At 39.9% G+C, this 51,990-nt stretch overlaps 6 protein-coding genes and 1 long non-coding RNA gene across 8 annotated transcripts; 2 read left to right on the top strand and 5 right to left on the bottom strand.

Moving 5' to 3' along the window:
• Positions 1 to 4,144: 4,144 nt before the first annotated feature.
• Positions 4,145 to 14,485, bottom strand: gtf2e1 (general transcription factor IIE, polypeptide 1, alpha). The gene is made up of 6 exons (XM_079563454.1): positions 14,291 to 14,485; positions 13,158 to 13,450; positions 12,780 to 12,937; positions 7,311 to 7,506; positions 6,886 to 7,112; positions 4,145 to 4,628 (listed from the first exon to the last, which is right to left on the bottom strand). The coding sequence occupies exons 2-6, from the start codon at positions 13,445 to 13,447 to the stop codon at positions 4,189 to 4,191; spliced, it is 1,311 nt and encodes a 436-aa protein (XP_079419580.1). The 5' UTR covers positions 13,448 to 13,450; positions 14,291 to 14,485; the 3' UTR covers positions 4,145 to 4,188.
• A 235-nt stretch (positions 14,486 to 14,720) lies between these two features.
• On the top strand, positions 14,721 to 18,723 carry rabl3 (RAB, member of RAS oncogene family-like 3). The gene is made up of 8 exons (XM_079563505.1): positions 14,721 to 14,805; positions 15,015 to 15,106; positions 17,179 to 17,308; positions 17,384 to 17,498; positions 17,618 to 17,768; positions 18,084 to 18,155; positions 18,355 to 18,393; positions 18,513 to 18,723. Exons 1-8 carry the CDS (start codon positions 14,760 to 14,762, stop codon positions 18,567 to 18,569), a joined length of 702 nt encoding a protein of 233 aa, XP_079419631.1. The 5' UTR covers positions 14,721 to 14,759; the 3' UTR covers positions 18,570 to 18,723.
• Positions 18,724 to 18,758: 35 nt separating this feature from the next.
• On the bottom strand, positions 18,759 to 23,633 carry LOC306968170 (granzyme-like protein 1). Of its 2 annotated transcripts, none has more exons than XM_079563487.1 (5): positions 23,440 to 23,564; positions 23,196 to 23,364; positions 22,921 to 23,059; positions 22,539 to 22,805; positions 18,759 to 19,009 (listed from the first exon to the last, which is right to left on the bottom strand). In XM_079563487.1, the coding sequence occupies exons 1-5, from the start codon at positions 23,489 to 23,491 to the stop codon at positions 18,797 to 18,799; spliced, it is 840 nt and encodes a 279-aa protein (XP_079419613.1). In that variant the 5' UTR covers positions 23,492 to 23,564; the 3' UTR covers positions 18,759 to 18,796. The 2 variants fall into 2 exon arrangements, with proteins under 2 accessions (XP_079419613.1, XP_079419612.1); XM_079563486.1 differs by lacking the exon at positions 18,759 to 19,009 and adding an exon at positions 22,166 to 22,458 and having other exon boundaries at positions 23,440 to 23,633.
• Positions 19,003 to 20,096, bottom strand: LOC306968197 (granzyme B(G,H)-like). The gene is made up of 4 exons (XM_079563520.1): positions 19,962 to 20,096; positions 19,736 to 19,883; positions 19,473 to 19,611; positions 19,003 to 19,359 (listed from the first exon to the last, which is right to left on the bottom strand). Exons 1-4 carry the CDS (start codon positions 20,011 to 20,013, stop codon positions 19,027 to 19,029), a joined length of 672 nt encoding a protein of 223 aa, XP_079419646.1. The 5' UTR covers positions 20,014 to 20,096; the 3' UTR covers positions 19,003 to 19,026.
• Positions 23,634 to 25,090: 1,457 nt separating the features above from the next.
• LOC306968199 lies at positions 25,091 to 25,839 on the top strand. The gene is made up of 3 exons (XR_013793239.1): positions 25,091 to 25,225; positions 25,535 to 25,618; positions 25,813 to 25,839. It is a non-coding gene; the product is annotated as an uncharacterized lncRNA (long non-coding RNA).
• A 133-nt stretch (positions 25,840 to 25,972) lies between these two features.
• On the bottom strand, positions 25,973 to 27,515 carry LOC306968171 (granzyme-like protein 1). The gene is made up of 5 exons (XM_079563488.1): positions 27,297 to 27,515; positions 27,050 to 27,218; positions 26,778 to 26,913; positions 26,395 to 26,661; positions 25,973 to 26,314 (listed from the first exon to the last, which is right to left on the bottom strand). The coding sequence occupies exons 1-5, from the start codon at positions 27,346 to 27,348 to the stop codon at positions 26,102 to 26,104; spliced, it is 837 nt and encodes a 278-aa protein (XP_079419614.1). The 5' UTR covers positions 27,349 to 27,515; the 3' UTR covers positions 25,973 to 26,101.
• A 2,465-nt stretch (positions 27,516 to 29,980) lies between these two features.
• On the bottom strand, positions 29,981 to 36,314 carry LOC306967500 (UDP-glucuronosyltransferase-like). Its single transcript, XM_079562576.1, has 5 exons — positions 35,417 to 36,314; positions 32,828 to 32,959; positions 32,019 to 32,106; positions 31,550 to 31,769; positions 29,981 to 30,289 (listed from the first exon to the last, which is right to left on the bottom strand). Exons 1-5 carry the CDS (start codon positions 36,254 to 36,256, stop codon positions 30,004 to 30,006), a joined length of 1,566 nt encoding a protein of 521 aa, XP_079418702.1. The 5' UTR covers positions 36,257 to 36,314; the 3' UTR covers positions 29,981 to 30,003.
• Between the last annotated feature and the right edge of the window lie 15,676 nt (positions 36,315 to 51,990).

Genomic DNA, 51,990 nt, shown 5'->3' with positions numbered 1-51,990 from the left:
CAGACAATTCGCAGGCCGTACACACAGTCTTGTGATGGGCCACTGTCCTTGTCTGCAGGAGGAGTGTGCGACTCATGAATAAATAAGTTGAATAATAGCTCAGCTGGTCAAAGTGGACGTGGAGCCTCTCAGAAAAGGTTAACAGCATCTAAAAGCTGGGCAAACACAGAAACAAATGCACCCGGCTGGAGTGAGTTACTATTTTTATTGCACTAAAATAACAATTAAAAACACTTCTTTATTGTTTCTGGCAACGAACTGCAGTGCTATTCTCAGACAAACTATATTAATCCACAAGGAAAATGACTTGGTCACAGAAGCTCAATAACGCAATGAAAATATCGGTAAATTCATTATTTCCTTTAAAGCCATTTATTCATTAATCATTCATTATTAGTAGATAGTCGGTTGAATGGAATTGAAAAACCAAAGTGAAAGTTGAAAGTACAATACATGCAGCAAAACATACCAAATAAATTGCAAACACGAAATAAAAATCTCAAATTGTTTATCTACAATTTAACAAATGTAAAAAAATAAGTTACACTTTCAAAAATTGGGCCTCCAAGTTCACGCTGCAACCGAAGCAGCCACAATCTTTTCGCTTGTACAGCACTTTTACAGACCTAATAAAGCAGAATTGACAAATTGGCTCTTGTCCTAAAACATTATTAGATTTTGCTTCCCTAAAGCCTCTTCTTGGACAAACTGGATGTGCGAGTGCTGTGATTTGCTGTGTACAGTGCTGGGTAAGATGTGAGTGGCAGGCAGACAGAGGTCGATGATTAAGTCGTTAATCTCCTTCTTTATTGGATGCAGAGTGACAAAGACACCTCGGATCAATCAGTGCTCGTGTAATCTTCACACACAAACCTCACACAGTCTTTACGGGGGCTTCCCATGACCCTCTCATGTGCATATGTGACCTTTTTTTAAAAGCGATACAATACCAATATTTTTGGTGTCATTTTATCGATACTGCTTATTTATGTGAATGCATTTCGATCAATATGCACTTCTAAATCCCAGCTCTTGTAGGTGCACATTGTCGTTGTATCCTTGGGCAAGACACCTAATCCACCTTGCCTCCAGTGTCTGCATAAATGGTGGATGAATGAGAATGTGAAATGATGTGTGGTTTCTTGCTGTAAAGCCCTTTGTATAAAAGTGCTATATAAATTGAGACCATTTACCATTAAATATTATATTTCTATTTAACCATGTCAATGTAAAACAAAATACATAAAGTTTAAATGTATACTTAAACAACAGAACAAAAAATACCATTTCCTTTCACCTGATGTGGATGGCTCAGTTCTATAGGCTTCTGTTGTTTGTGGTTTGGCTCAGAACAATGAAGTAAATCGACCTTTGTGTCTATAATTGCGGCCGCACCTTATATTTATTATGCTGAATAGCATTATTATGTTTGTTGTGTTTGTTTATGTTTGTTTAATGTACTGTATAAGTTGACATTGACATATTGATAGATACTGTTTATATATGGTATACTATTTATATCTCTATCTCTCTATCTCTCTATCTATATCTATCTATATTTATCTCTATCCATCTATCTCTATCTATCTATATCTATATCTATATATCTATCTATATATATACTGCATTTAGTATAGATCGATACTCAAAAAGTTGCCATTCCCTAAAGGCCATTTAAAACAAGTCAGTCTCACCAAAAATCCTACCAGATGGAAGACATCATACAGTGTCCTCTTCCTTCACATTAACCACTTCCACCACCAAAATATTAGGGCAAAGTTGGGGCAACCCAGCGTGCTTTTGGGGCACCATTTTCAACATTAAGTGAGCATGCTACATACCCAACTAATAGTGATATCATTTTAACACAAACAGAACAAGCTCGTTCTTCAAAGCCCCATAATTTTTAACTGCTTTCGAGAGCCCCGCCGAGCGCTGTTCACTCCGCCCCTGGCCCTCTCTCCCCTCAGCCGGGCTTGCCATGGCAGATCAATGGCACAGTGTGAATCTGGCTAGTTAATTGAGTCGCCCCGAGTCTGGTGGAGGTAGTTTTAATGAGGCTTGGTCGTGCCTCCCACCTGACCTTTGAACGCGCCTCTCAACAGGTGTCCATCCTCTCACTTAAAAGGGGACGCATGGGTCTGTAGGGTCTACCCCAGAGCCGTCCCGCCGCTCATGACCCCCCACGAGGAGTCTGACATTTTCACCTTGCAGCTGTAATACACACAGATTCTTGATTATTATTATTATTATTATGGAGGCAAATATAAGGTTTACTGTATGTAAAATGTTCATCCTGATTTGATGAGAAACATTATACTTTGGGTCACTCGTGAGTCGTCCCCCAGTCCCCACAGCATTATCATAGGTTAAAGCATTCCTGTAATCATAGTCAAGATTTGAATAATAATGTGATGAGTGTTCATGCCACCAAGTACTGTATGGAAAACGAAGATCAGATTGTCTACTTAATTCATTGACATCACAATCTTAAGTTAATGAAATTTATCTTTGCCACAATTTCTATGTGTGGTATTGGCCTGCTATTTCCTTTCCTTCAGAATGGAAATAGCAGGCAATCCTTCAGCTCCACAATAGAAACCGACCCTATTAAATGACAATGGTCAAGGTCGGAGTGTTGCCTGTAACCATAGCAATGCCTAAAAAAAAAACCTTTTACAATATGTGTATATTCATCTTTACAGACACTAAAATCAATGATGCAGATACTTTACAGTTGCTTTGTTACTAACGGAGGTAAAATTAAGATGAAAAAAGTGGTTTTGGTGACAGAACATTAGCTCCTATGGTGTGGCCCTCATGCGCTTAAAGCAGTACTAAGTAACTTGTTTACCTTAATAAATCCTTTCCGTAGTCCCTGTGGGGGTAATACAAGTGTTTATGGGATGATTGGAGGGTCTTTCATCTCCCCCTGGTGTCTCTGGCCAGAAAACCATGTTTGCAACTTGACTGCCACCGGTCCGGAGAAAGCAATACACACTAATGGAATCACGAAGAAGGAGCTAACATGCTAACGGGCAAAGCTAACTACGGGCTAACGTCACTTTAAACAGTATTTACAGCCAAGTTTGAGTGAAAAAAAATATTTTCATTGTATAATTGGATGCACAGTAACCCTCTCTCCCTTCGCTTTTCCTGTCAGCCTCGTATTTACTCTCCAAGACAATTAATAAGTTAAAAAATCGTAACTTGCTACTACACCTGCAGTTGCGCCCATGGCCTCTAGGGGGAAGAGTTACTTAGTACTGCTTTAAAAGGGACGAGATGCAAGTTGGTAATTTTATACTCACTGCTGCCACCTCAGGTCTTATGCATAACTGCAGCTTCTATATTAAAGTGACTGTACAGAGATTAAAAAAATGTAAATGTTGTATTTTCCTCCCGGTACATGTTCCAGCAATGCCCTAATCTGTAGAATGAGCCCAGTCTGTTCACCACAACTGCCTCTAAAATACTGCAGTCACTCAAAATGTTGTTACTTTGGGTCCGAAGTGTCGAAGATGATGGACAGGACAGTACTGAAAAAGAGAGTGGATTTATAACCTGAAGAACTAATTGGTGATGCTCGCTAGCTTCTCTGTTTTGTCAGCCTTATATTTTGGATACAAGAGTGAGAAGAAGCTTCTGAAGATGGAATGGAAACACTCTCAATTTCACCAACTCAGTCCAGTCAACAATATTTGAACATTTCAATAATAAAATATATACTTAAGTGTTTACCATATTTCGTATGTGACGCTGTATGTGTTCTGCATTTCTGCATCTACATATGATTAAAGACTCAGTGGCTTTGGCTAAACAAAAACACATTTCCTCCTTTGTATTTTCATTACAATAACCGCTTTATTTATTGCAATGCATTTTTATTTGTCTAGAAAGTATAGTGTAGTAATGTAAATATCATGACAACAAACATTCTTCTGAATTGTACAATATTAAGCTGTGCACAATGAGCAGCTTCCTTTGGTCAGTCCTTTAAAAAAAATACTTGGGCCAGATCATAAAACAGGCACTGCGTTTGTAAAACACTGTCAGAGCTTGGTCCATAGAAGAATAAAGAATACTTACAATACAAAAAGATTTACCGGCTTTACCAGGCTTATTTACCTTCTTATACTGCTTTCACCAGCATAATACAATATTTCCTTGGCACAACTGCACATGGACTCAGTAATACATGTCCTGGAATAGGTTTTGTCCCATTTCGATGTAGGCCTCCTTCTCTTGTGCCGACATCTTCTCCACCAGCTCAGGCCTCTCGCTGACCTCGCTGTACTTATACGGCCGCCCCCCCACCATCACCGTGTGCTGCGCCCCGACCTCCTCAAAATCATCATCCTCATCGTCCTCTTCCTCCACGCGGCGCTGAGGAGCAGCGGGCGGGACGGCGGGCATTTCGTCGTCCGATTCGCTCGTGTCGCTCTCAGAGTCGCTGGCGTTGGCCCCGCTCAGCCCCTTGGTTGCGGCAGTGGTGGCGGCGGATCCTCCCGTCGCGGCCCCGCTCCTCTTTTCGTGGATGAGCAGGGCGCGCATCACCTCCTCGTTCTCATCGGCCTGTGCTCCTCCACCAGCCGTGCCGTCCTGAGACCCGGGAATGGCCTCTCCACCTGTGGCAAACAAGACAGAAAAGATAATCAATCAGTGAGTAGGTCAGTTCAGGTAGTATGGATGACACATGCGATACAGGATTATAAAGTTTGAACACAGTTGAGAGATATGACGAATTTCTAAAACAATTGACCAACACACTCCTTCTTCATCATGAATTTTCTTTTCAAAACAGACATGATTAAAGCTAGAAAACATAAAATACCAATGTTGAGGTGCCCAAAACTGTTTATGAGCAGTTATTATGCATGATCTGTCACACTTTGAGTGCACTTTCTCCAGTTCAACTTTACCCAAATCTAAAAGTTTCTCAATTGGAGCGCAACGGTATAATAATAATAATAATAATAATGCATTGGTTTTATATAGCGCTTTTCTGGACACTCAAAGACGCTTTACATTGCACTATTCGTTCACTCCATACTCGGTGGTGGTAAGCTACTATTGTAGCCACAGCTGCCCTGGTAGACTGACGGAAGCGAGGCAACCAGTCTGCGCCATCGGCCCCTCCGACCACCACCAACCACTCACTCACTCACTACATTCGCCAGGCTTCCTGGTGTTACTAAACAGTCTCCCATCCAAGTACCGACCAGGCCCTTCCCTGCTTAGCTTCCAAGGTCTGACGGGATTGGGCATAGCAAAGGCGGTATGGCCATGCTTCATTACACCGTTTAATTCTATAAAAATTTTACTGAAGTAAAAGTATACAAGTATGCATTGTAAAATGTACTTTATAAGTAAAAGTAAAAGAGTTTAAGAGGTAAAGGTGCAGGATTTTAAATCATTCAAAACAAACTAGGTCTAAAGGAGTAAACCACTAAACCAAGTCTAAACTGGGACATAACCAGTTCATTGTAGAGAGGTCACTTTGAAAATAAAATACTTTTACTTTTAACCCAATTTAAAAATGTAGAGGAGTAGAAAGTACAGATATAGGCTCTAAAATGTAGTGAAGTAAAAGTAAAAAGTATTCATCATAAAATGTACTTAAGTTAAGTAAAAGTACCTTTAAAAGTAGCTTTAATGTGCTCAGTTCAGGTGGGGGTTAAGAGGTTAAATAGCACTCACAACAAATTCCATAACAAAAGGTAGCAATAACATGATATATTTTGACTGTGACTATTACTTTTCATTTTTAAGTTAAATAGCAAAAATGCTTTCTTTGTTCAACATTTAAACATTTAAAACAAGTTTCCGGATGGTTTAGAAGGAAACTTTCCAGTTCATTAAAATAAAAGAAGGACATACAATAACACTCAAGCCGTCAAGTGCTGAACATCGCCGACGAGTAATCTGCACATGAAAGATTACTGTATATGCGCGATCCTCGCTCAGCCACTAATCAACCACTGATTGTTCCAAATTATGGCTCAGAGAAAGTTCAGGCTGATTGCTGATGTCCTTTGGTGAAGAAATGACACCCTCAGACACCATTCGGTCACTTTTGTGACCCGAGTGGCCACATTGATGAGCAAAACTTTTCGAGTTTGTGGAAAAATTCAAGAAAAGTCAACAAAAGGTAATGGGAAAAGGAGTATTGGAGTTGATGTCACTGGTTAGGAGTTTTCACACAAACCAAAGACACAATTTAAATATAAGCTCAATAGAAAGAGCTTTTGACCACTACCACTACTACTACAATAATGATAAACTGGCAATGTATTGTGGTGCCATCAATTTTAAAAAGTTTTAGCATCATCTCGGTAAAATGGTGTAAGAAATCTCACATTACAAGTAAATGGCACGGGCGGCACGGTAGCGCAGCGGTTAGTGCTCTCGCTTCACAGCTAGAAGGTCCGGGTTCGATTCCCACCAGGGACGGGGCCTTTCTGTGTGGAGTTTGCATGTTCTCCCCGTGTCTGCGTAGGTTTCCTCCGGGTACTCCGGTTTCCCCTACCACTAAAAACATGCACAATAGGTCAGGATGAATGATGTGTGTGAGTGAATGCATGGTGGTGGTCAGAGGGTCCGTTGGCGCAGACGTGTGTAGTCGCGAAAGCGCTTCTGACAGTCTCCCCCAGGGGAAACTGAAGCTACAAACGTAGCTTTCCACCACTGAGTATGTATGGAGTGAATGTCTCATGTCTCATGTAAAGCGCTTTGTGACTATATGTCTGTGAAAGGCGCTATATAAATAAAGATCTTCTTCTTCTTCTTCTTCTAAATAAAATAAATGATTTCCTCACAATCTGGTTAAATAGTGCGGTGTTCAGTCATTACTAAAAGCTACAACAAAATCCTGCATTTACTCACGGTTCTTGATGATGTCCGGCTCGGTGTCCGCCCCCTGCACTGTGCTCTCGGCGAGCCACACGATCCTCTCTTTGGGAGCCTTGGCCTCGTTAGCCTGCCGCTGCAGCTCGTCCTGTTCGTTGCTGATGACCACGTTCTGAGTGTACATGTCTGCGTAGGATGAGTCTTTGTTTGCCCAGGCCTCGCGGTGTGGGCCTGCGTTTCCTCCTGCAGCCGCCCTTTCCCGGCTAAGAAACACAAAAAAATATTAATGATATCCTTTGAAACCAATCCTAGTCATAAAAAATAATGCCTTGCTGATGAAGTTCATGCATATATCGCACAATGTGTCACCTTTTACATGAAATTGTGAGGTCCTTAATGATCATTTTTCAAAGATGAATTAATAAAGGCCACGCCACTGTAAGATTTGCATACAAAATTACCTCTGTTTAAGCATTGGTATCTCCATTGGCGTGGGATTCAGCAGCTCGGGAGCTAACTTGACGTCCTCTGTTTCCCGCAGCAGAGCATAGATGGGCTCGATCTGCTCATTGAAGCGGGCCACAAGTGTCCTGGCGTCGGGACAGACCGCATTATCCTCCTCCACCTCCGTTTGGCAGAAGGTGCAGCGAAATGTACCTGTAAGTAAGGGACATTCAGATTCTTAAAGGCTTAGGTTTCTTAGTTGCAAATCGTCAGTGCCATTGCTTTTGTGATGTAGGAAAAAAAACTGTTGCATTCCAAACTATTACATTTTTCGAGGAGAACGCAAAGACTGCATTATTTATGCAGGAATAGAGTCTGATACACATGGAGTTGTTTTGTGTTCAATACAAAGACCAAAAAACCTTTATAGACATGAAATGTGATTCTTGTATTAAAGGTAGGGTATGTTTTTTTAATGTTTTTTTCAACAAGGCCTATAAATGTCCCAAGATCTGAGGTCCATCCATCTATCCATCCATCCATCCATCCATCCATCCATCCATCCATCCATCCATCCATCCATGCATCCATTTTCTTCCGCTTTATCCGGGGCCGGTTCACGGAGGCACCAGAGATCTCAGCAGAGATCCACGCACACCAGGCAAGCTCAGAGACATAGTCCCTCCAGCGTGTCCTGGGTCTTCCACGAGGCTTCTTCCCAATAGGACATGCCTGGAACACCTCCTGAGGGAAGCGACCAGGAAGCATCCGAAACAGGTGCCTGAGCCACCTCAGCTGGCTACTTTCGACGTGAAGGAGCAGTGACTCTACTCCGAGCACACAGCAACCCTGTGAAGGAAACTTCAAGAAAACTACAGGAAACGCATGTATCCGCAGTCTTGTCATTTCAGTCATTACCCAGATCTCATGACCATAGGTGAGGGTAGCAACGTAGATCGACCGGTAAATCAAGAGCTTTGCCCCTGTCTCAGCTCCCTTTTCACCACAACAGCGACCGCATCACTGCCGACACCGCACCGATCCGTCTATCGATCTCACACTCCATCCGTCAAGGTTCAAATCCAATATTTGTAACACTGAGACAAAACTATATATTGATTTATTCTCAATAACAAAATCATTTTAGATGTATGTAAGAGTTACTTAAGATCCAACCAATCAGAAAGCAGAATGAACCTCAAACTGAAGGTTGCCAAGTCCTATTCCTCGAACCCTCCCACTGGCAGGCTGGTTCACACAAAAGTTTCTGAATTCTGCAAAGGGAGCCTAGTGACTTTCAAATGAGGAATTACATGTTCACATTTAAGTGATACGCAGCTTCAGGATTTCATATTTTTCTTTCAAATGTTAATGCTCTTTCTTTGGCTTTTTAAAATGCTTGAACTGCATCTTTATTTGAAAAAACAAAACAGAAAACATAATATCTGTGCAATCACAACAAAATAACTTGAAGCTCTCCCTTCAGTCTCGTTCTGACATTATGACCTTTTGTATGGCTTATTAAACATTCACCTCAAGACTTCACATTTTTCATACAACACATGTTTCATATGCATTAATTGAGTTTTGAGCAGCAACTCAGGAAAGAGCAATGCAGCCCCCGAGGAACAGAACAAGCTGTAAAACACCGCTTAAGGATCTCTGCCTCTTAATTATCTTAAAGAAAACGACTCAGCAAGCTTTTTTGGCCGAGGGTAACAAGAAATTATAGTTTGCTTCAACGCTGATGACTTTTCACTATGGATATTTTTTTTTATAAATATCATTACATTTTCCACAGAGTCCAGCTACTGACTGCATAACAAATTGCACACCCTTCGCGTTAATACATAGAGGGCATTTGAGGACAGCTGCTTCTGCTGATTTTAGCTAAATAATGGGAACTGGTCCAGTATTAGCACAGAACCAAGGGAAGGAAGGTGCTGTATGAGTAAATGGTTAGGTTGAGAGAATAAAAGAAATTATGGAAAAAGTTTGTTAATAGCATGAGATGTTATTATCTATTTATTTTAGGCAATATAACCACAAATATCATTTTCCCACAGTGGTGGCAACTGAGCGTGCCACCACTGTGAAGCCTCCACTGTAGGTGTGGGGGGCTCTTGGTGCCTCTTCAGTGCCTCAGTAAGTTTGTAGGTCTCAAACGGGTCTAGTTGATAAGCTAATTGTTTACTTTTAAAAATCTGCTTTCTTCAGGATCATTATGGACTCTTTGCAGTAAAAAAAATCCACCTATCCCTACAAAAACACAGCAAAGACGTACAAAAGTATCCAGTAAAACAATGTGGAGCACAGAAACCACAAATGCAGCTGTACTGAGAGAGAGGGAGGTTGCTGCATGTAATATTGATCTACTGAAAAAGAATAAAAATTGAGTAGGGATGGAACGATAATGAAATTTAGAGTCACGATTATCTTCGCAAAAATAAATGCGATTACCGACATTATCACGATATTCGCCTATGAAATCGCAACTGATTTTATGGGAATTGAGTAACAAAATATTCGTCTTCATTGTCTCCTATACATGTCATACTGACTGAGACCTAATGAAGTATATTTAAACAAATTCAACTCAAAACTCATCAAAAGAAAACAAAATTGCTGTAAAATATAAACATAGAACGAAAACCAGCTAATCTTTAGCCATAATCGAGAGAAAGTCATTGTTGCTGGTTTTATAACTTGGCACTACATGGTGAATTTAGCAATTATCTTGTAGTAATTTGTGGGAAAATACAATATTTTGTTTTCATAGGCTAGTGTTCACGCTACAACAGTTGAGAACCACTGGTCTAGACCTCTACAAACATGTTCTGAAAAGCATGTGATTCTTCGCCATTCATATTTTGGTCTTCAATGCTCCTGGGAATGTTTAAAATAAGCACACTGAACTGTAAAAACTGTAAAGACATGTCGAGAAATCGCAGTTAGATATTTTTCCAAATTTTACAGCCCAATGGGAGAATGTAATAAAACAATGACAAATTCACCCAAATTGTGATTAGCAATAACGTGCACTGAGCAGCCCTATAGCACAACTACTCTAGCAATGAAGTGGTTTGCAAAGCTGACAACACATTACTCACAACAAACCCAGGCATAATTTTTTGTACGCTGCCATCTAGTGTTTACAGAAAGAACAAACACAGACATGGAATATTAACTGCATGCAGCGCTGAACAATGTATGGCGCCACTAACGACTTGACAATAATAAAATATGCATAGTTTTTATTGATTGTCAACTTGTGCATCAAAATTTCCAGGACATATTTCCGGTAGCGTTGTGACAATGAGCTCACTATAGTGCTCAATTACTGCGGTTCAAGCAGGATTTGATATGAGCTGAGATACGTGGAAACTGGAGAGGAGTGTGGAGGATTTGGCATTGGAGTTGGATGGTAAATGCCAGGAAGATGCTGACTTCTCCAAAACTGTGCCAGGAAGGTGGATATACACTGTGTCTGTACCTCGCATTAACTTTACTGCATCCGTCTACAGTGTGATGTTTCCACTAATGGAGGAGGCTACGGTCGCCCCTCAGAGTCATTTCCTCATCCATAATCAAACAACGAGCTATTTGTTCTTACATATTATCAAGATGCAGATGATGTCATAACGTTCCAAAACGTGGCACTGACTTATGAAATGTATTATTTGATTTTATTACTCAGACCTGAAATAATGAAGGTTTTGTTTAGAGTGAAATGATTTAAGCGCATAAGACCTACAAACTTTGATTCAACAATTATCGCAAACATTTAAAGCCACACTCACAAACATTACCGGTCATACATTGTGTGTCACAAGAATAACCAAACTCTCAGAAAACCTCAAAAAAGAAACAATAGCAAATGTCCTTCTATTCTGACAATGCATATCTGCATTAGATTATCTAAATACATTTGGAAAGGACGTAATGCATTTAAACTTTATGTTTGCTACCTGTAAAGCAGGCATGTCCAAAGGCCCAGGGGCCAAATGTGGCCCTTAGAGCAATTTTTGATGGCCCTCAGGCTCCTTGATTTATTGGCACAAATCACCAGATATGGTACACACAATTAAAGCCTCAAAAAGTAACTTTTATTGTGAGACAGAGCTACTCCAAGCCTAAACAAAGGTGTGGGGAACAGTTTAAACCTCTCTTTGACACACCCAGCTGAATGTTTGAACTGCACTGATCATGGATCTATGGCCCTCCATGCTGTATACATGTCAATATGCGGCCCTCAGTGAAAAAGGTTTGGACTACCCTGCTGTAACGCAAAGCAGCAACATCTCCATGGAGATGTGCTTGTGATCTCCAACTTACAGACACATGATTTAAGAGGTATACAAAATACCCATAATGAATGGAATGCTTGTATAATTTAATTCTATTCTTCATGCTACTAACGTCACAGAAGAAATCTGCGGGAAATGCTGCAGTGAGTGGTCAACAGCCAAGGCAGGCCTTCGCCAGCTAGTTATTACTTCTCTTCAATCAACTGTGCAGTACTGCTTATGATTAGCAGGAGCAAAAGTTATTATGAGTCAGATGGATTATTTGGCAAAAGGTTAGTGTCATCAAATGTGGACAAAAGTCTTTCTGGCAAGAGACCCGTACTGTATCCTAGCAACAGAGCTACTTCAAATGGGCAGACATTAGCGAGTCTGGCTTTGTACACTGACAGATGAAAAAGGTGTTATTTTAAGTTGTCAGAAGGGACAAGGTAATGAATTGGTGAAATAATAAAAACATCCTTATATACAACTGGAAATAACTAAAACAGAAAAGTATATTGAAATGTATCAAATTCACATTCAAAGCATTATTTTATGACAACTTTACAAAGCTTTCATAGGAATGCATTCTTCTACGCAACTGGTACGCTTCTGGACTACTTGGACACAGCGCTTGAAGTCGTAATTACAACAGCAAACCTGGAAAATCAGAGTGGTCCAACTTCAGATGCGAGTTATAAAGCCTCAAAAGTATATCTGAATGATAAAACTTGAACTTCAACACTGCTTTAGTGATGTGAACCTTTGTTATTGATCACCGCCAGTTCAATATCAAGTTATTAAGCATGTTTTGAACTAAATCTGGTGTGAAGAAACGCACAGATAAGAATAGTATATGATTAGACAACTGTTATAACATTAGCCGTGCTGTTTACATGCAGATTTATTAAGTTGGAATACTTAGAGGTCGGAATTTGTTATCCAATAGCCGGAAGTATCCCAGTTAGCAGATGGCTGGCAACATTAGTCAATAGAGAACATGCACACTTATTATTTTCATTTTAACCACATTATGTTTCAAATTGAGTGTCTAGGGTCAACAAATATTAGCACCAGTTTTCCTCACTTAATCGATCAACACCAGCTGGAGATTTAATGTGAACAAAGCGATGTGGTTTACAGTGTGATGTCTTTTTAGTCACACACTAAAGAAGAAAGTGATTATGTTTTGCATCTTACCTGTCATGGGGTCAAACAGCTGATTGGCCTCGAGGTCTGTGAAGGTGGAGAAGCAGCAGGGGCAGCGGAAGGACGCTCTGTTCGTGGAGTCCCGTTCATCTGTTTCAATGCGCCGCCGCATGTGGTCCAGCTTATACTTGACCACATTCACCAGAACTCTGCCCAAGACAAAAACAAACAAGGCAGATGTAGTTTCTAGATTTTGAATTGTTTGTAAAGATGTCAGGATTAACCAAAATGGAAATTTGGCTGGTCAGGCTAAGAAAGTTGTTTTATTGCCCTAATCAGGTGAAACCCCGCTGCATTCGGGAGTTATAAATGAAAGTGACTATTATTCCATTATTATTTCCATTGTAATTTCCTCAAAATGATGCTTACATGTAGTTGATGAAGTAGTAGTTGTGTCGTGTAGTTTTGCCATCAGGGGCTGTTTCCACTCTCATGCGGCACTTGACAAACTTGTCTCCTTTGAGGGTATTGAGAACAGATCTTAGTTGTTTGCGGTCGAACTTGAGCAGCTCCAACATGTCCTCCTCTCGTACACATGGGTTTCGGATCAGCACATCCAGGGCTAAGGCGTGCTCCATCCCATAGAAACCCCGGACCACCTGCTTGGCCAGCCGCTTGAGCGCTGCAGGGACCTCCGTCAGCATCTCTGGTTCATTCATTTTCTGCATAGGGTGAAAATTTTGCTTAGTTTAACAGGTATGAAGGAATATTAAAATCAGATAAGATGTATTGTTATGAATATTGCCCATATTAGGGCCCCCTAATGTGGAGGATTTTCATGATAACATTGTATCCATGGACTAAAAAGGATAACTGGGACAACAAATTAGCTTCCGGGTCTCTCTCTATATATATATATCTAACACAGTGAATTGCATGTTTTATGTGAAAGATAACTTCAGTATTTCAAATTTTAAAATTAGGTAATTTTATTGTGAGGTAATGTGCCAGGAATCCCAGAAATCTTGTTTTAACTGTACAATCCCTTATAGTAAGTAAGTAAGTAAAGTTTATTTGTGTCGCTATACACAGATGAAAATCCCAAAGTGCTCTGCAGACATAGGTGAATAAAAAACAGAGAAAACAACAATAAAAAAGATAACAAAATAACAAAAAGTGCTAAATAACAAAGTATTTAAACGCTGTTTTTTTCATTCTAAACTCTTAATAAATATCATGTGGTTACTTGAAGGGAATTAGAGGAGATCATTATTTTCTTCCAAAATCCTGGTCAATGAGAAACATGGCATACGGTTATTATATATCTGTGTTGTAAATTATATATATTTCACACATTTTTCGTGAAATTACCTTAGCCAGCAATGGAATCAGATGCATAGAAAGTGTCATTATGATAATAGCATTTGTGACATACCGCGATTCAAAATGCAATGCAAAATCCCTTATCAACAGCTCAGCCTGGACCAACTTAATGTACTTTAAAACAATGGAAGAAAGATTTAAAGCTATCTCTAAATCTAAAACTAGCTAGATCAACTTACCTGTTTTGTTGACAATGGCCAATTTCTTTTTTAGATAATTTTAGATTTGATTTATGATTGGATCCGCGATTATTGGGTCGCGTAAGTACATAGATACTGAACCACTGGTCGTTGATTATTGTAGATTTTAACTCATAAACCAGTAGTCACAGAGCTAAGCGTGCTACTGCTGCTGCTACAGAAATAAACCCCGGAAGAAAAAAGTGGACTTCTTCTTCTGCTTCTTCTAATGTTGTTTAATGGCGGTTGGCAAACACCTTTTAAATGCATTACCGCCACCTCCCGGAATGGATAAAGTGGAATTGCAATTTAACAGCCAATCAAATACAAGTATTTTTGATTGATTTAAATTTAAACCAATGAAATTACAGATTGTAGTCACATGGATTGCTTTTTCACCCAATGACAAAAGAGCTTAAGGCGGGGCTTTCATTGTTTTCTTCCGGTAAACGTCACTGTCACAAAAAAAATGGCTTCTCTCGACAGGGTTAAAGTGCTTGTTTTAGGCGATTCTGGTGAGGAAATATGTCTTTCTCTTGTCGTAAAATGCCAAAATATATGTATGGCAACTAACACCCAAATATCTTTATTGATATAGATGCTTTGACATCCTTGGACGTTTAACCACTGAATTGATATTATATGATTTGTTCACCAGTTTATGTTGCGATAATCTTATAATTGTTAAAGTGATAATAATTTTGAACTATTTGCTGCCTTTCAGGTGTGGGGAAATCATCCTTAGTTCATTTACTTTGTCAGAATCAGGTCTTAGGAAATCCATCATGGACAGTTGGCTGCTCTGTGGACGTACGGGTAAGTGGTATAATGTTCTATATCACATAATTCTATATAAGTTTCAATACAAAAGAGGACATAACAAACTAAAACTGCTGTCAGTATGCTTGCCTTACTGTGATGGTATACCACCGCTTTAGAGTTCTGTAATTTGTCTATTATTAAATGTTACCACAGCCATTTCCAAAGCTCTAACTTAGAGGGGTTTTTTTTGTTTTTTTTTATTACAACTTTTAAGTAGAAACGTCGTGCCCAAAGGCATTGACGGCTGGGTTCATGAATATTAAAACATAACATCAAAGATCAGCCTCTTATCAATGTCCCATAATTTGTTTTTAAAACAGTCCAAAGTAGGACAGTCCCACAGTTCTGGAATTTTGTTCAGTAACTTTGTTGCAAATTGGAATGGGGATCGGTCCAGTGCTCGACTCGTGGGGAACTCTATGCCCAGATGGACAAGTGTTTTATTCCGTGTTTCAATAGGAGTTCTTTTAATGGTTGGACTTAGGGACAGGAGAGCCTTTGGAAGTAATCCCCGAAACAGCTTGTAGCCATAGCACATAACTGCAAAGTTTTTTCTGTGTTTTAAAGGAGCCAGTTTGAGTTCTTCATAGTCCTCATCTGTAACTGGTTAGTTAAGTAAGCGGTTAGTTTGTGTGACATTTAAAGCGGCCCAGACAGGTGATGCATATTCAAAATGAGGTAGAATATAACATTTATACAGTCTTGTTAATAGATTGTTCTTGTCATTAATAGAGAGGGAGAGTCTACGAAGGAGGAACTTTTGAGATGCCGCCTTTCGGCAGGCGTAGTCCACTCGTTTGTCAAATTTGAGGTCGTTTGTAATCCAAAATCCTAGATGGAGATGTTCATTAACCATTTCGACTGGACAGCCCATGAATTTAATGTCGATGTTTGCATTTTGCATTTTGGAGAGAAACATTGCTTTGGTTTTGCTTGGATTAAATTGCATACCCCAAGTTTCAGCCCACTGAGCAATGTCCAGGAGATCTTCATTTACTTTCTCTACCATTAGAGGGAGCTGTTGGGATGCAACAAACATTGTAGTGTCGTCAGCATAAAGCAGACAATCGTTTACAGTCTCAGGCTTGTTTGATGACTGGATTTCACCAGGAATCAGATGTGAAAAAACATTCATGAACAGTACAAACAGAGTGGGAGCCAGAGTGCTTCCTTGAGGCACGCCTGAGTGGCCAGAACACATTTCTGACAGAATATTGTTGATTTTGACAGCCTGCTGTCTGTCCGTGATGTAATTTACAATCCAACGAAGATACTTCCACGGATTCCATATGATGGAAGTTTTTGAATTGTTGCATGGTGCGGTACGGAATCGAATGCAGCTGCCAAGTCCAAAAAAATAGCACAGCATGAGAATCTTTTCTCCACTAGTGATAGACATTTGTGGTAGCGATAGCTCAACTGATCAGTGGTGGAATGAGTGGTAGAAATCCAAATTGCGAAGCTGATATTAAGTTGTTTGTGCACAAAAACTCCAACAGTTTTTTGTTGATGACCGACTCTAGTATCTTCCCCACATTTGATGTTATTGAAATTGGTCGATAATTTTGCAAATCTGACCTGTTACCCTTGTTTTTGTAAATCGGTGTCACATGTGCTGTTTTCCAGGCTTGGGGCATAACTCCGGTGTCAATAGACGTCACTAAAGCTTCGTGACAGTTTCTCAAAATCAAGTTGGTTATTCCATCTGGACCAGTGGATTTTGAGGGATCAAGCATAGCTAATGCCTTCAAAATGTCTATTTGGTCAAAATAGACGTTGGAGAGAACTTTAGATGTACTGAGTGGTAGAGGTGGGAACAAGATATTAGAGTTGGGCTTCTGTCCTTTAGACGTAAAATGGTTGTTAAGAAGTGTTGCTTTTGTAAAGTTACAAGATGCAGAAGCATCCGCTGTGGTTATTGTAGGGATGGCATCAGTTATTTTGGTACCAACATAGAGCTTTCTTGCCAATTTATGCCATTTTTTGGAAGTATTAACCGAGTGTGCCATTTGTTCCATTGTTTTATGGGTTTGTAAGAAGATGTTGATACTCACTTTCTCTCACAGATACACGACTATAAAGAGGGAACACCAGAAGAGAAAACCTATTACATTGAACTGTGGGATGTTGGAGGCTCTGTGGGTTGTGCAAGCAGCATCAAGAGCACCAGGGCTGTCTTCTACAATTCAGTTAATGGTATGCACCTTATTTCAAGTATGTTTTTCTTCTCACTTACTGTGCGTAACTACAGTATCTACATCTTTTCTTTAGGTATTATATTGGTGCATGATTTGACGAATAAAAAATCTTCACAAAATCTTTACCGGTGGTCATTAGAAGCACTTAACAGAGATTCTTCGCCAACTGGAGTCATTGTCTCAAATGGGTTAGTGCATATTATATTTCTGAACATGTAAAATGAATGCCTTTGTTATAACCAACTTCACCATTTGTAAATGTTTTAGTACTTAATTATTGGACTGAATATTTCTATCTACTTTACAGTGACTATGACAGGGAGCAATTTGCTGAAAACCCAGTGCCTTTGCTTTTGATAGGCACTAAATTTGACCAGATTCCAGAGACCAAACGCACTGAGGTTCTGACTCGAACAGCCTTCCTCTCTGAAGACTTTGACGCAGAAGAAATAAATCTGGTGGGTTTTACTCAATTCTATCACAACCAGAGTCACCTCTCAGGGCTCCTTAAAACTGGTAAATTAGATTAAACCGTTTGAACCGTCAGGCAGATATCAAACAATAAGCAAGGCATGGTAAACTATTGATCAGGTCTTCAATGAAATTCTTCAATAAGTAACAGAACATAGTTCATGTTACAATCTTCATTGCACAGTTTTTGTGTAACCACTTTGAGGCACATTGTCAGAGGTCATACCGCTCTCTTTTGTAGTGTTGTAGGAGCAGCTCATCTGTGTGTGGTCTGTGGCTGAAGTGTTGTTTTGTTTTCACAGGACTGCACCAACCCACGGTACCTCGCTGCAGGCACTTCAAATGCAGTCAAACTGAGCCGCTTTTTTGACAAGGTGAGAGATACTGTGTTATTTGAAATGAGTGTTAAAGATTCCAAATGTGAAGAGGTCTCATTAAAAATGTATAAGTGTATGATACACTATGACCCAATATGTTTGATACGTCTAAAGGTAATGTCCATATGATTTTAACAGAAAAATAAAAATAACTAGTGTTATATTTCTGACATGGTTGTCACTTTTTATGCGATAGGTGATTGAAAAGAGATATTTTACAAGAGATCCAAGTCAGGTACGTGTCCTTGTCTTTCTAATTATAGGTCAGTTTAAAAAAAAATTACGGGCAAAGGTCAAATGGCCACTAAATGGTAATATTTGTCCTTGACTGATTTTCTTTCACTTTCTCTGCAGATGACGGCTTTTACCGACAGGAAGCGGTTCAACTTTAAGAGTTTGCACTATGACTAAACGGAAGATCTGCTTTGTGGCCTGTGGGTTTGACCAGAAACCTGTGGGTGTACCTTGACTATAATGTGCTAGATATACTTCACACTTTTTTCAATGAACTAAAATTCTCTTCATAACAGAGTTCAACAAAAGTTTACACTTCAAGGCTTGATTTGTTTCTTTTTTATTGTTTGATGATTGTACAGTTGTAAATGCATATTGAACATTTTTTATATAGTTTCATTGTTTTAATTGAAACGTATGTTGATTTCTTGGCTATCTAAAGTTGAAGGCTCACTCGCATTACCCCGCCCTCCCATGACCTTTTTAATCCATGGGAGGAAGCGGGAAATCTTGGTGAAGACATGAGGATATTTAGGCTTAGTACAGTCATCACGGTTGGTATATGCTACTATACCCAGTGGCTTGCCTTTACAGATCAGTGGTCCTCCAGAATCACCCTGGAAGAACACAAATGTCAACATTGCAACATTTGTACATAATAGTACTGTAGAATTAAGATAATAAATTTTGTGATTACTTGGCACAGACTTCCATTCTTCGCCGTGTTGAATTTGGTACAGATCATGTGCTCTGAGTTAAAGTAGTCTTTAAGTATGGTTTTACATTCGAAGTTGAACTGAATCTGTTCCACGGCCTCTTTAAGCACGTCAGAGCCAGGGCTGTGTTTTGAAGGTTGAATTCTGCCCCAGCCGGGCACAGTGCATTCTTTGTGCGCATGGATGTTTTTATCTTTTGTTGGAAGATGAATAACTTCAACAAACCTGTTCAGTTTGGCTTTTTGTTTTAGCTGCAAGAAGATGAAAAACATTTGAGGTGAGATAAGGTCTCACACCTTTCCCCCACATACTGTAGATGCAAAGCTGCAGGTGCTGCATTGAAATTCATTATGTTTCCACTCACCTTCAAAAGCATTATGTCAAAGTCAAATTGTCCACTAAAGTGTGGATGCTGGAAGTATTCTTCAACGTGGATTCTTTGCTGACTTGGCTCCTCCTTAGTTAGATTATGTGCTCCCAATACCACTGTCATTGGAATTACACTGACGGGGAAAAGTGTTAAACTACCGATTTTTAAAGATGAAAAAAGCACTGGACAATTGTGCAGGTTTCCCTAAGAACATTACAGTACCAAAACATATCAAAAACAAGTTTACTGTATCTTACCGAGTACAATGCGCTGCAGTTAACACAAAGTCGTCTCTGATCAGAAATCCTCCACAAACATGATGTCCATAAAACTGAAGGGAAGCCATGTATCTTCTCGAATGAGGCTTTGCAATTTCACCACCAACTATCCAACTCTCACTGGCTCCTATAAGATTCCATGTATTGGAATAATTATATGGAAGTTATTATAAGTTCTGTTACTGAGATGTTTGTTTCTTCTTACCTGAAGACTGGATCAGACTCAGGACAATTGTTATTGTGCAGTAAGTATTCATTGTTGCAGAAGTCAGGAAAACCTGTTTGCTTCTTCTTCTATTAGATATGCTGACAGTTGACCACAAGCGTAGGGGCAAAAACCTGTTTGCTCACACTGTCATGAGTTTTTATTCAGAGACCACCACCTTCAGAGGAAGTGCTGTGGGCAGGTGACTTAAAAGTATGCACAGAGGTTTCAGTATTGTGTGCTGCAACTATGGCACGTTGCAGTTTGGAGCTCTACCTTGAAAAGTGAATTCTACAGTGGTTATTCGTTTAATCTGAATCTTTTAAGGCACAAACAGATATAACTTGACTGTTCTGACCCTTATTTAAATCGATTCATTAGATTTCAGGATGATTTTGCGTGCAGAGGAATGAGAGCTATTTTTAGACTGTATTAGGCAGGACTCTAGAATGAAAGGGGGTTCCTGTAAGTAATGATCTGTTGATGTAGCTTCAAGGTCAACTAATTTGATATTTGTATCAACCATACAGTACATGTATTAGAAACAGCTGTTCAGTGCATTACCTCTAGATGGTGGACTATACACTTAAAAATGTTTGTATTGTTTGTAAATCATGTTTCAACAGCACTAATCTACGGCTATTTGAACCCTTTGCTGTTGACTTTTTCAAGTTTGCAGGATGATTTTAGCCAATTTTCCTAGTTTATCAAAAAAGTTTACTTTTATGTCTCCCTTTGAGGAGCTGACCGTGGTAAAGTTGAAAACTGCAAGATACCAAGTTATTTGTCCAATCCTGACCCCTTGTGGCTTAAGTTGGAATTGACACACTCCAAGTTAGAGCAGTACTAAGCAACTTGTTTGCTTCATGAATCATTTCCGTAGTCCCTCTGGGGACAGTACTTGTTAATGGGATGATTGGGGGGTCTGTAGTCTCCCCCTGGTGTCATGGCCAGAAAACCACACTTGTAGCTTTTTAGAAGAAGAAGATCTTTATTTATATAGCGCCTTTCACAGACATATAGTCACAAAGCGCTTTACATGAGACAATTGTACATTCACTCCATACTCAGTGGTGGAAAACTACATTTGTAGCTTCAGTTTCCCCTGGGGGAGACTGTCAGAGGCGCTTTCGCGACTACACACGTCTGCGCCAACGGACCCTCTGACCACCACTACTTTCACTCACACATCATTCATCCTGACCTATTGTGCATGTTTTTAGTGGTAGAGGAAACCGGAGTGCCCGGAGGAAACCTACGCAGACACGGGGAGAACATACAAACTCCACACAGAAAGGCCCCGTCCCTGGTGGGAATCGAACCCGGACCTTCTAGCTGTGAAGCGAGAGCACTAACCGCTGTGCTACCGTGCCGCCGTACAGCTTTCCCTGCTACGACCCGTAGCACCAATACACACTAATGGATTCACGAAGAAGAAGCTAACAGGTTAATGGGCAAAGGTAGCTGCGGCTTGCACCACTTAAACAGTATTTACAGCCAAGTTTCAGTTTGATTGAAAAAAATATCTCCATTGTGTAATTGTGTAATTGGATGTCAGCGTATTTACTCTCACGGACAATTAATGAGTAAAAAAAACGCAACATGCTATGACACCTGCAGTGGCGCATATGGCCTCTAGGGGCATAAGTTACTTTGTTAATTTCTTAGGGAAATGCAATTAATAAAAACAGTTCTGCTTCTGCCCTGCTGATTCTGTGATAATTTTAGTGACAATGGAAAGTAATCTTAAAGTTATTTAATTCCCATGCAATATTAAAGCAGAACTTTACGCTTATGGCCCAGAGGCCACTGTAGGTGTAGTAGCATGTTGCGTTTTTTACTCATTAATTGTCTGTGAGAGTAAATACTACGTTGATAGAAAAGACAAAGGGAGAGAGGGATATTACACATCCAATTACACAATGGAGATACATTTTTTTCACTCAAACTTGGCTGTAAATACTGTTTAAGTGATGCTAGCCCGCAGTTAGCTTTGCCCGTTAGCCTGTTAGCTTCTTCTTCGTGATCCCATTAGTGTGTATTGGTGACTCCTACCTGGTGGCAGCGAAGTTGCAATTGTGGTTTTCTGGGCAGAGGCACCAGGGGTAGATATTTGGGTGATTGAAAAGAGATGTTTTTCAATGAACTAACATTTCCCAAATTTTCTTAATAACAGAGTTCATCAAAAGTTTACACTTCAAGGCTTGATTTGTTTCTTTTTTATTGTTTGATGATTGTACAGTTGTAAATGGATGCTGAATATTTTTGACACAGTTTCATTGTTTTAATTGAAACGTATGTTGATTTCTTGGCTATCTAAAGTTGAAGGCTCACTCGCATTGCCCCGCCCTCCCATGACCTCTTTAATCCATGGGAGGAAGCTGGAAATCTTGGTGAAGCCATGTGGATACTTAGGATTACTACAATCAATGGGGTCGGTAAAGGCTACTATACCCAGAGGCTTGCCTTTGCAGATCAGTGGTCCTCCAGAATCACCCTGGAAGAGCAAAAATGTCAACATTGCAGCATTTGTACATAATAGTACTGTAGAATTAAGATATTAAATGTTATAATTACTTGGCACAGACTTCCACCTTTCTTGTTGAATTTAGTACAGATCATGTGCTCTGAGTTAAAGTAGTCTTTAACTATGTTTTCACATTCGAAGTTGAACTGAATCTTTTCCACGGCCTCTTTAAGCACGTCAGAGCCAGGGCTGTCTTTTGAAGGTTGAGTTCTGCCCCAGCCGGGCACCACGCATTCTTTGTGTGCATGGATGTTTTTATCTTTTGTTGGTAGATCAATAACTTGAACAAACTTGTTCAGTTTGGCTTTTTGTTTTAGCTGCAAGTAGACAAACATTTTTCAAGTTGATATATAAGGCATCACACCTTTCCTCCACATGCTGTAGGTCGAAAGCTGCAAGTGCTGCATTTAAATTCATTAAGTTTCCACTCACCTTCATGAGCATTATGTCAAAGTCAAATCCTCCTTTAAAGTTTGGATGCTGGTAGTATTTTCCTACTTGCATCCTTTGCTGACTTGGCTCATTCTTAGGTAGATTATGTGCTCCCAATACCACTGTCACTTGCATTTCACTGATGGGAAAAAGTGTGTTAAACTACCATCTTTAAAGTTCTCAGTAAAGATAAGAAAAAAGTACTGGACAATTGTGCAGGTTTCCCTGAGAACACATTGCAGTACCAAAACATATCCAAGTTTACAGTATCTTACCGAGAAGGCCTACAGTGCGCTGCAGTTAACACAAAGTCGTCTCTGATCAGAAATCCTCCACAATAATGGTGCCACTTGGCGTCCCATCCATAATACTGAAGGGACGCCATGTATCTTCTTGAATGAGGCTTTGCAACTTTACCCCCAACAATCCAACTCTCACTGGCTCCTATAAGATTCCATGTATTGGAATAATTATATGAAAGTTATAAGTTCTGTTATTGAGATGTTTGTTTGTTCTTACCTGAAGACTGGATCAGACTCAGGACAATTGTTATTATGCAGTAAGTATTCATTGTTGCAGAAGTCAGGAAAACCTGTTTTCTCACACTGTCATGAGTTTTTATTCAGAGACCACCACCTTCAGAGGAAGTGCTGTGGGCAGGTGACTGTTAAAAGTATGCACAGAGGTGTTACCATTGTGTGCTGCAACTATGGCACGTTGCAGTTTGGAGAGCTGTGAAAAGTGAGTTCTTCAGTGGTTTGTTTTTTAGCTTTTAATGCCACAAACAGGTATAACTTGACAGTTCTGAGCCTAATTCAGATTGCTTCATTACAGTTCAGTATGATTTTGAGTGCCAAAGAATGAGCTATTTTTAATTTATGGGAGGCGAACTTTATTAGACAGGACACTAGAATGAAAGGGGGTGAACTCCCTGTAAGTAATGACATGTTGATACAGCAACTTCAAGGTCAACTTCTTTGATATCTAAATCAACCATACAGTTCATGTATTAGAAAAAGCTGTTCAGTGCATTGCCACTAGATGGTGGACTATCTACACTTGAAAAAATCATGTTACAAAAGCTCTAATCGGAGCTATTTTAACTCTTTACTGTTTTATTAATCTTTTATTTTAGTTTGCAGGATGATTTTAGCCAGTTTTCCTTGTTGGTCAATAAAGTTTAGCTCATGTCAATTGTCAGTACATAATGTCTCCCTTTGAGGAGCTGACCGTATTATTGATGGTAAAGTTGAAAACTCCAAGACACCAAGTTATTATTTGTGCAATCCTGACCCCTTGTGGCTTAAATTGGAATTGACAAACTCCGAGATTGATAGATTGATTGAGCTGTTTATTTGAGCTGTTTACATTCATATTTGTACAGTTATTTAAACATTTCATCACAATTATGCTCAGATTTAAATTTATTGGGGAAATTCAATTAATAAAAACAGTTATGCTTCTGCCCTGCTGACTCTGCGATAATTTTAGTGACAAAGGAAAGTAATCTTAAAGTTATTTATTTTCCATACAATATTAATACCCAAAGTCTGCAGCTTTAACTGTACGTTTTGTATCCTACATCTTGTTAACCACCTCTCCCAATATTTTGGGAAATAATATGGCAAAAGGGTAGATGCACATTACAATAATTACTATGCTCAAATTGAACACACTTAATAAATAGCACTGTATATTCACAATATTAGGCATAAGCAAAAACAATGTACTGTATACAAAATCTAGGAATTTGTTATAATTTCTTTGCTAAAATTACATAGAGGCAACATCTAGCAGTGACTGTTGGCTGAATACTGGTTTAGCAAATAAATATTTTTCCTTTCAAATATTTTTTGAACCTCTTAACCCCCACCTGAACCGAGCACACTTTCTCCAGTTTGGCTTCACCCAAAGCAACAAGCATGTGACAAAAAGCGATAAAGGTGCAGCAAAAAAAGTGGCAAAAACTCATCTATCGGTGGTCGTTAGAAGCACTTAACAGATTCTTCGTCAACTGGATTCATTGTCTCAAATGGGTTAGTGCATATTATATTTCTGTAAAATTGTAAAATTATTGCTTTTCTTAAAACCAACTGCACCATTTGTAAATATTTGGACTTAATTCATGGACTCAATATTTCTATCTACTTTACAGTGACTATGACAGGAAGCAATTTGCTGAAAACCCAGTGCTTTGCTTTTGATAGGCACTAAATTTGACCAGATTCCAGAGACCAAATGCACTGAGGTTCTGACTCGAACAGCCTTCCTCTCTGAAGACTTCGACGCAGAAGAAATAAATCTGGTGGGTTTTACTCAATATCACTAAAGTCACCTCTCAAGGCTCCTTAAAACTGGTAAATTAGATTAAACCGTTTGAACCGTCAGGCAGATATCAAACAATAAAGAAGGCATGGTAAACTATTGATCAGCTCTTCAATGAAATTCTTTAATAAGTAACAGAACATAGTTCATGTTACAATCTTCATTGCACAGATTTTGTGTAACCACTTTGAGGCACATTGTCAGAGGTCATACCGCTCTCTTTTGTAGTGTTGTAGGAGCAGCTCATCTGTGTGTGGTCTGTGGCTGAAGTGTTGTTTTGTTTTCACAGGACTGCACCAACCCACGGTACCTCGCTGCAGGCACTTCAAATGCAGTCAAACTGAGCCGCTTTTTTGACAAGGTGAGAGATACTGTGTTATTTGAAATGAGTGTTAAAGATTCCAAATGTGAAGAGGTCTCATTAAAAAATGTATAAGTGTATGATACACTTTGACCAAATTTGTTTGACACGTCTAAAGGTAATGTCCATGTGACTTTAACAGAAAAAGAAAATAACTAGTGCTATATTGCTGACTGTACTGTACTGTGATAGGTGATAAAAAAAAGAGATATTTTACAAGAGATCCAAGTCAGGTACGTGTCCTCGTCTTTGTAATTATAAGCATTAAAAACAACTTTAAGAGTTTGCACCGGAAGACCTGCTCTGTGGCCTGTGGGTTTACCTTGACTTGAATGTGCTTGATATATGGTACACCTTTTTCATTTCCCAACTTCTCTTAATAACAGAGTTCAACAAAAGTTTACACCGCAAGGCTTGATTTGTTTCTTTTTTATTGTTTGATGATTGTACAGTTGTAAATGGATACTGAATATTTTCAATACAGTTTCATCAGATTTAATTGAAACGTATGTTGATTTCTTGGCTATCTAAAGTTGAAGGCTCACTCGCATTGCCCCGCCCTCCCATGACCTTTTTAATCCATGGGAGGAAGCTGGAAATCTTGGTGAAGCCATGTGGATACTCAGGATTACTACAATCAATGGGGTCGGTAAAAGCTACTATACCCAGAGGCTTGCCTTTGCAGATCAGTGGTCCTCCAGAATCACCCTGGAAGAACACAAATGTCAACATTGCAGCATTTGTTCATAATAGTGCTGTAGAATTAAGATATTAAATGTTATAATTACTTGGCACAGACTTCCACCCTTCTTGTTGAATTTGGTACAGATCATGTGCTCTGAGTTAAAGTAGTCTTTAAGTATGGTTTCACATTTAGAGTTGTCCTGAATCGTTTCCACGGCCTCTTTAAGCACATCAGAGCCAGGGCTGTCTTTTGAAGGTTGAATTCTGCCCCAGCCGGGCACCACGCATTCTTTGTGTGCATGGATGTTTTTATCTTTTGTTGGTAGAGCAATAACTTCAACAAACTTGTTCAGTTTAACTTTTTGTTTTAGCTGCAAGAAGAGAAACATGTTTTCGAGGTGAGATATAAGGTCTCACATCTTCTCCCCACATACTGTAGGTCGAAAGCTGCAAGTGCTGCATTGAAATTCATTAAGTTTCCACTCACCTTCAGAAGCATTATGTCAAAGTCAAATTGTCCTCTAAAGTTTGGATGCTGGACATATTCAACGTGCATCCTTTGCTGACTTGGCTCATTCTTAGGTAGATTATGTGCTCCCAATACCACTGTCACTTGCATTTCACTGATGGGAAAAAGTGTGTTAAACGGCCATCTTTAAAGTTCTCAGTAAAGATAAGAAAAAAGTACTGGACAATTGTGCAGGTTTCCCTGAGAACACATTGCAGTACGAAAACATATCCAAGTTTACAGTATCTTACCGAGAAGGCCTACAGTGCGCTGCAGTTAACACAAAGTCGTCTCTGATCAGAAATCCTCCACAATAATGGTGCCACTTGGCGTCCTGTCCATAATACTGAAGGGACGCCATGTATCTTCTCGAATGAGGCTTTGCAACTTTACCCCCAACAATCCAACTCTCACTGGCTCCTAAAAGATTCCATGTATTGGAATAATTATATGGAAGTTATTATAAATTCTGTTACTGAGATGTTTGTTTCTTCTTACCTGAAGACTGGATCAGACTCAGGACAATTGTTATTATGCAGTAAGTATTCATTGTTGCAGAAGTCAGGAAAACCTGTTTGCTCACACTGTCATGAGTTTTTATTCAGAGACCACCACCTTCAGAGGAAGTGCTGTGGGCAGGTGACTGTTAAAAGTATGCACAGAGGTGTTACCGTTGTGTGCTGCAACTATGGCACGTTGCAGTTTGGAGAGCTATGAAATGTGAATTCTACAGTGGTTATTCGTTTAATCCTGGTTTGGCTTTTAAGTCCACACACAGGTATAACTTGACTTTTCAGGATGATTTTTCATGGAGAAGGTTGAGAGCTATTTTTAATTTATGGGAGGCAGACTTTATTAGACAGGACACTAGAATGAAAGGGGTTGAATTCCATCCATCCATCCATCTTCGTCCACTTTTCCATTGCCGGGTCGTGGGGGCAGCTGTTGGAACTGCCCAAATCACATAGCAGGTGGTGGGTCCACAGAAGGACGGCCTCATGGTTCTAACCGGGCCTGTTGGTCTCTCATAAGGGGCTTCTGAACCGCTCTTTGTCTGACGCGTCACCTAGGACCTATTTGCCCTGGGAGACCCTACCAGGTGCATGAAGCCCCCGACAACAGAGCCCCAGGATCATTCGGGCACTCAAACTCCTCCACCACGTTAAGGTGGCGGTTCCAGGAGGGGGGGGGGGGATAGTAACTTCAAGGTCAACATATTTGAGAGAGATATATATATATATATATATATATATATATATATATATATATATATATATATATATATATATATATACAGTACATGTATTAGAAAAAGCTGTCCAGTGCATTACCACTAGATGGTGGACTATCTACACTTAAAAATATCCTGTTACAACAGCAGTAATCTACTGATTTTTTGAATCCTTTACTGTTGTTGACTTTTTTAAGTGCAGGGTGATCTTAGCCAATTTTCCTTGTTAATCATTGGTGTTTGGAGAGCTGTGAAAAGTGAATTCTTCACTGGTTATTTTTTGGCTTTTAAGGCCACAGACAGGTATAACTTGACAGTTCTGAGCCTAATTCAGATTGATTCATTACAGTTCAGTATAATTTTGAGTGCCAAAGAATGAGCTATTTTTAATTTATGGGAGCCAAACTTTATTAGACAGGACACTCGAATGAAAGAGGGTGAATTCCCTGTAAGTAATGATCTGTTGATACAGTAACTTCAAGGTCAACTTATTTGATATCTACTATATCAACCATGCAGTTCATGTATTAGAAAAAGCTGTTCAGTGCATTACCACTAGATCAGGGGTCCTCAGACTTTTTTCTCTGGGGGCCACATTATTGTTCCTGACTGTGATCGGGGGCCGGACCGGGTTGGCTATAATATAGAATTGTATGACTCAGACCAAAATGCCTCATTGTGAAGTAGAGATTACTCGCCTGGTACAGTCGTCCCTACTACTATATCCACAAGATCAATACTTGATTCAGGCACATATTTGTTTCAATGTAGTGGTTTGCAAAAATAGTAATCAAGTCTTCACACTTTCTTTTAATTTCCATTAATTTTTATTTTCAAATAAAACATCATTATGTAATGTGACCAAAGCAATAACGTCTTACACTTGTATTGTGCTTTACAAGCCTGTGTCACAAGTTTCTCAAAGTACTTTATTATTCATTCTCTCCACACTCTGTGGTGGTTAAGCTTCATTTACCACGGGGCTATAATGTGTTATTCTGATCTCTTATGCAAGTGCCCTCTGCTGGACACCTGTGGAATTATTTTTTATTTATTCAAATTGCCCCCTAGTGGCTGGAGTGAGTAAACTGGTTATTTAGTTAAAATATCCTAACTCCGCACAGGAATGGGCTAGAGACTTACTTTTTTTTTTGACATACTCAGGGATTTGTGCTCTACAAGTGGGGGGCCGGATTAAATCATCTCGCGGGCCGGATTTGGCCCGCGGGCCGTAGTTTGAGGACCCCTGCACTAGATGGTGGACTATATACACTTGAAAAAATCATGTTACAAAAGCTCTAATCGGGGCTATTTAACCCTGTACTGTTGACTTTTTTTTTTAGTTTGCAGGATGATTTTATACAGTTTTCCTTGTTGGTCAATAGAGTTTAGCTCATGTCAATTGTCAGTACATAATGTCTCCCTTTGAGGAGATGACCGTATTATTTATGGTAAACTTGAAAACTGCAAAATATACAAAGTTATTATTTGTACAATCCTGACCCCTTGTGGTTTGATTTGGAATCGACACACTCCAAGATTTTAACTTCTAAAGGAAATGCAATGCTTCTGTCCGGCTGATTCTGCCATCATTTTAGTGGACAATGGAAAGTAATCAAAAGTATCTTTAATTCCCATACAACAATCATACACAAAGTCTCAAGTTTTACCTTACATTCAGTATTTTAAAAATATGGCAAAATGTTTATAGTTAGAACCATAGATTCACAATACAATAATTACTATGCCCAAATTGCAGATACTTAAGAAATAGCACCGTATATTCACAACATTTGGCTCATAAGCAAAAACAATGTATACAAAATCTAGAAAGGTTTTATTGATCATCAACAATTATAACCAACATTGAAAAATATACCAGTGTTTCTTCATTTCAGATTGTCCACAAAACCACAATCTTCACACATGAAAAGCCATTCATTCTTTTGTAAAAATGCATAAAATGTTGAAAGACTATGCTTGCTTCTTCTTCCCAGCGGTCCCCCTTCCGCAACACTTCCTGGTGCAGAATAGGCAGCATTTGACTGTTAACCCGATCACCGTGACCACGATGAGGGTTAAAAACGCCAGCACATCCAGGCAGAAGTACTGGATCAAGTTGAGGTCGTGCGCTGCCACTCGTAGGTGATCGGCGCCTTTGTGCCTCATCACAAACTCTGTCCAAAACGTGGCCAACTCCAGAGGTGGAACGGGACGGTCAAGGTGCAAACTGGACAACGTTTGCATTCTCTCCTTGTAGCTGCAGACAAAGTAAAAAGCCATAGTTACTCAGGATATGGAAATGTATTGATCCACTGTATTTGTTTATGGTTTTAACCAGAATATTGAATCCTCATTCCTCCCACTATTCAAAGACATGGTTGAATGAAGTGAATGGGTCTAAATGGACCTAGTAAATCATTGTCAGTGTGACTGATAGTGTGTCTGATACTGAGCTATGGCCCAGTACTTTTGAATCCTGATGATTAATAACAGTAGATGATGAGTGGACAACCAAGGCAAAAAGGATCTAAATACATTGGTTTTCTATCTTACAAAGTACAAAAATACAAAGCAGGGCAGTGTCCACAAAGGAAGGTCCACCCCCTCCAGTAAAACAAATAATCTGCTCATTGTTCCTTGAGAAAGTCTCAAGGCCAGGACAACAAATAAAACAAAATGTAGTGTTGAGCAGTGGTTACGATATTGGAACATTTGTTTCTGTCTTCAAGTACTTTTTGTTGCAAATTCTGAAAAAAATGGATGGATGGCATGAGACTACATCTTTGTAAATTGTCATATCTCATTCCAGCAGACTTTGGTCTTTCCAAATTTGTGGGTAGGGCTGAACGATATTCATCACACATATCTCGATACGATAAGATATAACTACAGGTATGGTGAAAACCAAGCATTTTTCAGAAAAATAAAAACAGAATAATCCAAAAGAGTGCAGTTTTATTGATGAGAACTCACTGCCCGTCATCAACATTAACATAAAGTCACCAATGAACAATTAAAAAATCAAACATTTTTCTGGAGCTCTGCTTTAACATTATATAACCAATATATGCATATTTATAATGTTGCTTTTTCGATATTAATATCTTGATTTTTCATATCTTAATATTGATACGATAACGATATATCATTCTTTCAGGGATAGCGTGGGGTTTCGTCTGCATAAATTCTGCCTAGAGAGAACTGTTTCAAAAAGTTCCTTCTACCACAGGCCTTCCCAAAGTCCAGGGTGTTACAGCTCCCTTATGGAACGAAAGATCCCACAACACATGATAATTTACTCCTCCTAATGAATTTGTCATGCTGTACAGCTTAAAATTACAAATAACAACAAATAGCAATGATGTTGTAGGTAAAAGTGGTAAGTTTTCACAAATGTAAATGCACATTTCCTTTCAAAATCAATGTTTTTCAGTGCTTTGGAGGGCCCCCCTGCAGACAAATTGACATCCCACCTCTTCTCTATAAAAAGTAGATACATATCCATCTATTGTCTTACCTCTTGTCAGTAATCATCTTCTTCACTGCAGTTGCGACAGTCTCAGTGTTCAGGTCATATATGAGGAGCTGTTCAGCCACTCCTCTGGTCTTCATACGAAGCACATTGTCCCGCTGGTCACCGAACAGGGGGAACATGAGCATGGGCACGCCGTTACAGATGCCCTCGTATATGCCATGGGTCCCACCGTGCGTCATGAACAGGCGGGCTTTGGGGTGAGCTGATGGGACAAGGCAACACATAGATAGGCATCAGTTTGGTAGTGTTTCGCTATTGAAGCAACAGCAGCAATCATCATAATGAGCCTTTATCATAATCATTTAAAGATTAGGAAAATAGTTTGATGAGTCTTTGTTTATTTATTACCTACTGTAAAGCCATGGGTTTTGACATTTTATTTATGATATATGCAGAGGTGGAATTTTAAAACTCCACTTTTGAAATGACATTAAGATAAAGAATTACGTACCCAGCAAGTCATTTTGTGGCAACCACTTTAAGAGCTTCACGTTCTTGGGAGCATTTTCAGGCACTTCTCCCTCATATCGCCACAGAACCTTAAAAGATGAAACATTAAAAAATAATGATTTGCACATTTACGTTTAAACAAAAAAACATACAAAATGATCTACTACTCTTTTCAAAAGTAATTTCTTTATTTAGTTATATTTTCAAGCAAAATTGATGCTGAATACCAGCAGAAAATGGTATTTCTTTTAAGGTACAATGCTATTTGTCACACTCCTTTCTCATTCAAGTAATTATAACAAGTAATTAGTTTTCAGCTGAATAGGACTTGCGTGTTGGGACTCGGCAGCTTGGCCAAAGTCCATGTCTGTCGACTGATTAGCCCTTAAGCAGAAAAAGCTTTGACTATTGCGTAAATATTTGCAGTGGAATATTAGCTTTATTTTGACAGGGGGAAATGTATGATTTATGATTGACATTCAGTGGCGTAAGAAGGTTCCCACACCTCTTTAAATAATTTGTATGTGATAATGTAGCAGTCTGATACATAAAATCACAAAAATACTGATACTGATTATTACCCTGTAACAGAGAAAAGAACTACTGATCAGTATTGGTAAATGCTATGTAAAACACTATAGTGCCCAAATGTTTTTATGTGACCCATAACTCCTGTATTTTAATTTCAAAATCTCCATTAGTTTCTCGGGTTGGACAACTCACATTTGCAGTGCTCTATTACAAGCAATAATTCATGGTCTTGTGCGGTGATTGGAATGAAACTGTCGGATGATCTCACGTTGGTCTTACCCTTTGGGGGATTCGTCGGAAGGCTTCAAAGAAGTATGTTGCCGTTTGGAAAGGCATATTGGACACCATTGAGCCCATGGTGAACACAATGAACCCATCATCTCCAGATCCCTCCACAAACTCCTCCAAGTCCTGCAGGAGAAGCAGACACTTTAGTTTAGTTTAGTTTGGCTTCATCTTTTCATGTTCGCGTGTTGGCAATGAACTTCTTTAACCTCAAGTGCAGGGGCCATGTTTTTCTCAGAATGTGCTGCAAGTGTCAACACAACTACACACACCTGGCAATCCTTTTTGTGTAAACACCAACAGCAAAGCAAATAAGGAAAATGGATATTGCTACACGACACGACAACTAGGCTCCTGTTACATTTACGCTAATGATAAGCACAGTTTTATCTGAAAGGGGAATAGTGTAGAAAGAGTAGTAGTACACTGTATGCCAAGCTTTTTTACCCCCTCAATGGAATGCCCTGGGCCAAGATCCTAAGTATAATAATAAACAGAAAAAGAATGCTGTTAGTAGTAGTAGTAGTAGTAGTAGTAGTAGTGGTAGTTTGGGTTTGTAACCTCTAAATCTGCAATCTCACATTATTCTTTCTTTTTGTACTTCATTTTGACTCGCTATAACACTTTTACATATTCTTCTAAAACAATACAAGGAAGCAGAATTGTATTTTATTTATTTGTGTGTTCCGACCCTATGTGAGCCTTGTTATTTAAACTCCTACTTCAATCATTCTGGGCTCAACGGTTTATTTTTTTGGACCTAATAGGAGGAAGTACATTCTTTAGTAATGTCTATGATGCAAGAGTTGATAAAAGTGTTGCCAAATACTGCCTTTCGCTCATCTTGGCTACAGTGGAAGGACATGACAGTAGAATTTAATCAGTGCACATGTAGCAACTCGACTACTGACAGTAGTTTGGCAAAGACACATTTTCATGTTTCTTTTGACGTAAATCAAGGCTGGATCTGTTATTGGTCTGACTTCAGGTCACAAGTCTAAAGCTGAAACACACCTAATGCAATATAAGTAGCTTTTGGTGTGCTGTCTGCGCATGGATTGGCAAACTGGTGGCCATTTACATGTCTGGCGGCCTCTGTTGTTATAAGCACTCAGTAGGGTCATGTTCCTGGGATTAGCTCAATGCAAGTTAACATAAACAAAAGGGATTAAAAGCTTGAGTTCATGAAGTAGCAAGGACTTGGGTTTTTGCATTAATGCAGAAAGTCCGAGGTCAGGACTGAAAAACAGGAACATATACTATCAGGAATCACATTTAAGCATATTTACGAAATTACATTTAAATATATTTGTGGATTTGAAGGTGTAAAAACGCAATACAGAAAACTGCACAAGTACAGGGCTAAAATGGAACTAAACAAAGAAAAGCGTGACTAAAATTTAGCTTTTACACATATTTGAGTTGCCATGTATTTTTGTTTTTGGTTATGCTTGCAGATAAGTAAAGGTGCTCGGGTCAGAAACACCTGGACAGAGGATTAACCTATTATGCATGTTTTTAGTGATGGGGAAACCTGCACAGCCACGAGGAGAACATGCAAACTCCACACAGAAAGGCCCCATCCCTGGTGGGGATCAAACCCGGACCTTCTAGCTGCTAAGCACGAGTACTAACCGCTGTACTACCATGCCGCCCTACTACCATGTGGAGTTTGCATGTTCTCCCTGTTCTTCTGTAGGTTTCCTCCGAGTTATTTGGTTTCCCCTTCCACTGAAAATTGATGTAGTACCATAGACCAGGTTGAGTGAGAGTATAAGAGTACGACGAGTCCTCGTGTCTGTTCACTGACATGATCAGTCAATGAACAGACATGATCTGGTTAAATGGTCGAGTATTATTTAGTCTCTGTACCGAAGTACTTTTGTAGACTCTTGAGTTAATCTTTGAATACTTTGAGGACAATAGGGTGTCCATGACAACCAGTGGCATGTCTCAATATAGGCTTTGTACTAACCAGTCTGGACTATGCCTTTCAAGCCAACTCAAAGCCCAGATAAATTACATGACTGAATTAAGGGCTTGCCAGTAACTGTTTTCTGGCTCAGTGGTGGGTGTGTCAAATCTTATTGAACTTAGATGGTCTCTTCAAGTAGTCATGAATCTGCTAAAGTTTCACACTTCCGGGTTCGACCAGACAGGACACTCACCACCGACTGTTTTGGTTTGTCGATTACTGCCAGATGTTTACAGAAGTAACAAGACAGTGCAACATTTGGAGTCATAGTATCAACATTTCAGTGAATTTGCAGTAATATCATCAGTGGAAGCGGTGGCAGGGTATTAGCAGAAGCAGCAACAATAGACCTAATATTTCTTTTTTTGTCACGAAAAGAAGTGATCTGAACTGGTTTGTTTTAGTTTGTACCTTGTGGCATAGTTGTAGTTAGTAACTGCAGCACCAAATAAAGTGAACTAGCGGCAGCAGTTGCAATTGTAGTCGCAAAAGTAGTAGTTGAGTCTTGCCTAAGCCTATTGCAGTCGGGACACCCACAAAGTTACATAGCCCTTGATTAGCTCCAGATGTGTTTGCACAACATCACCATACATTCCTTGGACACTCACCGCTGGCAGGGGCTTGTTCGCTGCACAGTTGATCCCTCCAATAAACACCATGTTGGGCATGATCGGTCTGGGCCATTGGAAGGTGAAATCCAATCTGAGCAGCCATATCGCCCCTTCCCCTAATAGCTGTTGGTAGGTCATATCCTTGCTTATGTATCTACTGACCAGATCATCAAATTTGGCATACATCACTGTGCATATGTAGGACTCGAAGTTGTATAAAACAAAGTTCTTGACTCTTTGGAGGAAGTTCATTTTATCTGTGTTGTCTGAGTAGAAAATGGGAATGTAGGATGGGGGTGAGGGGCACTGGTTCGCCCTGATGTCGAGCTGACAGGGAAGCCCATTCAGGAAGTACACAGCCGGGATAGAGAACATATGGGCCAGCACGGACCCACAGGGGATGAACGGGTCGGACAGCATCGCATCGAATCCTTCTCCTCTCAGCTGATCCATGAGCTCTTTGTTATTCAGCAGGTACTCACACCCTTCAACCTGCATGGTCGTGAAGTTCACCAGGCGTTCCACATTGGACATCAAATCCGAAAACTTTGGCGGTGTGAAGACCTCTTTCCGTAGTTCATTGAACTTGTCGTCCAGCTGCTCTTTGGTGTAGGGCACTTTGTAAATGACAGTGGTGAAATCCTGAGAGCCCTTGATCAATAGGCTGCTCTCCGGGACTAACACGACCACCTCATGTCCTCTGGCGACGAGCTCCAAGACCAGAATCTTCATGCTCAACCAGTGGCTGCCATCCATGGGGGCGACCAGGAGCTTGTGCCCCTCCGAGAGCCCCACGCTGAGACAGAGCAGCAGTCCCAGGACAGGAAACCACCCCATTGCCTCCTCTCTCTCTCACTCCCTGTTGCTATGTGCTGTGTGCTGAGGGCTGAGCTCACTGTTTATACTGCAGGAAGCTGGGGCAGTGTTATATAACTATGGAAAGAGCATGGAGCTGCACTGGGAATACAAAGTCACTCCAAAAGACTTTTGAAAGTTTGCACATTTGAATCTACAAAAAAAGAGACATTAGAAAGTTGCCATAGTAGTTGATGACTAGTGGAAAAAGCAGAAGTATTTAAAGTTGTGCTAGTAGAAAAGTAGTGTTAGTACATTTGTACTGTATGGTAGTTGTTTTAGTCCTGATGTTTAAGACACTGATCAAATATGGCAAGAAAGTGTTATTTACACAGAAAATGTCTTCTTCTTTTGGATAATCATGCTCAAAGTAGAACATTAACTTTGTTGCATATTTGTCTTTTATGGGAACATTTGCTACTGATATTGTTAATGTGGAAGGGAAGAAAGATGTTATTCTTATTGCTTATTGCTACCAGAAGATGTTTGTGTAACTGTGTCAAGAATTGCAGAACTTGCAGTTTAGAATACTTTAATGTACTTGCACAATTTATTTGATATGATTTTACAGATTACAGTGTGAAATAAGTTTTCAACATAATTGTTTATATAATTTACTTGGTAACTTTTTGTGCTTTTTTGTTTCCAGTTGTGTATGATTATGAGATGTGGCTGCACCTTTGTTGATTTTTTTGTGTGTTTGTGTATTCACAAGTTGAAACTTGTTTTTTACTCTCATGACTAATTGTTCAGTCGTTAAAAGGAATTAAGTAGTAGTTTTACTTCCTCTTGTGTAGGTTTAACACTTGCAACTGCATAATGACATTTCACCTTTCATTGCCACAAACTATTCCTCCCTGTTCAGAAACTGCTGATGTCATGATTATTCAGCAACTGGAGTGATTTATTATCTCCATGTTCAAATGCTGACTGTTTACCTTGCCTCAGTCCTACCCCTGACACACAGACCTATGCTTTCCTGTGCTCCAGTTGCCTTTTCAACACAGCGTTGCGTGACTGCGTCCTCACCTTTCCTCCCGCCTCCGCGGGCCCCTCTCTCACGCACACACTCAAAACCCGCGGCCATTGTAATGACGCTATAGCGTGCAAAGGGCTGCTGTAATAGGAAACCAAGAACCCTGCTGACTGGTGGGAGCGATAACATCAAGCAAACAATGAAATGTGGGGAATTTCGCTCTTCCAAATATTGAATTACCAATATGAAAACATGCACAGTAAGAGTCAAGTCACCATAGAATTATTCAGCAATTTCTTATTTTGAGTGATACGGTACTTACTTAGTGGTAAATTGCATTTGTAATGGGTGAAAGAGCACTGCTAGATTTTATTTTGTGAATGTTCCCATCGTTCTTCACTTGTACATGTGTTGATTATCCTAATATCTTGTTAGAAGCAAATGGCTTGTTTGCACCAGATTTAGCACTATGCCATATTTTTAATGCAACTGCACATGGTCCTTCAAATAAAAATAAATAAACTAAGCTAAGATGTTTTGCTCTTTGTTTTTTATTGTTCACACACCTTTGAATTTACCCCTCTTCATTTTTTAAAGGTTTGAATTATTATGTTATTCCATTAGAGATTAAGTCCTTAGCAAAAGTATTACATGTTACTACTAGTCTTTCCTCACAGATACAGTACCATGAGGGCCTTTTTTTCTCCCTGTATTTGGGTGAGTGGGTACTATGGTACCCAAAATGCGTTATAAGCATCCAGTTTGGTTAATCTTACAATGACATTATAATGACATTTTATGTGACCTGATCATTGAACTCATTCACCTTGACAAAGGTCATCACAGACTTGAGCAACACAGATTCACAGTCTGCCAGTAGTAACAGCTCATTCATTCATGCAAGGCTGAAGGTTTTGCAGATCTATATCTTTGATCATGTTTAATCAATGACTCACACGAGAGCAGAAGGAGGGGAGGCCTGATCAAAAGAAGGATTAAGTTAATGTATACGTGACCTACTCACACTTGGACCTGTGTTATAGTGATAATTTCAGTCATATTCATTAGCAAACGTGACAGTGCAATGAATATCACTCACATCTTTCTTTCATCAGGTATTCCAATGATGCTTGATGAACATAAGCTTGGGGAAGTATTTTGCAATTGTCAATGAATCAGTACTGTCATTTAAAAAATCAATAGGCAAACAAGAATAGCTCCTCTGTTTAATTTTAACTTTTTTCTTAATTCATGTGTTTTATATAAGCATTAAGCAGGCAAGAAGTGTTTTTCGGGCCTGTAGGTCAGTGTTTGTTGTGTAAACCTGAGTCTACTAGTGTCTGCACTGTGTGGAGAGTCTGTAATCTCAGTCTGCGCACACAGAAATCTCACCATTGTGTTTACCTTTACCTTTCTCCTCCCTCCGCTTTAACAAATGATTACACAGTATGCTCTTTTTACAGCACAAAGAGTCTGCAATAAATCAGAATAGTCTTATCTCACATCCAAATACAGTACATTCAGGGCAATGTACAATGATTAATATTTGATTAATTATATCGGTTTGAGATAAGATTAAATGAGTTTGTCAAAGGTGAACTCAGGAAAGAGCAGAGAAAGGATGTTGAAAGGTGTCTTTTTGTATTTGTAAGTGTAGGTGTGTTGTATGATGACATCAGACAAAAAATGTTTATACTTACAGCAAGGCGTGCCGTGCACAGTGGCATTTTTCTCAGTAAATTATCTCAGCAAGTTGGATCCTTTGACTACATTTCCTCGAATGGTCCTCCCGGTGTTTCTATTGGTTCTCTCTCGCTTCTTTCTGCTGAGGCAAATGCAAAGGCAAATGGTTACTTCTATACATCTTGATAGTAAGCACGAGTAACGTTATTAAGAATAAGTGCAGACCTGAATGGTATAGGCTATCAAACTGAGATGGCATCACCATGATGTAATTTATACACATAATCTTTTTACTTTAGAAACTTTATACATTTTAGTACTTTTATGTGTCACAATCATGTGTCGCCACTGTTTTCTGCCTTCATTGTTTGGCGTCAGGGCTCAGGCAGACCCTCCACCAGAGCCTCGGTCAGTGGGGACTGTGTTCTCCCAAAATGTACAAAATCTTTAGTCCAGTTTCTCTTTTAATGGATCCGGACTGTGGAACTCTCTGCCCACTGATTTAAAACTGCAGACTGGCATGGACAGCTTTAACAGAGGTCTGAAACAGTGGCTGAAGTCATATGAAAGCTGCACACATGGTAACGCTGAATGAAATGTATATTGATGATGTGTATTGTTTACCATTTTAAAGAGGCTAGATGCAAGTTGGCCATTTTATACCCACTACTGCCACCTCAGGTCATATGTGTAACTGCACCTTCTATATTAAGCTCGTGCATGAAAGCACTTCGGACCGAAGTACTTTTTGAGTGATTTTTTGAGGCAGTTGTGGTGAACAGGTCTGAGCACATTTTACACAAGGACATTGCTGGAACATGTAGGGGGAGAAAAATACATAATTTTAATATCATTAAACCCATATAGTCCCTTTAAATATTACACATTATGTTTGCGTCCACGAGTCTCCTATGGACAAGTGTTGCAATTTAGCAGTTTTGCTATAACACTAAAAAATACAATGTATCTCTTGTTTGTCCAATGCTGTTGTTATGTCCATATCAATTATCAAATAAATAAGAGTAAAAAGAAAATAGGCTATCAAATTAGAAAATGATCAACAGCTTTAGCTTATTGTTGAAGGTCTAGGCTACAACTACTAGAGCCCAGTAGGGGGTGCCATGCTTCCAACAAAACCTGGGGAGTGTCTTTCCAATATACTCACAGACTACTCACCAGCAGAGGGCGTAAGCAGCTCATTTTTATATTGACCAAGGTCTCACACTTTTGACAAAAGACTAAGCACACCGGCATTTTCGCGTTTCTGGTGAAACATATTATCCAATGTTGTTTGCAATCTAAAAACTAAAACCAAACAATGAAATATTTAACTTTATAGCAGGCATATAGGCTATAATTGTGCATCCTGATCCTTTACCTCAAACGTCAAATCCGCGCGCCCTCGTCTCCCGCTCTCCACAAAATGCTTTCTGGCTGCTCATTTAGCTCATTAGCCTTAATAGGTCAGTAATTGAAATTCATCAGAAACCCTTGTCAGTGCACTCCCCCCTGATGTCGGCGGGGCTCGGAGCACCTGCTCGAGCTCCATTACCGGGGGTCCACGTGCATGGGGCCCCGGCGCGCGGCACGCGACTGACAGAGCATTACTCACGGAGATAATCAACCCCGAGATGCCGCTTGCGCCTAATGCGTCTCCAGAACGATTTAAACTTCACGTGATGCCAGTTGGTGCCGTCTCCTCTCCAGTGAAGTTGTGAATGCGGAGGTAGCTTCGTTTTAGGATTGATTTATTACGCGCAGACGCCTAACAGCTGGATGGTGCTGGAGTGTTTGGGCTTGCAGTGCTTACTACTGTTAATAGCTCGTTGGAAATCTGCGCAGTGGAGCATAATGTAAATTTAAGTAAGGCACATTAAAGGCCCTATATCTGATTTTGTTTTAAGTGGGCTACCATTTGTTTTATCCGTCATTTTTTTTGTAAAATATCTGCCTAGTGTTTCCAATCAAAAAAATCAATTTTCTATCAATTGTGAACTAGCAGGCAAGTAACTGTTTACATTAGTGATCGCAATATTCCCTTAGAGTTGCGGAACATGCTCATAAACTCATTCATGTGAAGAACTGGGATGTTCGAAACAACTATGGGTAAGTTAACTTGGATCACATATGCTGTAACAATTCAAAATGTCCATGCACTCTCTTTCATTTGTTTGGAAACACAAAAGAGAATTATGGGGCATTTTTCCTATTTCTAACACTGCTCTATAAACAAAGAAAAAGGTTTGTCATCTAAGAAGAGATACTTTAGCCGACTTAGATGATGCTCCTTTGAAGAGGATGAAATTAGAGAGCTTCTGGACATTTCTAGAGAACGTGAATGTGAGTTAATGAATGCTAACAGATCGGTTGTATTTGACAGCAACTTGCCTATGTGATGTCCCCAGTGCCTAATCATGATCAAACTACAAGGTATATTGTATATTGAAAATGCTTTTGTAGGCAATAAAAAGCATGCAGAGTAGTATGCAATATGTAATATGGAGAGGTGGTTAGTACCAAGGTGAATTTACATAAGAATCATGCAGTTCGATGGATCTGTACTGTACTACTTTACTTTTACTCTGTTCCATTTGAAATAATAAAGATAACCTATACTAAGTAAAAAGTCGAAAATTGTACTAATATTCGAGCAGAGGGATTTTACTCCAGTGATGAAATTGAGCACTTCGACCACTACTGAGAGTATGTGGCCATCATTTCATATTAAATCTATTTGGGCAGACTCAAATTTCGCAAATACATCTGTAGACATGCTCAGTAACTTGTTGAATTCATCCGCTCAGAGCTGAACCACTGAACCACTCTCTCTCTCTCTGCATTCAAACATAAGCAACAATCAAAATAATGGAAGCAATCTCAGCAGTATATTTTATTGTATGCAGCTGTGTGTCCAAATAATAGCCAAACTTGAGCTTTTCTCCATCTCTAAATGCAGCCTCTCAGGTCAGTGCCTGGAGCTGGGAGGTTATCATATAGCGCGGATTAGCAGTGGCTTCCCTCATTTTCCTGCAGTGAGTCCAATAAATAGAGTTTGGTGTTAAAAGGATACACAAATGCCACCTAAAAATGAAGTCAATGCATGTCTATGTCCCGCAATGGACCACCACATTCACATTTAGGGTTTGCCTCAATTGATTATAGCACCTCAGTTTGTGAGAGTTGCTAAAAAGAATGATAAAAGAATGAATTTTTTATTAAATATCTTTCATCTCGATGTGGACTTCCCATCTCAGAGCACCTCATGACCAAACTCATGTGTATTGCTATTTGCATAAGTTCAAATAAGCTTTAAAACAGACTCTTCTTTACCCAGGCTGGGGACTGACATGAAAAGTACAAAGATGTGACTCTCTTTGGGTAGGATTAAAAGCAAATAATCCACAAATGTGATACAAGCTTATTATACAATATTATTATACAAGGACCAATATATTGAAATTAATAACTTGAAAGAAATGCATGACATTTACCATCAGTGTTAAACATTGCACCCTTCATCAGCACCTGTCAAGATATGGGCTACAGCAGGACATAAACAACCCCTAAAATACACCCCACCCCTCTGTAATGGGACAGGCCTGCCTTTAGTCCCTGATATACAGCTCCACTGGACGCCCCGTAAAGGCACCCTCCCCTCGTATTTCACTGAGGAGAATTAGTCCCGTTTAGGGCACTAGTCCACGGCACAGTGACGGTTCCTCAAAGCTTGGTCTGAGCCTCAAAATCTACGTCAATCCAATCAATGTGGGAGATAATGAATTTGGAGATCATGGTCAGCAAACGTGACCCCATAAATTTGTGTGAATCCAAGAGAGTTAGCGGCAAATCAAGGACACAGAAAAAAGGTGTCCTTATGTAAACAGACACCTTTTTTAATTATACTTACTTATACTTGCATATCATTTTCTTGAATTCTTGTGCACTGTGCACATGACCTACACTTTTAATGTATTGCAATAGGAATTGACGGTAAAGAGCGGACGCACAAACAGAGAAGCAATTCTTCAGAAGAGACTTTATATGTCTGAGAAAAGTTGATAACAGTATTCAAACTTGTGTATTGTCTCCAAGCCATTTTATTTATAAACTTCTTAAAATAAAAAGAGCAGCGCTGAGGGCGTGATCCTGTTTAATTACCCCTAATGTCCTCAAACTGGAGACAGCTCCTCTTCCCTGAAACAGACGGGTGCCCTTGGCTTGGTTTTGAATTTTAACCCTTTTAATTGACTTTTTCCCACTCTGAATGCAAACTGGAACTGGATTATATAAACTATTATCTCATTCTTTCAGTACTTATTTGTGTTTTTTCCCCCTTAACATTATTCTCATTTCAATTAAAGATACTGGACTTAACGTTTGCATCATAAAGTGTACATGATTTGAGAGATGCACACAGTGATGTACAACACTTAAAGCAGTACCAAGTCATATCCCTAGAGGCCATATGCGCCACTGCAGGGGTCGTAGCGTGTTACGTTTTTTTACTCATTAATTGTCCGTGAGAGTAAATACTAGGCTGACAGAAAAAACAAAGGGAGAGAGGGATATTGTACATCCAATTACACAATAGAGATTTTTTTCACTCAAACCTGGCTGTAAATACTGTTTAAGTGGCGCTAGCCCGCAGCTAGCTTTGCCTGTTAGCCTGTTAGCTTCATCTAAGATAAGATAGATAAGATAGCCTTTATTGATCTCACAATGGAGAAATGTACTTGTTAGTGTGTCTTGGTGGCACCGACCTGGAGGCAGCGAAGTTGTGGTTTTCTGGCCAGAGACATCAGGGGGAGATGAAAGACCCCCCAATCATCCCATTAACACTTGTATTTTTCCGAGGGGGACTACAGAAAGGATTTATTAAGGTGAACAAGTTACTTAGTACTGCTTTAAGCAGGACATTTTAAATTATTTTTTTTAGTTTTATCAATTTTAAGCATATTTTTTATTATCTTTTATCTCTTATCTTATTCATATCCTACCGTATGCACAGCAGTTTAATGGATTATTTTTGTGTGAGTGGATCGGGAATTCTTTGCATCTTTGCTGCCTCCTCGACCGTGCATAAAGTGGAGCGAAATGGATGGATCAATAGACGAACAATAATCTTCTATTATAGCAGTATACCAAGTGTCATTTGCTATTGTAGTTTGGGCAGCAGAAATGTTCTCTGTGTTGTGTTGTTATAGCTATGTTCACAAACATTATCTGGACTAAAGCTGCATAGTGACAGTAAAGTAAATCACCAGTCACAGTATTTATACTTAATCCAGTCATGAGAACTGCACAATACGACTTACATTTCTCCGTGGACCATCCTGCTCTTTATCCCCCTGCTCTGTCTTAATCACTCGTATCTGCTCTTTTGCTTTTATTAACTGCGGGTTTTGGCTCTCGTCCATTTTGTCGGGTCTTAAACATCCTGCTCTCCTGGGCTGTGGGCTGATTGTGCATTTGAAATGAAGTTTTAAACATTACCGCAGTATTTAAAGAGTACATCCCTCAAGTACATCCCTCAGTTCATCTTTTATTTCCACACCGCACGGACGGTATTTCTGTTCCGTCTCTTAAAAGGTGTTTACAGCTGGTAAGAAGCTTAGCACAAGAAAGAAAGCTGTTTAACCTGATAAATGAAAGCACAGGTCAGAGGAGAGCTTTGTGATCACTTTTAGAGCCACTTGGTCACAACTTGCAGCTATTACAGAGCCAATGCTCTGCCTGTTTAGTAAATGTTGCTGTGTTGAATAGTAATGCAAGCTGGAGACTTCCACACTATGACTTTGTTTTCCCTTATTGAAGTTGTACACAAACCAAGTGCCCTCAATAAACTAAAGTCTCAGCAACAACACGATGAGATAAATAATTAAGATAATACTTAGCAGTTTTTGGAGATTTTTTGCAAACCTCACCCTTGGCCTTTTCACTGCACAGTCAGCAATGTTTGGGTACTGGTAATTAAAATACCCTAATAAACGAGAGAAAAGGCCTAGTCTAGTAGTTCTCCAACTTTCCATGTGCCCGTGAGGATTCATCCTGCAGCAAATACCGACTAAATAAGGACTAAAAAAGATCTAAACCTGGACGTAATTAACACCAATACCAAGCCAAAAGTTAAATTGTATATCATAAATGTTCATTTAGGGCTGCATTTGACATCATGGCGACGTGTAGACAAGCATCAACCTCCCCCTCTCTTGGTACAGCTGGGTTTTTTGCCTTTTTCTGCGAACTGCATTTGTAGTTGCTGTGCTCCACATTGTTTTACTGGACACTTTTGTATGTCTTTGCCGTGTTTTTGTGGGATGCAGCAGATTTTTTTTTACTGCAGAGACTCCATAATGGTGCTTAAGAAAGCAGTAAGCAGTTTTAAAAAGTAAACAAACAGCTAGCTTTTGAGCTAAAGACATTTGAGACCTGCAAATGTATTCTTCTGAAACACTGAAGAGGCACCAAGAGCCCCCATGGCTGCAGCACAGTGGAGGCATCACACGAGGAGCTACAGTAAACAAAAAAGGGACAAACAAGGAGGTATCCAGGCAAGACAGCTAACCCACACAAGCCTTCTGTCCCTACTATTGTTCTGGCTAATGGATGTTCACTGGAGAAAACAGATTAACTGCTAAGCTCTTCCCAGAAGATGGTGAAAGACTCTTGTGGAGCGGAGGGAGCTGCTCAAGAGGAAGGAGGAGGAGCTGATCAGTGCAGGACACCACGCTCTGAAGCAGGGACAAACCCAGGAGGCGCTGCACCGTTTCAGAGGATCAGAGGACACTGAGGGCAGCCAGCCAGGTTTCCTACTTCAGCATTGATACGGATATTGCCCCTGGTTTTACTCAACAAGGCAAAAGCTGTGCCACATCAATAAATATCAGCATGTATCAACCCATTGGTGCCCTTTTATCACAGATAGCCGTAGCCCTTTCCCTGGTCTAGGCCGTATTCGATCAGACCTGTAAATCAATACGGATATTGATGCGCATCAGATAGAAACCATTACAGACACCGGCTCTAATTCTTCAGGTGAATTGATTTTTTTATTTGAAATGATCCACGCGCACTCGTTCACCGCCGGCTGTTTTTACCTTGGCTCCGCGCGCGAGAGCCGCAGTCCATCACGCCACCGTCCGCTTCACGCCCCAATAAAACGCAGAGTAATGAGGCCGCGGCGCCGCTGTCACCCCAACACTGCTTCATAAAGGATGACACAATTATATGTAAGCAGCTCAACAGAAACGCTGACAACACTCGGTTCAATAAAACGCAATCTGTACGGAGAGACGTCATAGCTCATGAAGTCGCGGTGAAGTTGCAAATGGGGGTTGTCCTCAAAAAGGTTTCCTGCCGGGGTGGACAACAGCCTTTGTTGGATCGTTGGTCGTACAATTTTGAGAGATTCTTTTATTGTGATTCACGGCTTCTCTGCTCAAACACAAACACCATCCAGTCCTCCTATTGGTCAACCTCCATCATGCACTGAGTGACAGACACTTTTGACCAATCGCAGTGAAGTGTTTGCTCCCCCAAGAAGCTGAGGCCTTTAACTTCTTACCCCCACATCTTGTCCAGTTTGACTTTATCCTAATAAAAAAAAAATCTCAACCCGAGAGCAACAGTGTAATGTATCATTTGAAAGCTAAGTAACTTTTTTATTGTGTTGTCACGTATTTGTCATATTTTTAAGCACTCTAGTTGTGCTTTCTTCTCATTTTTGTGATTTTTTTGGTCATGTTTTTGTTGCTTTTTGTCACTGCTGGTTTTTGTCACCTTTTTGTGTCACTTTTATATTGCTTTTTCATTGCTTTTTTGTCGAGTTTCCCCCGTGTCCCCCCCGCTTTGATTTTTTTATTTTTTTTAAGGAATAGGCCACTGTTATTACATACTGAGATATGTTCTTACCTAACCTTAGCCAAGTTAATATATCCCCATCTGGTCTTTGTCCGTGCGCTCTGTCACGCAAACGGAGCACATACGCAGCCTCTCCCACATGTCATATAGCTCCAAAAAAGCTCACGATAGAAGCTACCAAGCTCTTCCACGTGTTCCCTATTTAAATAAAGTTATGTGAAGTGTTTTCATGCAAAGTATATTTACACAGAAATGTAGCATGTCGATTTTATAAGCAAATAAAAAGGGGTACTATGTTGTGAGGCGTAATGATACAGGAGCACAACGTCCGCGCAGTAACTCCTAAAGACTTCCCCCGCTCACTTCCGTCAATAGAAGCTGCGTGACTTGTAGAGAGCTAGCAGAGAACAGTTGAAGAAGCGTCGATAACTTGTGAACAATGCCTTTTACGTGCATCGTGCCGGGATGTGATAACAAGCAGAAAGTATATAGTGTAGTAATGTTTCACAGATTTCCAACTCAACCCGGACGACGACACAGGACTCAGGACCTCTACCATGAGGTAGGAATGCGCCAGCACTTTCCGAAAATATATTTTCTGCTTGTTGCAAAAAGCTCTCTACAAGTCACGCAGCTTCTATTGACGGAAGTGAGCGGGGGAAGTCTTTAGAAGTTACTGCGCGGACGTTTTGCTCCTCGTATCATTACGCCTCTTTTTATAGTACCCCTTTTTATCTGCTTATAAAATCGACATGCTACATTTCTATGTAAATATACTTCGCATGAAAACACATCACGTAACTTTATTTAAATAGGGAATACGTGGAAGAGCTTGGTAGCTTCTATCGTGAGCTTTTTTGGAGCTATATGACATGTGGGAGAGGCTGCGTATGTGCTCCGTTTGCGTGACAGAGCGCACGGACAAAGACCAGACGGGTATATATTAACTTGGCTAAGGTTAGGTAAGAACATATCTCAGTATGTAAAAACGGTGGCCTATTCCTTTAAGCTTTTAGATTTGGGTAAAGCCAAACTGGAGAACATATGCTCGGTTCTGATAATTCTGGCTCTGAGAAAATGATAACCTTCTGCTCAAGACCAGAGTACAATCTACACGATGAATAGTGTAAATTATGTTCCTGGTCGTCAACTTCGTCAATCCCTTTTACATGTTGTGCTGTGGCTTATTCCAACTTCACAAATCCATCTGACAAATGCCTAAGCAGACGTGACATTTTGCACACGGGGCTAATGCTGTATCACTCAGCTCAGTAAACCTTGTCTAAAGTGAGATGCATGAAGTGTTGACGCCATTAGAGAGACCTGCTCACGCTAAAGCTGAATCTAACTGACAGTGTTTCCCGATCAGGGTGCGGGGACATTAGTCTGGTGCATACAAGCATTTTTTGCAGAGTATGAGAATGAATTCTAAATTGCTTTACAAGGTAACAAGTCAAACAGATGAAAACAAATATTTTTAAGTTATGAAAGAAAAATAACAGATTGAAATAGACTTATGAAAAGGAGTGATATTAGTCTTTACTGGCCTCGCATTGGCTGAGAAGATTGGCTCTTGCCACATAACCAGAAAGCCGTCTCCAGACCGTATTGAATGAATGATTCTATTTTGAATATGTGATCTACTCAATGCATCTCTCAAAAAAGTGTAACGGCTGTTACTAATCAACAAGGGCAGAAATAAGATTGTGAAATCTCTTTCTATGCCAGGTTTGCAATTGCATGTGGAAAGAAGTTTAACCTCTTAACCCCCGCCTTAACCAAACACGTTTCCTCCAGTTTGGCATTACCCAAATATAGAAGCTACTTGGGGGATAAGAAAGGGCAAAGCGTTGACAAAGTGACATAAGAGCAACAAAAAAGTGACAAAAAAGCTATGAAAAAGTGACAAAAAAAGTGATGAAAAAAACTCAACAGTGACGACAACACAGCAACAACGCAAAGAAAAAGATCAGTTTCGATCAGTTTTGTAGGTCTTAGCTTTCAAATGAGATGTGACAATGGCCTATATAATGGCCTTTTTCAATTTGAGTAAAACTGAACTAGAGAAATGGTGGGGGTGAAGAGGTTCACATATTAAATCCCACCCGCGATTCCGACCGCACAATTTAATTACATACTTTTCTTGTTGCTTTTCTCTACCTTTCTGAGTAGAGTTTGAATGTTAGTCTTGTGCAAAGTAGTAGTTCTGACCAATGCTCAAGATCTGGAGATGGGTCCTGCACTCCATAATACTATTAGCAGTGCCTTGTTTTAAAGGCAATCAACATTTTGGGGATTTTTACCATCCTCATACCTGTACACATACAGTGGGTTGCACAAGTATCAGCCTCCCTATTAACCTTTTGACATTTTGCCATGCTATGGACCATAAACATAAATATATTGAATTTAAATATTATGTGAAAGACACACACTACACTACACAATCGTGAAGTGACATTAAATTCATACATGATTTTTTTTATGAATGAAAAACTGAAAAGAGGGATGAGCATAAGCACCGGTCCCCTTTCCTTTCAACAATTGCCTTCAGAATTTGAATGACGATTTCTGAATGATCACATGTTGGACCACTGACTAAATAGAGTCTACCTGTGTGTAATCTAATGTCAGTTCAAATACAGCTGCTCTGTGATGGTCTCAGAGCAGCACCATGAAGTCCATAAACATACAAGACAGGTCCGGGATAAAGTTACTGAGAAGTATAACACTGGGTTAGGTTTTAAAAAGATTTCCAAAGCTTTGAACATCTCTCAAAGTACCAGATTTATGCAGTCTACGACTAATAGTTGTCCTGCTGTTTCCCCCAGCTTTCCCCTAGCTCTCTGCAGTTCATCCAGGGTCATCATAGGCTTCTTGGTAACAGCTGTGGTCAGTGCTCTCCTTGTTCGGTCGGCCGGGTCTTGCAAACCGGCTAGGTTTGCAGTGATGACATACTCTTTCCATTCCTGGATGGTGTATTTAGCTGTACTTTGAGAGATGTTCAGAGCTTTGGAAATCTTTTTATAACCTAACCCAGCTTTATACTTCTCAATAACTTTATCCCGGACCTGTCTGGTGTGTTCTTGGACTTCATGATGCTTCTGCTCCACAATAGTCTCTTAACAGACCTCTGAGACCATCACAGAGCAGCTGTATTTGAACTGACATTAGATTACACACAGGTAAACTCTATTTCAATGAATTACAGTATATTTATGTTTAAGGCCCATAGTATGGCAAAATGTCAAAAAGTGAAAGGGGGCCCATACTCACACAACCCAACTTCCCTGTCACCCAAAGACCAAATCTCTTCACCTCATACCTGGTCTCGTCTGACTTCTTTGAAACAATTCAACAGAGAGCATCACATCTGGCTGGTCTCCCTCAGTCCTGTGAGTGTAAAACATGCAAAACCCTGCTCCACATTGGTCCCACTGCTCTGTTCTCTCTGCTCTGTCGGCTAAAAGGCCCAGTCCCAAAGTTTTAAGTATCCTTTTGCCATGAGTGTCATCATGGGCTTAAATAACAAAACAATTTGGCTTGTGCAAACGGGGATTACCACGACGCAAATCCAATCCCTGGCGAGGAATGGGTGTTTGGCTATTTACTGGTGCAATAAAAGGAATGCCATATATTTGTAATTTAGAAAAATCATCAATTTATAGATAAGAAAAGTAGTCTGTTTCCATCTTGTCGTTCATGAAATAGGAGGGCTTTCTAAACACCAACTGGAATGAAGTAAAATCTTGAGTAAACCAGGATTATTAAGGGATTTATCTGGCAGTTACACAACTTCTTTCTAAATCACAACTAACCAATACAGATATAACCCTAGCTCAAAACAGGACAAGTCAGTTATTTCTGCCAGACTAAAACCAATAACGTGCTTTAGTTTAGTAACTGCCAAATGATCATTGTGTACCAATAGTATCACCTGTGTCACAGTTTGTGAACCCCTCCAGAGCAATATGACATGTTAATGATAATGAAAAGTGCAGTGTATCCTCAGAAGAACACAACATGTACCAGCGCTGTGTGACTTGTTTATTTATTAACCCGGACTGTCTGCTTGGCTTACTATCACCGAGCCCTGACAGCTGCACGGTCCAGGTGATGCATGAGCCAATATGTGACTGGAGAGGGCTCCTCGTCGCACATCAATATGAAAATCACTTTGTGGCAGAAACGGCCGCAGGCACTACATCTAACTCCAAAAGTGACTAATCTTTGGGTCATAAACTCTGCGCAAGACGCCGCGGGTTTTCTCTGAGCGAGAGACAGCGCTCCCGAACGCCATCATTTTCCATCCGACAAGTCAAGGACCTGGTGCATCACATTAGCAGATTCCTCTTAATAGCGTGTGAAATAGCGGAGGACGGAGGAGCGGTAGGAGAGAGCAAATAAAAGAGGGAGAGAGGGGTATAGTGAAAGGTGACCTCGGTCTCTGGAGCGCCAGATTAGAAACTTCAAATGCTCAGCCAGCGGCGCTCCTAAAGCAACACAAAGACTACAGGCACATTGTTACAGTGAGAGGTGGCAGCCAAATATCGTGCTTTCACAGACGGGATTAGCAGTTTCACAAGGCAATGGTGCTCCCAATGGTGGCAATATTAGTTCACCTATTGTTCTCAGTGTCTGCATTTACTTTTGTTTCTTCAGTTTTGACATTCAGAACTTTAAGCGGCACAGTCCGGTTGTCTTAAAGGTTGGGTTTGTAACATGCACACTGCTACTGTTTTAAAATGGCTCCACACCATTTAAGGCAAACAGTGTTGTCAACCTCTCGTATGTTTTTGGTTTATTGCCACAGGATTTGGCAACTTGAAGCATGTGGTTTTGTGGGACAAGCAACAAAAAATACTCTAGCCTATACTAAAGCAGTACTAAGTAAGTTGTTTACCTTAATTAATCCTTTCCGTAGTCCCTCTGGGGTTAGTACAAGTGTTGATGGGATGATTTCATCTTCCCCTGGTGTCTCTGGCCAGAAAACCAGAATTGCAACTTTCCCTGCTCCGACCCGGAGACCCCAATACACACTAATAGAATCATGGAGAAGAAGCTAACTAGCTAACGGGCAAAGCTAACTGCGGGTTAGCGCAACTTAAACAGTATCTATAGCCAAGTCTGAGTGAAAAAAAATATCTCCATTGTGTAGTTGGATGTACAGTATCCCTCTCTCCCTTTGTCTTTTCTG

Source organism: Gobius niger, assembly GCF_951799975.1.
Source record: "Gobius niger genome assembly, chromosome: 9".
Lineage (NCBI taxonomy): Eukaryota > Metazoa > Chordata > Actinopteri > Gobiiformes > Gobiidae > Gobius > Gobius niger.
This window is presented reverse-complemented; position numbering and strand designations above follow the sequence as displayed.

Bases quoted from the DNA above. Each gene is read 5' to 3' on its own strand.
- LOC306968170 (XM_079563486.1), bottom strand. From the start codon at position 23,491: ATGAATACTTACTGCATAATAACAATTGTCCTGAGTCTGATCCAGTCT. The intron at 23,365-23,439 runs GTAAGAACAAAC...GGAATCTTATAG, and splicing joins GAGTCTGATCCAGTCTTCAG to GAGCCAGTGAGAGTTGGATT. The intron at 22,459-22,538 runs GTAATTATAACA...TTGCTCTTCCAG, and splicing joins AAGGTGGAAGTCTGTGCCAA to GGTGATTCTGGAGGACCACT.
- rabl3 (XM_079563505.1), top strand. From the start codon at position 14,760: ATGGCTTCTCTCGACAGGGTTAAAGTGCTTGTTTTAGGCGATTCTG. The intron at 17,769-18,083 runs GTGGGTTTTACT...TTGTTTTCACAG, and splicing joins ACGCAGAAGAAATAAATCTG to GACTGCACCAACCCACGGTA. The intron at 18,394-18,512 runs GTACGTGTCCTT...CTTTCTCTGCAG, and splicing joins TTACAAGAGATCCAAGTCAG to ATGACGGCTTTTACCGACAG.
- gtf2e1 (XM_079563454.1), bottom strand. From the start codon at position 13,447: ATGAATGAACCAGAGATGCTGACGGAGGTCCCTGCAGCGCTCAAGCGG. The intron at 7,507-12,779 runs GTAAGATGCAAA...CCTTACTTACAG, and splicing joins GCTGTTTGACCCCATGACAG to GTACATTTCGCTGCACCTTC. The intron at 4,629-6,885 runs GTGAGTAAATGC...TGTTTGCCACAG, and splicing joins GCCGGACATCATCAAGAACC to GTGGAGAGGCCATTCCCGGG.
- LOC306968171 (XM_079563488.1), bottom strand. From the start codon at position 27,348: ATGAATACTTACTGCATAATAACAATTGTCCTGAGTCTGATCCAGTCT. The intron at 26,662-26,777 runs GTGAGTGGAAAC...CTCTTCTTGCAG, and splicing joins TTGACATAATGCTTCTGAAG to CTAAAACAAAAAGTTAAACT. The intron at 26,315-26,394 runs GTAATTATAACA...GTGTTCTTCCAG, and splicing joins AGGGTGGAAGTCTGTGCCAA to GGTGATTCTGGAGGACCACT.
- LOC306967500 (XM_079562576.1), bottom strand. From the start codon at position 36,256: ATGGGGTGGTTTCCTGTCCTGGGACTGCTGCTCTGTCTCAGCGTGGGG. The intron at 32,107-32,827 runs GTAAGACCAACG...TCATCTTTTAAG, and splicing joins TCCGACGAATCCCCCAAAGG to GTTCTGTGGCGATATGAGGG. The intron at 30,290-31,549 runs GTAAGACAATAG...CTTTGTCTGCAG, and splicing joins AAGATGATTACTGACAAGAG to CTACAAGGAGAGAATGCAAA.
- LOC306968197 (XM_079563520.1), bottom strand. From the start codon at position 20,013: ATGAATACTTACTGCACAATAACAATTGTCCTGAGTCTGATCCAGTCT. The intron at 19,612-19,735 runs GTAAGATACAGT...TTTCCCCGTCAG, and splicing joins ACTGCAGCGCATTGTACTCG to TGTAATTCCAATGACAGTGG. The intron at 19,360-19,472 runs GTGAGTGGAAAC...ATCTTCTTGCAG, and splicing joins TTGACATAATGCTTTTGAAG to CTAAAACAAAAAGCCAAACT.